The 70,677-nt window shown below is 48.5% G+C and overlaps 2 protein-coding genes across 4 annotated transcripts; one reads left to right on the top strand and one right to left on the bottom strand.

The window, feature by feature from the left end:
• The first annotated feature begins 15,861 nt into the window (after positions 1 to 15,861).
• On the top strand, positions 15,862 to 31,028 carry LOC116835305 (uncharacterized). Of its 3 annotated transcripts, none has more exons than XM_075071432.1 (4): positions 15,862 to 16,803; positions 17,481 to 17,607; positions 25,328 to 25,441; positions 25,788 to 31,028. In XM_075071432.1, the coding sequence occupies exons 1-4, from the start codon at positions 16,684 to 16,686 to the stop codon at positions 26,990 to 26,992; spliced, it is 1,566 nt and encodes a 521-aa protein (XP_074927533.1). In that variant the 5' UTR covers positions 15,862 to 16,683; the 3' UTR covers positions 26,993 to 31,028. The 3 variants fall into 3 exon arrangements, with proteins under 3 accessions (XP_074927533.1, XP_074927532.1, XP_074927534.1); XM_075071431.1 differs by having other exon boundaries at positions 25,785 to 29,305; XM_075071433.1 differs by lacking the exon at positions 17,481 to 17,607 and having other exon boundaries at positions 16,712 to 16,803.
• A 4,913-nt stretch (positions 31,029 to 35,941) lies between these two features.
• LOC116835306 (uncharacterized) lies at positions 35,942 to 59,380 on the bottom strand. The gene is made up of 5 exons (XM_075071437.1): positions 59,339 to 59,380; positions 54,106 to 54,194; positions 53,219 to 53,345; positions 41,157 to 41,270; positions 35,942 to 39,939 (listed from the first exon to the last, which is right to left on the bottom strand). Exons 2-5 carry the CDS (start codon positions 54,175 to 54,177, stop codon positions 38,753 to 38,755), a joined length of 1,500 nt encoding a protein of 499 aa, XP_074927538.1. The 5' UTR covers positions 54,178 to 54,194; positions 59,339 to 59,380; the 3' UTR covers positions 35,942 to 38,752.
• Between the last annotated feature and the right edge of the window lie 11,297 nt (positions 59,381 to 70,677).

Raw genomic sequence — 70,677 nt, 5'->3', positions numbered from 1 at the left:
GCCAACTATCTCTGCCAGACAGGCAGAGGACTGAAGCTCTCTGAGATAGGAGCTAGAGGAGACAGAAATAAGAAGTCCCTGTTGTTCCTCTATCAAGAACCACCCAAAGGGCTTTAAAGTGAGTACAGAGGACTCACGCCATCTACCACCAGCTCCTTAGAAAGGCTGGGAGGGGTAACTTACTGGGCAGAATGCAGATCCCCAGCCTGGAATAATGAAAGCAATGCTATTCTTCGGAAAACAGATGGGATCACTGGTGACCAGGTGAGCTCATGATCTCTGCTTCACATCTCACCTGAGATATGACTGTGGAGCAGTGCTGCACTCCCTCGTATGACATGGAGACTCGGCTGCAGTGCTGACTAAAGGCTTGTGTATCTGGGAAGGATTTTCAAAATTCTTGTGTTACTATTACTGGCTAGGCAGGGGATGGGGCTGTGACCTCACAGAGTAAGTCCACACTGCAGCTGAGACCAAGCCTCCCAAATCAAATAGACAGATGCACCCTAGCAAGACTCGAGCTAGTACGCTCAAAATCGCAGTGTGTGGACAGTGTGGTTCTGGCGGAGACTCAGGCTAGGGCAGTGGTCCCCAACCTTTTTTGTCTAGCGGGGGCCAGACAAAGGACCGTGGCAGCGGATGACCATCCACCGAAATGCCGCCAAAATTTGTTGGTAATTCAGCGGTGATGCCTCTGGATGATGCTGTTTGTCGGTGGCAAGCAGTGTCAGCCAGAGGCGTCGCCGCTGAATTTTGGCAGCATCCAGAGGCAGCGCTGCTGAAATGCCACCGAATTTCGGTAGCATTTTGGCGGATGCTCGTCCGCTGGCTAGTACGCGGGTGCACTTAGATGCCCCCATGAGTGCCATGATACCCGCGGGCACTGTGTTGGGGCCCCCTGGGCTAGGCCCTACCCCTGGGCTTGAGCTCAGGGGGCTAGTCTGAGCTTCAGCATCCACACTCAAGCCCTGCTAGCATGAGTCTGTCTACCTAGGCTGGGGAGGCTCATTCCCAGACATGCCCTCTGAGGTCTGTGTCAGGGGAGAACACTTGCTTTGAATACAGGAGTGAGACATATTAGTCTGCCCTTGGCATCTACCTGTACTGGCCTGAGCCTTCTCCTGCATCCAAAAGAAAGGCTAGAAAAGGACCACCCAGTTCGCAAAGAGTAACAGAGAAGGTTTCAACCTGGTCATCGCCTTGAGATAGACACAGAGTCATCAGCACATCTCTCTGCCCAGTCTGTGTGGTGACAGAGAAATTGTTGGCAGCGTCTTGTGTCAGAGAGATGTTATTGTTCCCAAGACACCTGAGATACCAGTTACAGATTTTTGACTCTAATAAAAAAAGAAAAAGAAATTCCTGCTGGAAGGGGGCATATGTATGTAGGTCACACTCCTCTCTGTCCAACAGTGCCAACTATCCAATGCGATAACCTGGGCAGCTCCTCCCACTCCAGCCATGGATCTCTTCCAACCTGGCCCATAGTGTCAGAGACTCAATTGATTACAAGATGCCCTGATTTCTAAGGCTTGTAGAGTGACTTGTGCATGTTATCTTCACAGCCTCCCTGTTCCTCCCCAGCTATGGGTTTATGTCCTCATCTATAAGATCTAGTTCCTTTGTGTCTGTTTCCCCATCTATCTTTATCTGCTCCAACTAGGCATGCTTCTCACCTGCTTTCTTCTTCTTCAGAGAGAAGCATTTCCCCCTTCCCTGAGAGGAAAGGGTTCTTTCACTCTCAACAATTGCCACAGATTTGCCAGACTTCCTACAGACATGGAGTCTTTTCATGAGGGGTGGGATTTCCCATGTGAACATGCCTATCACAGCCTTCTCTAGCAAGACCTGTTCTTCATGTCTGAAATCAGGGTCTCATCTGCTACAACACGACCATGAACTTTATACACCTGATCCTCTCTGCACTCTCTAGACTAGAGGGAATCATAAGGGGGAGGGGTGGTCTGCAGGAACGGCACCAGGGATTTTGGCGCCCTAGGCGCAGGGCCGACTCTAGCCATTTCACTGCCCCAAGCACGGTGACACGCCGCGGGGGGTGCTCTGCTGCTTGCCAGTCCCGCGGCTTCGGTGGACCTGCCGCAGGCGTGCCTGCGGATGCTCCACCGGAGCCGCGGGAGCAGCAGACCCTCCACAGGCACACCTGCAGGAGGTCCACCGGAGCAGCCTGCCACCCTCCCAAATCCTGGTGTCCTAGGCTACCGCCTAGGTCGCCTAAATGGAAGCCCTGGCCCTGGTGGTCTGTAACAAACTCAGGAACAAAGACGTCTGGTATTTTTCTGACATAGTCTCAGATTCCAAGTCCAGAAGCAGTGGCAGATTAATGCACAGGGCCCAAGCACAGGGGCCCTTGCCAATTTGGGGGCCCCCTTAGGCGTGGTGGAACCTGCATAGAAGTTGGGAGGGGCCATCAATGCTGGAACTGTGGTCTTGTCCCCAGCTTCTCCTTCTCCCCCTGAGACACCCCCCCACCCCCGCAGCAAGGCCAGAAGCTGGAGCCAGGCAGAGGTAAGAGCTGCCCAGGGACCACAGGCCACTGTAGGGAGACCTGGACCCTCCATCTGCCCTGGGCAGGGTGTGGTGCCCAAGAGCAGCCCCCAGCTCAAGTCCCCACCCCCTGGGGCATGTCACTGCTGGTGGGACACATGGATGGGGGCTCCAGTCCTGCCTCCTGCCCTGGAGTCTACAGCCACACAGTGTGGGGAGAAGAGACCCTGCCCTGGTCTGAGAGGTGGCGGGTAGCCCCAGGAAGGTCGCAGTGAGGAGCTGGACAGGGAGAGCTCCTCCAGCACAGCTCCCACTGCTACTGGACCAGTTTCAGTGGCTGCTGCACAATACCCACACTCACTCAGTGTCTGTGGCTGGCTCCTCCTGCCAGGCTGCCCTCCCGCCAGTCCTCCTGCTCCTCCTTGGTAAACAGCTAGCAGAATGAGGTCCTTGCCCATGGGGACAGGATGCCTTCCATGGAAAGGAGCCACTTATGTCCACTTGTAAGAGGTTTGAAATAAAGGCAGCATTATGGGAAGCTGCCATTGATCTTTCAAGCTTGGTGCTACTCCAGCAAAGGCAACTGGAGGATTGTAAATTAGAGTTAGGGGTGGTTAAAGATAGTTTGGCACAACAGGGTTTGGAGTCAGAAGCAGAGTTAACAGACCACCTAAGAAACAGGAACTGCAACTTGGTTGTAGGGGAGTACAGAAAAACCAGTTTCAAAGTGAAAAGGGGAGAGTGAGCAGGTTAACACATGGAGTTGCTCAGAAACAGTTAACTACAGCAGGTAGTGGCACTCTTGCAATGCATTTGACATGCAAACAAAAGCAACAGGCACTGGCGGAACAAATTCAGGGTTTGCAGGAGCGGGTAACAACCCTCACTTTTCTCCCAGCGCCAGGATAAAAACCTAGGGGAAAAAGTTCCTATAGGGGGGCAGCTCCCCCACTCCCTGAGAGTGTGGGCTGTAGCAGGCCAGTGGGTCTGCGCAGACGGACAGCCAATAGGAAAAGGGCTATTGGTAGCCAATCAGGGCCCATATTGGAGACAGCCAATCAGGGCCAGGCTCAGCCATATATAAAGGCTGCCCAGACCAGCAGTAGTCAGTCTGTCCCAGGCCTTTGATAGGGGAAGGTCTGTCTCCAGAGTGGGAGAGACTAGCACCAGGGATAGTGCAGTGCTGGGGCAGGTCCTGGAGAGCAGAAGGGAACTCCAGCCTGGTGTCTGCCGGGCTGCAGGCCCTGAGGGGAAGGGCCTAGCTGGTGTGAATGGGAAGCAGCCCAGGAATGTGGACAGATGGATGGAGAGAAGGAGGGCAGGATGGTGGCCTCTAGCAGGTCCCTGAGTTGGGACCCAGAGTAGTGGGCGAGCTTGGGTCCCCCTCTCCCCCTTGCCTTACACATAGCCAATGGGAGTGGCTGTCTAGGGCTGCACCAAACCTCTGCCTAGGGGGGTGTTACTTTGGCTGGGGCATAGAGAGACAGCTGATTGACCCCTGCCCACCCCCCACCGGAAGGGGATGGACTAAGGGGCACTGCTGGAGGGCAGTGGCTCAAAGAGGATGCTGCTGAGCAGGGAGCAACACAGGTCCAGACATGCCAACCGAGGGTGAGATGATGGATGGGACACCACCAGGAAGGGGCGCTCCACTGGACTGAGCTGATTCCCGGAGCAACCAGCAGGAGGTGCTGTGGTGGTGAGTCCCAGCACTGTTAGAGTGCCCAACTGTTTTACCCTAAGGAGCCCTACCCTTTGCTCCAAGCTAACCATATCCTTTTCTTCTTCTCCTCCTCAGTTTGCTTAATTTGCTACTGCTAGCCTGAACTTTAAAATAGCTTCACAGGGTTAATTGTTGGCTTTCCACCCTACCCCCCCTGCACACTTTTGTTTTTCTGAAGTTTTAATGGAAAGTAATTTGGATATTTATGGGAAGAATGAGTTCTCAAACCTGGAGACTCTTATACAAAACCAACCTTCCACACACACTCCCACATGGCTGGAATTTACAAAAATGAGACAAGTCATTTACAATGCACACTTCACTTCTCTACAGAGGAAAAAGGACAGTAAACTATCTAAACTCCTACATGCCACAGGGGGCTACAACAGTGGTACCTTCCACTCACCTAACAATAGTGTTAATCTATCCAACCACACACTTAGGACAGACTCTTCTGCCGAGCTATCTCGAGGACTCTTTCTGCCCCACCATCCCCACAAACATGATACAGTTATCCAGTGATCTGGAAGCTACTTTCACCATCTCTGAGTCAAGGAATATTTTCAAAAGAGCACTGACCTACAGGAACCCTCCAACCAACACTACAAAAAAGAGCTCTGCGTGGACTCCTCCTGACAGTTGAAATAACAGACTGGACCTCCACACAGAATGCTTCTGCAGATGTGCACAGGCTGAAATTGTGAACAAACAGCATCATTTGCCTCACAACCTCAGCTGTACAGAAAGCACCACCATCCACAGCCTCAGAAACAACTCTGGCATTATAATCAAAGGGACTGACAAAGGAGGTGCTGTAGTCATAATGAACAGGTCGGATTATGAACAGGAGGCTGCCAGGCAACTCTCCAACACCACATTACACAGGCCACTATCCTCGGATCCCACTGAGGAGTACCAAAAGAAACTACACCATCTGCTCAAGAAACTCCTGGCAACAGCACGGGAACAAATCTACATGGATACAATACTCCTGGTCCGGGAGGGTATCTGCTACCCAAGATCCATAAACCTGGAAATCCTGGATGCCCCATCATCTCAGGCATTGGCACTCTTACAGCAGGATTATCTGGCTATTTGGACTCTCCTCAGACCCTATGCTAGCAGCACTCCTAGCTATCTTTGAGACACCACCAACTTCCTGAGGAAACTACAATGCATTGGTGATCCTCCTGAAAACACCATCCTGGCCACCATGGATGTAGAAGCTCTTCATACCAATATTCCACATGAGGATGGACTACAAGCTGTCAGGAACATATCCCCGACGAGGCCACAGCACGCCTGGTTGCTGAGCTTTGACTTTTTTGTCACCCACAACCTCTTCAGATTTGGGGACAACTTATACCTTCAAGTCAGTGGTTCTACTATAGGTACCCGCATGGCCCCACAATATGCCAACATTTTTATGGCTGACTTAGAACAACGCTTCCTCAGGTCTCGTACCCTAGTGCCCCTCTACTTGCACTATATTGACATCTTCATCATATGGATCCACGGGAAGGAGGCCCTTGAATTCTACTGGGATTTCAACAATTTCCACCCCACCATCAACCTCAGCCTGGACCAGTCCACACAAGAGATCCGCTTCCTGGACGCTATGGTGCAAATAAGTGATGGTCACATAACCACCCTATACCGGAAACCTACTGACCGCTATACTTACCTACATGCCTCCAGCTTCCATCCAGGACACATCACACGATCCATTGTCTACAGCCAAGCCGTAAGATACAATTGAATTGTCTCCGTCTGAGGGATTGGAGCGAAAAACCTACAAGATCTTTATCAAGCATTCTTAAAACTTACAATACCCACCTGGAGAAGTGAGGAAACAGATTGACAGAGTGAGACAGGTACCAGAAATCACCTACTACAGGACAGGCCCAACAAGGAAAGTAACAGAACACTACTGGCCATCACGTACAGTCCTCGGCGCATTATCAACGATCTACAACCTATCCTGGAAATGATCCCTCACTCTCCCAGACCTTGGGAGACAGGCCAGACCTTGCTTACAGACACCCCCCCCCTAACCTGAAGCAAATACTCACCAGCAACTACACACCACACCCCAGGAACCAATCTCTGTGACAAACCTTGTTACCTACTCTGTCCTCATATCTACTCTGACAACACCATCAGACCCAACCACATCAGCCACACCAAGGGCTCATTCACCTGCACGTCTACTAATGTGATTATATGCCATCATGTGCCTGCAATGGCCCTCTGCCATGTACGTTGGCCAAACCAGAAAGTCCCTACATAAAAGAATAAATAGACACACATTGGACATCAGGAATAGTAACATACAAAGGTCAGTAGGAGAACACTTCCATCTCCCAGGACACTCAATAACAGATTTGAAAGTCACTATTCTTGAACAAAGAAAAAACTTCAGAAACAGACTTCAAAGAGAAACTGCAGAACTAAATATATTCATTTGCATAATTTAACCACATTTAATTTTGGGCTTGATATGGGACTGGGAGTGGCTGGTATTACAAAGCTAGCTTTTGCCTCTCCTGGAGTGACACTCATCTATTTTGGAGTGTCTACATCACCCTGATTGAATTGGCCCCTGTCAACACTGGCTTTCCACTTATAAGAACTTCCTTCATGCCTGTGTCTGTAACTTTCACTCCCTGCATCTGAAGAAGTGAGTTGTGGTTTATTTTTGTTTTTCAGTTACCCACGAAAGCTTATGCCCAAATAAGTCTTAGTCTTTAAGGTGCCTGTGGACTCCTTGTTTTTATGGGAAATATTTTTTCTGGATATCGCATGATGGAGGTCTGCTGTATTCCACCTGAAATTCTTAGAGTAAAATATCCATGGGTGACCATGGAGGCAAATATTTTCCTGCCTTTTTTGAACAATCCCAAGGTAAAAACAGCACAGGGGAAGGCAGCTGTGTTTCAGGGATTGTACTTGGTGACTAAGTTGTTACAGACAAAATGCACCGCCTTAAAGAACTGAATATGGAAGTAAGTGATTTATAGAGTGAAGGGTTAAATGCAACTTTTGGTAGAAATTAAAACTACGGAGTTTTTGGAGGGAAGCAAATACCTAGGCGTTGTGGAAATGTTAAAAGGTAACAGCTGTGGTGTGGGGATTATAGTGGATGAGAAGCTGGATCTGAGCCAGTAGTGGGCCGTCATTGCCAAGAAGGCCAATGGCATATTGGGCTGTGTCACGGAGTCACCGGGCAATGCTCTGGAACTACTCCATACAAAGTCAGTCAGGACTCTGGGGGAGCAAGTCTGTACAGGCGGGGCTCCTGGGGAAGCCAGTGGACCCTGCACCTCAATTCCACAGTCAGACATGACTCTCAGCCAGACAGTAAAACAGAAGGTTTATTAGATGACAGGAACACAGTCTAAAACAGAGCTTGTAGGTACAGAAAACAGGACCCCTGAGTCAGGTCCATCTTGGGGTCAGGGAGGCCAGAGCCCCGTCTGGGCCCCCCACCTCTATTTCCCCAGCCAGCTTCAAACTGAAACTCTCTCTCCAGCTGCTCCTCTCGCCTTTGTTGCTTTCCCAGACCAGGAGACCACCTGATCTTTGTTCTCTAACACCTTTAGTTGGCACCTTTGCAGGGGAAGGGCCCAGGCTATCAGTTGCCAGGAGACAGGGTGACCACCATTCTCTGTGCAGACAGCATCAGACTGGCCCTCTAAGTCTTTTTGCAACAATCACACACCCTTATCTTACCACCTAGATACTTAAGAAATGCATAGGGGAAACCAAGGGACCCATAAAGTATTCAGGGAAAACATTAAAGCCTTGGCTACACTGGCGCTTTACAGCGCTGCAACTTTCTCACTCAGGTGTAGGGGAAAAAAACACCCCACTGAGCGTTGCAAGATACAGCGCTGTAAAGCGCCAGTGTAAACAGTGCCCCAGCGCTGGGAGCGTGGCTTTGACCGCTGCAAGCTAATCCCCATGAGGAGGTGGAGTACATGCAGCGTTGGGAGAGCTCTTTCCTGGCGCTGCGACCACACTCGAAACTTCAAAGCGCTCCCGCGGCAGTGCTTTGAAGTTGAGTGTAGCCAAGCCCTAAGACCATTCCCACTTTGTCACAGGCTGTATTAGTAGGAGCATTGCCAGCAGATCGAGGGAAGTGATTATTTCCCCTCTATTCGGCACTGGTGAGGCCACACCTGGAGTATTGACTCCAGTTTTGGTCCCCCCACTACAGAAGGGATGTGGACAAATTGGAGAGAGTCCAGTGGAGAGCAACAAAAATGATTAGGGGGCTGGAGCAATGAATTATGAGGAGACGCTGAGGGAACTGGGATTATTTAGTCTGCAGAAGAGAAGAATGAGGGGGGATTTGATAGCAGCATTCAACTACCTGAAAGGGGGTTCCAAAGAGGATGGAGCTCGGCTGTTCTCAGTGGTGGCAGATGACAGAACAAGGAGCAATGATCTCAAGTTGCAATGGGGGAAGTCTAGGTTGGATATTAGGAAACTCTATTTCACTAGGAGGGTGGTGAAGCACTGGAATGGGTTACCTAGGGAGGTGGTGGAATCTCCATCCTTAGAGGTATTTAGGCCCAGCTTGACAAAGCCCCGGTTGAGATAATTTAATTGGTTTTGATCCTGCTTTGAGCAGGGGGTTGGACTAGATGACCTCCTGAGGACTCTTCCGACCCCAATATTCTATGACATAGGACAAAGTAGTTGATGGAAAAATAGTGTGGGAATCATCCCAAGGAAAAGTGAGGTGTATACAGGAAAAGCAGACAACTCAGCTGGAGGAGCTGAGAGACCATGGTGATGACACAAATGTTGCCTTAAAATTCAATATGTGGAAATTAGCAAATCAAAATCTTTTCTGAGCCATAGACAAGGTTTTTATGGTCTTTATCTCCCTTGCAGCTTCTCTGATAAAGGGGCTGAGCTCTGATGGAACAATTTCCCACACTCCAGGAATTCATAAGGTTTCTCTCCTGTGTGGATCCTCTCATGTCTAATAAAGTGTGAACTCTGAGCAAAGGTTTTTCCCATACTCACAGCAGTCATAGGGTTTCTCCCATGTGGATCCTCTGATGGTTAATAAGGGCTGAGTGCTCAGTGAAGGCTTTTCCCACACTCATAGCATTCCTTGGGGCACTCGCCTGTGTGGATTCTTTGTCTAATAAGGTGTGAGCAGAGAATCCTCCCCCCTCACCCCCCCGCCCACTCAACACACGTTATTTCTCTCCCCCGGGGGGATTCTCTGCTGGGTCGTAGTTTCCTTGAGGTGTTTGAGTTCCCCAACAATTAAGATTTACCTACTTTCCCTGCCACTTCTCTGGAATGTGCTGACTCTCACAGGCTTTTGCCTGCTCACAATTCCTGGACACACTTACTCCTTTTGCATCTTTGCAATAACGCCCCATATGGTTCCACTTGCTCATCATCTTCCTGCTGAGGATTCTGCTCCAAGGTTCCACTCACCATCCCAACATCTGCTGGGATAGAGAATTAAAAACCCCAGAAACAGGAATAGAAAAGGGGAGAACTAACCAAAATAACAGCTGCAGATGGGGGGAAAAATTCCCCCAAGGGGAGAGAGGAAGGGATCAATTCCCATTCAAACACTCAAGGAGAAGGAAGTTTGGGGAGGGAGCTACTGCCAGGAGTCCGTCAGGATGGGTCGGAAATAAGGCTGTTAAAGTGTAGTTAGTTCTACCAATTAACACAAAACAAATTAACTAGATTAAAAAATAGTTGCAATTGCAGTTTTAATCATACTGTAAAACAAAAACAGAATGCAAATTTAAATGTACTATAAATATTTTTGGATGTTTTTCTACATTTTCAAATATATTGATTTCAATTACAACACACAATAGAAAGTGTCCAGCGCTCACTTTATATTTTGTAGTGTGATCTCTGTATCATGAAAGCGTAACTTATGAATGTAGAATTTTTTTAACCTAACTACACCAAAAACAAAATTAAAACTTTAGACCGACAAAGTGCCACTCAGTCCGGATGCTTCAGCCAATCGTTAGCACAAAAAAGTGTGGGTTTTTTTGTGTTTAATGTTATGGGAGATAATGATCCCTTTGTCAAGATTCTAGGACTGGAAGGGACTCGAGAGGTCAATCGAGTCCAGTCCCTTGCTCTTCATGGCAGGACCAAATACTGTCTAGAGCCAATACTGAAATCATTATTAACCTACTTCTTAATATCTCCGAGAGATGGAGGATTCCACAACCTCTCTAGGCAATTATTTCCAGCGTTTAACTACCCTGACGTTAGGACTATTCCTAATGTCAACTAAATCTCCCTTGTTGCATTAAGCCCATTGCTTCTTGTTCTAGCTTAGAGGCTAAGGTGAACAGTTTTCATCCTCCTCTGATGACACCCTTTAATCTTAACTGCTATCAATGTCCCCTCTCGCTCTTTTCAAACTAAACTGTAAACCCCACTGTCACTCACCTTCCTTCCGATGAAGCGGTCTGCATTTTTCTCAAGATCTTTAACATTCTTGTTGCTCGGTTCCTCTGACCCTTCCCCATGTATGCTCCCATCTTTCTGAAATGCGTGCCCAGAACTGACACATATATCCAGCTGAGGCCTAACCAGCACAACGTAGAGCGGTAAGAATGACTTCTCCTGTGTTGGTAAACAAGACATCTGGTTTAATGCATTCCGGAATCACGTGTTGTTTTTTGCAACAGTATCACAACTGTTGACTTCATATTTAGCTTGTCGTTCCGCTATGACCCCTAGGATCTCCTTTCTCCATACTGCTTCCCAGACAGTTCTCTGCCCATTCTGTATGTGTGAAACTGATTTTTCCTTCCTAAGGTGAGCACTTTGCATTTGTCTTTATTGAACTTCATCCGCGTTTACCTCAGACCGTTCCAATTTGTCCAGTCTTCTTGAATTTTGACCCTGTCCTCCAAGCAGTTGGCATCCCTCCCAGTGTTTGGTGTCATCTTTGCAAATTAAGCGTACTTTCTTATGCCAACGTTCTATGTCGTTATGAAGATATTGAACAGAGCGTGGTCCCAAACAGTACCTGCGGAACCGCACTTCTTTATACCTTTCCAGCAGGATGGAGCCATTATAACCACTCTCTGAGTACAGTGTATCCTGCCAGTAATGCACCCACCTCTATAGTGCCCCCTCTACATTGTATTTGCCTATAGTTTACGATAAGATATCATGCGGAGACCGTATTTCAAATGCCTTACTAAAGTCTAGGTATACCACATCCATCGCTTCTCCCTTATCCATAGCTGTTATCCTACAAGAAAGCTATCAGATTGCGTTTGACAACGATTGTTCTTACAAATCATTGCTCGCTATTCCCGATCACCCTTACACCTTCCAGTGTGTTGCAAGTTTCTTTAATTACTTGCTCCATTTATCTTCCTGAAGGGAAGTTATTAAAACTAACTGGGCTGTAGCTTTCCTGGTTGTTTTATTTCCCTTTTATAGATGGGCACTATTTCCCTTTTCCAGTCTTTCTGGAATCTCCTCGTTCTCCATGACTTTCCAGAATCAATAGCTAGAGGCTAGATACCTTCCTCATAACTTCCTTGAGTATTCTAAGATGCATTTCATCAGGCCCTGGTGACTATGCAGGGATCTAACTTTTTCTAGGATTTTTTAAAATTGCTCTTTTTTAATTTTATCTTCTAAACCTACCCCCTTCCCATAAACATTCACTATGTTAGACATTCCTTCAGACTTCTCAGTGAAGACCGAAACAAAGTAGTCATTAAGCATTTCTGCCATTTCCAAGTTTCCTGTTACTGTTTCTCCCTCCTCACTGAGCAGTGGGCCTACCCTGTCCTTGGTCTTCCTCTTGCTTCTAATGTCACTTGAAAGTGATACTAGGCATTCACACAGCACTATTGTAGCTGGCGTTGCAAGGTATTTATGTGCTAGATATGCTAAATATTCATATGCCCCTTCATGCTTTGAATTTTCATCTTTTTTTTTTTACAGTGCAAATATTTTTCCAGTTAATTCATGAATATGTTGAACAGTAGTTCCAGTACAGATCCCCTGGGAACCCCACTGTTTACCTGTCTCCACCCTGAAAACTGGCCATTTAGTTTTCTACCCTTTGTTTCCTATCTTTTAACCAGTTACTGATCTGTGAGACGACCTTCCCTTTTATCCCAGGACTGCTTACTTTGTTTAAGAGTTTTTGGTGAGGGACCTTGTCAAAGGCTTTCTGAAATTCCAGGTATACAATATCTACTGGATCAGCCTTGTCTATTTGTTTGTTGATCCCCCCGCTCAGAAAATTCTAATAGATTGGTGAGGCGTGATTACTCTTTACAAAAGCCATGTTGACTCCTCCCCAACAAATCATGCTCATCTATGTGACTGATAATTCTGTTCTTTACTATAGCTTCAGCCAGGGTGACTGGTACTAAAATTAGGCTTACTGGTCTTGAATTGCTGGATCACCTCTGTAGCCTTTTCAAAAAATTGGTTTTATATGAGTTATCCTGTCATCTGATATAGAGGCCAATTGAAGTTGTAGGTTACATATTACAGTCTGTAGTTCTGCACCTGTTTGTTTATGAATTTCTTCAGTACTATTGGGTGAATATCCTCTAGTCCTGGTAACTTATTAATATTGAAATTACCAATTTGTTCCAAAACCTCCTCTATCAACATCTCAGTCTCAGACATTTCCTCAGATTCATCACCTAAAAACTGTGGCTCGAGTGTAGGAAAGTCCCTCATATTGTCTGCAGCGAAGACTGATGCAAAGGATTCATTTAACTTCTCTGCAATGGCCTTGGCTTCCTTGTGTGCTTGTTTAGCATGTCTATATCCAAGTAGCTTCACTGATTGTCAGGCTTCTGATGTACTTTAAAAAAAAAAAAAAAAGTGTAAGTTTTAGCAACTTTTCCTAGTTGCTATGCAAATACTTCCTTTGGCCTGCCTAATTTTTCTTTTACGTTTGACTTGCCAGGGTTTATGCATTTCATTTGGTTTAGGTGGAGCCCATCCCTCCTGTATGGGCTTCTCCTTTCCCAAGAGGTTCCAAACCCTCCTCTCGACTCCATCATCAAATGATAAGTCAAGAGATTGAAATTCACATGTGCAGCAAGGTGGTCTTCTAACAGCTAAAAGGCTTCCAGCAATCTGCTCAGCTGGAATGGAATTTTGATTCTGAGATTTAGAAGTTCCAGAAGGCATGTGTAGATAGGTAAGGATCCAAAGGGTTGACCAACAAGATGTCTGGAACCTTAAGTGAGTTTATTTGATTTTTTTGCTATATTTCATTTTCAAACTACATAGTCTAATGAAGTTCTCCTTGATTATTGTTTAGATTATAAATATAACAATATTAAGAAATAGTTTCCTATTTTCAAAAAAGCCTTTGTTTGTATTCAAAATGTTAAGTAATTATAGTCCACCACAAGTTCATAAGATGGCTGCTTCTTAACTATTTCTTTGATAAGCCATGGAATAGGTTGTTCATAGTCTAATTAGCATGCACACCTGAGGAGGAAGTCAAATCTCTTCTACAGGCTCTCTAGATTCCTAACCTTTTCTCATCTTGCTTTGAACATATAACTTGGCATCTGTATGCTCTGCGACACAACTCTCTGTGGGGGTCTGCTTAGGATGTCTGGATCTGGGTATAGGGAATTTGCAGTGTTGTGTGGCATATGCCTAATATTTCTTGAAAGTAGACTTAAGGACCCAGAAGTGGTGGCAAGCAACTGCTGGCAAAACCACATAAGTTGAATTTGTTGAGACAAGATGTGCAGCTGAATCCCAGAAGCAGCAAAGGCCAACAGGAACTGCTGAGTGCTCAGATTTCTAAAAATCAAGGGTACTCTAGGTGCCTGAAATATGGATTAGGAACCTAATTTGAGATTCCTTAACTTCTAAATGTCTTTGCAACTGAGCTATGTGGCCTGTTGGCATACAAGCCACTGTTGTCCTTTGGGATGCTAAGCTTTCTTGAACCAGTAAGTAGTAGTCAAGGGGTAAATGTGGCAAACGGAGTTTCCCACTTCTCCTTTGGGGAATAATGGAGTTATCGACACCTTATTTAAAACAAGCACCGCTGCTCTGGAACTAAGCTATTTGGATAAGGGCATTTATGATAACTCTGATCTTTCTATCCAAAATTCTATGGCTGAAAATCTTTCAATTAACTGAAACTAAAAAGAAAAAAAGCAAAACAAAATTCTCTCTGACCAAAGACAAGATAGAGTTGTTCCAGGCAGGCATGATTTCTCACCCCTTCCTTTCCCCCCTCCCCAACTAAGCTGGCGCAAAACAATCTGAAAATGGGTAGCAATTAACCTATGGATTCCATGCCTTGTTAATTGACTTGGAATGGCATTATTTCTTATGCCATATACTATGGCATGCTAAGTGAAGTCTGAAGTAGTAGGAAGAAAAGTTTTGGAAGGCCTGTTTTTCGCAGGCACCAGGTGCCGGCGCGGAGCTGGGGCGGGCAGGGGCGCGGCGCTGCGGGTTGCAGCATGGGGCGCGCCGGGCTGGGGCAGCAATGCGGGGCGCGCGGCGGGGACAGAGGGGGCGGGGGTCGTCAGGCGGGACGTGCTGGAGATGGGGGGGTTGGACCATCCCTGCAGCCTGGACCCCCTCACCACGGCGCTGCCGGGCTGGTGACAGGGGCTAATGAACCCCCCTCCCTTTGATTTGGCCACGTGTCTCCAACAGGGGCTACAATTGTCCCTGCTTGTCTCTGGCGGGTGTGACGCCCAGGCAGGTGTCTCCCCTTTCCAATCACTGACCGTGTCTCTAGTCTCCGCCTCAGATTTTACCCCATTTTCTTTTTAATTTTTGCAATGTCAATTTAAAATCCCCTCCGATGTGGGCAGTTTTAACAGGCAACTCCTTGCCGATCTTAAACACAAAAAAGAAGGTTAGAAGAAGTGGAAGCTGCAGGTCAGGCAGCCCCAGATACTGCCTGCTCTTCCCAGCTGCTAGTCACCCTTGCTGTGCCCCCCCTCATTGCCAGGAAGTTTTCCTGCTCCTATCACCCTCAGGTAGCCTCTTGAGTTTGAAGCAACTCCCCAAAGGGCTCCCTGCTGTCCATGTGACTGGCTGTGGTGGAAAAATAAACTGTCTGTTTATTGCAGTGTCTCTCGAACTTTTTTCCTGGTGACCCCTTTCTACACAGCAAGCCTTGGACTTTGACCCCTCTTGTAAATTAAAAACACTTTTTTGTATATTTAACACCATTATAAATGCTGCAGGCAAAGCAGGGTTTAGGGGGGTGGCTGGCTGCTTGTGGTCCCCCCCATGTAATAACCTCGCAACCCCCTGAGGAGTCCTGATTCCCCAGTTTGAGAACTCCTGGTTTATTGAACTTCTGTATACAGTGCTGTCAAATTGTCCCAATGTTCTCACATATTTAATATTTGATATAAAATCCCTTTAGATCTTCATTGTTTTCTAGCATATTATCAAATATTTCTTTTTTGCTCATTTCCTCCACAGTTCTTGGAGATTAATATAGATCTCCTTTGTGCATTGCTGTAGTAGCCATGGTGGTCCCAGTATACTGGAGGTTGTCCCCTTGATTTATATACAAATGTTTGGTGTTATTCTCCATCCTGGTGCTTATGAATCCTAACGTTAGCTTTTTTTTTTTTTTTTTGGCAGCAGCTGTGTGCTGAGTGGAATTTTTTTGTTGCGATTAATTTTTTTAATCTGTTGACAGCCCCAATACTTATAGAACCCTTAGCTTATTGTCTTATGTCAGTTGCTTGGCGTAACTCATTTTGTGACATAATCTTTCTGATTTTGTCTCCACATGCTTGTGCTATTCTTTTGTACTCATCCATAGCGATTTATCTGTGAATTCGCTTGTTTAGGATTCCTTCTTATTTTCTGGTCATTAAAGAGCTCCTGATAGAAAGAATAGTAAGCAGGCAATATGGCTCTGTCTTTCCTTCACATTGTGATAATTTGCCATTGCTCCTTTAATATTGTCTCAGAGAAACTGCCAGGTGTCCTAGACTCTAATTTTCACCCCAGATTTTATTCCCATGGGACCTCACCTACTATTTTCCAGGTGTGTTGAAGTCTGCCTTTTTGAAGTCTGTCTTTATTTTGCTACTCCTAGAATTTTTGTTACGCCTAGTATCATGAAATTTATCACGTCATGATCACGTTTGCCCATATTGCTTTCCACCTTCTGTTTCCTAACTAATTCCTTCTTGTTAGTCAGAATCAGGTGTTAAATGGCCATCCTCTACTTACTGCTTTCATCTTCTGAAAGAAACAGTTGTCCTCAGTACATTGCAAGAACTTATTGGATGCTTTGTGTATGGTTGAATTATTTTTCTAACACATGCTTCCCTGGCCCCGCATTACTAACTGTCTTTTGAATTTTTCTGTTATTTGCCTGGGTCTAGGACATCAGTGTGCAGGGAAAGAGTTTGGGGGCATTGTGATGTGAAATTATTTCCTGTTCTGACATGTCTCCTATCACCCTTTTTCCCATAACAGGCTGCAGCGTAACATTCATGTTTTGCTCCAGATCATTCCATCCTTCCAGGGACCAAGGAAGGGAAATGACTGCAGTGGAGCCAGTTGAGGTAGGGATTATCAGAGGCTGGTGGGTTCCTGTTGGAGGGAGAAGGGCAATAAATACATTGGAAGTGGGCACTTCTAGGGGGTTGATCTGGACGTGGGAGGTGTCAGGGAAATACACAAGGTGGAGAAGAGGAGGGGGAGACAGAGTGTGACAAACTTACTGCAATTTGTTAACTGTGAGGCATAGATATGATCAGCAGAACCCTGGGGTTTGTGGGTGGAAATTCCCTAATTTGTCAAACAGGAAACAATCCCTGTGAACTGGGCTGGGAAAACGTATCAGCCTCCACATGCTGTAGTCTGAACCTATGAGCCAGACGCTGCTGTGAGATATGAAGGGGCACCCCTGTGAAGATTCATCAACCCCCTCCCCTCCAGCTGCTGATAATGGGGAGGGTGTTGGGATTCCCACCAGGAAATTGTCCCTGGGCCCTGCTGGGGGCTCCATCTCCTGTATCAGCTTCTGGCTAGTTAAGTGAGCAGTGAGAATGAGGAGACCACTGCCTCTTCTCTCTGCTTGAAGGGTTCTCTCTTTCTCCCCTCACCCTGATGCTTCCTGGCTGCTCTGATGATGCTCACTTCCTGCCTCCCAGAGCTTTCATGTGATTGGACCTCCTCGCCTGTCAATAGTGATGTCACTAGGCAGCAGGTACTGAGTAGCAGGTTCTTGCTCTTTTAGGGACCAGTGACCTTCGAGGAGGTGGCTGTGTATTTTACCAAGGAAGAGTGGGCTCTGCTGGACCCTGCTCAGAGAGCCCTCTACAGAGACGTTATGCAGGAGAACTATGAGAATGTGACCTCTCTGGGTAAGGATTCCCATCCTCTTGGTTATTAGAAGGGGAAAATGAGGAATTAAGGTTTACAGCATCCCACAGTGCAACCTCAACTGTGCCCTGTTTCAGCTACATCTTGACAGCCCTGTGACACATACTAGCACTTTATCCTCCCCACTACAGAGCTCTCTGGGAACAGAACACAGAAGCAGTATAGCATAAAGTCCAACACTTTCTCTTTGCTAAGGGAAAACTTGTAGTTTGGTCCAGTGTAGAAAACAAAAGCTACATACCCCTAGCCTGCACTCCAACACTTAGTCTACTGCACACAATCCACCTCAGACTTTCATAGTGTTACCACCCCTTTGTCATTGCACTGGGGATTCCTTCTGAGTCGCTTACCCCTCATGGCAGTGGTCCCCAACCTTTTCTGTGGGGCAGGCACCGGACAACTAGCCACTGAGGACCATGGCCGCCGGACAAGCAGCCGCCAAAATGCCTCCGTGAAGTGGCAACATCAAGAGATGTCACCACCGAAATGCCGTTGTGAAGGAGCGTCATCAAGAGGCATCACCGCCGAAATGCCACCGAAATTCAGCAAGATTTCGGCGGTAGCGCTTCTTGACATTGCCGCTTCTTGGCAGCATTTTGATGGCTGCTTGTCTGGCAGCCGGTAGGCGGATGCACATGGATGCCCCAGCGGGCGCCATGGTGCCCGTGTGCACTGCGTTGGGGACCCCTGTCTTATGGAGATCACTTGCATGTATGCTACCAGACTGCTGACAATTGTCATGACAAGAACATACCCTTGTGCACCTTTATTGACCTACCTACAGCACTCCCCACTGAATTGAGGAATACTTGTTCCTTCAAGTTTCACATGCACCTCTCTTCACATCAGAATCACAGCTCTGCCAAGCTGCTCCAACTGTTCCATAAAATGGGTGAACTTGAGTGCTTGTTTAGCACCTCTGTCACCTGGTGGCCCCATTGATTGTCAGGGTTCCTGCTTCTGATGTACTTTAAAACAAAACAATTGGTGTTAGTTTGTGACTTTTGCTTGTTGCTCTTCAAATTAATCCTGAATGAGGATATTGATATGATAGGCATCACAGAAGCTTGGTGAAATTATAATAAATGGGACATGGTAATACCAAGAAACAAACTATATAGGAATGACAGGGTAGGTTGTGCTGGTGGCAGAGAGACACTATGTTACTTCTGGGGGAATTCTGTGCCCAAAAAATTAAAATTCTGTGCACATGGCAAAATTCTGCATATTTTATTTTTCAAAACAATGCAATGTAATCACGCTGGTTTCAGTTATTTAGGTAATTTAAACTACATTAAAATGGATTGAGAGTGGGAGTGGGGAGCATTGGAGGAAATAGTAATGTAGCTAGATTTGACTCTATTTCTAGTTATGGCTGCATACATTTGTTGGCTAATCTGCTCAGTGTTACATCATTGATAAGTGAAGAGCAAATGAGGGCTGGGGAATCAGCCTCACAATTTGTATTGGCTACTGACCATCTCCAGAAACATCAGTGGCAAACAGTTCATACAGCACATTTTTTCAGTCCAAAAATTTAGCCCCGTTCTAATCACTAAAGCACCAGAAGGATTTATAAAGCCATACTGTCCTTTACACCACTCTGGCACTGTAAAGGCACCTTAAAATTTTATACCTATTTTATGCTCCTAGGGGAATTCACAAAGACAATAGGAACAATTCACAAAGCAGGCAGGCTGCTACATTCTGCTCCACCTGAGGGGACAGAGCCTGCCCCATTCTTAACTCCTCAGAAATACCTCAAAGCCCTGCCCCTCTATGCCAAGCATGCCACAATGGCAAGCAAGAGGGACAGAGTGTCTTTCTCACATGCATGACTGCTCAGCCCCTCCCCTCCCCATCCCTGGTGGTGATTTATGTCTGTACGGGCTGCTCTGGGCACCCGAACCAACCTGCCGGCATTGCTGTGAGGGGTGTGTGACCACTCTTGCAGCTTCCCTGTCAGAAGTTGTTTTTCTGCTGGGAAGCAAAGAAATCTGCAGGGGACATGAATTCTGGATATGCACAATGACACAGAATTCCCCCAGGAGTAACTCTGTGAAAGAAACGGAGTCAAATATAGAAAACATTTTAAGTGAATCAAATTATGCCATAGAATCTCTACTGATAGAAATTCATGCTTGAATAAAGAGAGTATAGCAGTAGGAATATGCTATTTGAGCACCTGATCAGGATGGTGATGGTGACTATGAAATGCTCAGTGATATCAGATATCAGAGGGGTAGCCGTGTTAGTCTGGATCTGTAAAAGCAGCAGAGAATCCTGTGGCACCTTATAGACTAACAGACGTTTTGGAGCGTGAACTTTCGTGGGTGAATACCCACTTCGTCAGACGCAGACGCTTTCGTGGGTGAATACCCACTTCGTCAGATGCAGACGCCTGCGTCTGACGAAGTGGGTATTCACCCACGAAAGCTCACGCTCCAAAACGTCTGTTAGTCTATAAGGTGCCACAGGATTCTCTGCTGCTTTTAGTGATATCAGAGAGGCTATTAAAATAGCAAACTCAGTAGTAATAATTTTCAACTATCCCCATATTTACTGTGTAGATGTCACCTCAGGCTGGATGCGGAGGTTAAGTTTTTAGAAACCATTAATGGCTGCTTATTTGAGCACCTAGTCCTGGAACCCACAAGAGGAGAGGGAATTCTTGATTTAGTGCTAAGTGACAGACAGGATCTGGTCCAAGAAGTGAACCACTTGGTAATAGAGAGCATAATGTAATTAAGTGCAACATCATTGCGAGGGGAGAAAGTACCAACAACTCCACCACAATAGCATTTAACTTCAGAAAGAGAAACTACACAAAAAGTGAGAAAGTTAGTTACGTGGAAACATTTTTAAAATACCATAATGGAGGCTCAAAATAAATGTGTACCCCCAAATGGGGACAAAAAGAAAAGTAAGAGGACTAAGAAAATACCACCATGGCTAAAGGGTAAGGGTACATCTGTACTACCTGCCAGATTGGCGCATAGTGTTCGATGTATTGGGGATCGATTTATCAGGGATCATCTGAACATGATAAATCGATCCCTGAATCAATGCCCGTACTCCACCTTGGCAGGAGGAGTAAGTGTAGTCGATGGGGGAGCCGTGGCAGTTGACTCGCTGCTGTGAGGACGGCCAAGTAAATTGAACTAAGATACACAACTTCAGCTATGCTATTTGCATAGCTGAAGTCAAAGTATCTTAGTTTGAACCCCCCTGCTAGTGTAGCCCAGGCCTAAATAAGTCAGTTAGAGGGGTAAAAAAAAAAAAAAAAAGCATCCTTTAAACATTGGAAGTGAAACCCTACTGAGAAAAATAAAAGGAGCATAAATTCTGGCAAGTCAAGTGTGAAAGTATAATTAGGCAGGCCAAAAAAAGTAATTTGAGGAGCAACTACAAAAAGTCACTAAAATTAACACCAATTTTTTGTGGGAAGTACATCAGAAGCAGGAAGCCTGACAATCAGTGGGGCTGCTCAGTCATTGACGTGCTAAACAAGCACACGAGGAAGCCAAAGCCATTGCAGAGACGCTAAATGAATCCTTTGGATCAGTCTTCACCGCAGAGGATGTTGATACAGGAGGTTTTAGAACAAATTGATTTATTCAGGTTGAAATTTTCACCAGGACTAGATGGTATTCACCCAATAGTACTGACGGAACTCATACATGAAAGTGCAGAACTACTGGCTGTCATATGTAACCTAACACTTACAGTCGGCCTCTGTACCAGACTGGGGATAGCTAATGTAATACCAATTTTTTAAAAAGGGTCCCAAGGGGATCCTGGCAGTTTGAGGCTGGGAAGGCTAACTTCAGTACCAGGCAAATCGGCTGAAAACTACAGTAAAGAACAGAATTGTCAGACACATAAATAAACACAATTTGTTGGGCAAGAGTCAATTTGGATTTTGTAAAGAGAAATGATGCCTCATCTATTAGAATTCTCTGAGGGAGTCAACATACATGCGGACAGGAGAGATCCAGTGGATACAGTAGAACCTCAAAGATATGAACAACAGAATTCCAGACTTACTGGTCAACCAGACATCCTGTGGAACCGGAAGTCCTCAGTCAGGCAGCAGTGCAGACAAGGGGCGGCAGTGGGAGGAGGGAGAGCGAGAGGGGTGTCAGGGTCCCGGAGAGGGGGAGGGCTCAGGGCTTCTGACCCTCAGGAGCACCAGGGCTCAAGGCTTTAGACCAGGAGGGAGAGTTGGGGCTTGGGGGTTCAGCCTTGTGGCTCTGCTCCCAGCTTCAGCCTTGTGAGAAGCCCTGAGCCTTGGGGCTTTAGATTTGAGGGGAGTACCAGTTTCAGCCCCAGCATTCCCCCCCCCATAGCTAAAGCCTTGAGCCGGAGCACCCCATCCCCCCACTGAAGCTGGGAGTGGAGTCATGGTGAAGCTGGGAATGGAGCTGCAAGCCTTAGTGCTCCCTCCGGCTCTCAAGCGCTGAGCCCTGTTGCTCCCGCAGGGCAGAAGCCCAGAGCTCTGGTGCCCCAAGGATCAGAAGGCCCCGCCCCTCCGCAGCTGCAACCTCAATCCCCTGTGTGACTGAGGTCCATCACCCAGGGGTGGGCAAACTACAGCCCGGAGGCCGCAGCCAGCCCTTCAGATGTTTTAATTTGGCCCTTGAACTCCCCCCAACGAGCAGGGTCTGGGGTTTGTTTTGCTCCAGCCAGGGAGTCGGGTCAGGGGCTTGCCCTGCTCCATGTGTGGCGTGGCTCTGCATGGCTCCTGGAAGTAGCGGCATGTCCCCCCTCCAGCTCCAACACGTAGGGGCAGCCAAGGGGGTCCGCATGCTGCCTCTGCCCCAAGTGCCACCCCCATTGGCCAGGAACTGCAGCCAAAGGGAGCTGCGGGGGTGGCACCTGTGGACCAGGCAGCGTGCAGAGCTGCCTGGCCGCACCTCCACGTAGGAGCTGGAGGGATGGACATGCCGCTGCTTAGAGGAGCTGCTTGAGGTAAGCACCAGCTTGGGCCAGCACCCCTGACCCTCTCCGGTGCCCCCACCCTCTGCCCCAGCCCTGATCCCCCTCCTGCCCTCCAAACCCCTTGGTCCCAGCCTGGAGCACCCCTAATCCCTCATCCCCAGCCAGATCCCTCCCCCCCAACCCCAACTCTCTGCCCCAACCCAGAGCTCCCTGATACCCCATTTCTGGCCCCACCGCAGAGCCTGCACTCCCAGCCAGAGCCCTCACCCCTCATGCAACTCAACCTCCAATGTCTTCAGCATTCATGACCCACCATATAATTTCCATACCTAGATGTGTCCCATGGGCCAAACAGTTTGCCATAACCTCCTCTTCAGAGTTGCAGAACATTTCAGAGTTATGGATAATCTCCACTCCTGAGGTGTCCATAACTGAAGTTCTACTGTACTTTGACAAGTTCCTTCACCAAAGGCTCTTATCCCATGACAGCTTACTTAAGAGGGAAGCCCCTCTTATGGATCAGTAACTGGTTAAAAGACAAGAAACAAAGGGTAGGAATAAAAGGTCAATTTTCACAGTAGAGAGGTAAATGGTCAGGTCCCCCGGCATCTGTACTGTTCAACATATTCACAGATGAACTGGAAATAGGGAGTTGGCAAAGGTTGCACATGATCTGGAGGATGGCGTGGACTGCACTCTCAGCAAGTTTGCAGATGACACTAAACTGAGAGGAGTGGTAGATAAGCTGGAGGGTAGGGATAGGATACAGAGGGACCTAGACAAATTAGAGGACTGGGCCAAAAGAAACCTGATGAGGTTCAGCAAGGACAAGTGCAGAGTCCGCCCCTTCGGATGAAAAATCCTCACTGTACAGCTAGGGACGAATGACTAGGAGGCAGTCTGCAGAAAAGACCGGGATTACAGTGGACAAGGAGCTGATTAGAGTAACAGTGTACCCTGTTGCCAAGAGGCTAATGTCTTTGCTGTGGAAGAGGGGCATGCAGCAGATCGAGGGATGTGATCATTTCCTCTATTCGACTGGTAGGCCTCTCGGAGTACTGTGTCCATTTTGGGCCCACCTACAAGAGGATGTGGAAATTGGGAGAGTCCGCGGTGCAACAATGATTAGGGGCTGGGCACATGACTTATGAGGAAAGGCTGAGGAACTGGGCATTGTTAGTCTGCAGAGAGAGATAGAGGAGTAAGCGCTTTTCACTACCTGAAAGCGTGTCAAAGAGGTTGGTTGACGAGCTCCAGTGTTAACGCATGAAAAGGAGTAATGGACTGAAGTTCAGTGGGTGGAGGTCTAGTGGGATATTAGGAACACATTTCACTAGGAGGGTGGTGAAGCACTGGAATGGGTTACCTAGGGAGGTGGTGGAATCTCCATCCTTAGAAGTTTTTAAGGTCAGGCTTGACAAAGCCCTGGCTGGGATGGTTTAGTTGGGGTTGGTCCTGCTTTGAGCAGGGGGTTGGATTAGTTGACCTCCTGAGGTCCCTTCCAGCCCTGATATTCTATGATTCTCTGATGCAAAATTACTGAAGATCATTAAGTCCAAAGCAGATTGAGAAGAGTTACAAAAGATTCTCACAAAATGGACAGCAAAAGGGCAGATGAAATTCAGTGTTGATAAATCCAAAGTGATGCACATTAGAAAACGTAATTCTAACTATAGATACAAAATGATGGGGTCTAAATTAGCTGTTACCACTCAAGAAAGTCCTTCTGGAGTCGTCGTGGATAGTTCTGTGAAAACATCCAGCCAGTGTACAGGAGCAGTCAAAAAAGCCATCGAAATGTTAGGAACCATTAGAGAACCAATGGTAATAAAACAAAAAATATCATCATGCCACTATATAAATCCATGGTATGCTACACCTTAAATACTGTCTGTGGTTTTCGTCACCCCATCTCAGAAGAGATCGTTAGAATTGGAAAAGGTGCAGAGGCCAAAAAAAATTAGGGGTATGGAACCATTTCCATATGAGAAGAGATGAAGAAGACTGGGACTGTTCAGCAGGGTGAGTTGAGGCCAGGGCAGGGGCGCCCCTCCCAGGGCAGGTTGGGGGTGGGGAAAAGGGTGCCCCTGCCGCAACCACAACAGGTCCCCAGGTGGGTTCCCCAAGCGCCTGTGCGATGCTAAATAGGCTGCTGCATGGCCAAACAACTTACGTGGAACTTAGGCTAAGACCGTGGGAATGTTTTCCTCACTTAGCTCCTACCTGCCATAAAAGCATTGCCAGTGTGCTTTTAATCTGCACAAGGCACATTCCACGGTCATTCTGCACCTATTAAGCCTATTGTTGAAGTGGTCCTTGGCTGCTGTCCAGATTTCCTGTGTAAGGCTTCATGAGCCATGGGAGTAAGGGGTACGCTGGATCTCCCAGGATCACTATGGGCATTTCAACATCCCCCACTCTGATCTTTTGGTCTGGAAAGAAAGTCGTTGCTTGCAGCTTTCTGTGCAGGCCAGTGTTCCAGGGGGACTTCCCCTCTGGATGGAGTCTTCCCTTTCTGGGACATGGAGGTACTTGCTCTGGGTTTTAGAAGCCCCTTTGATCATGAGTGTCTGGCTGGGTGTCTTCCCAGTAGACATGGGCATGGTTAAATTCCTCATAAGAAGAGTGTCCTGCATCTTTGAGTCCCCAGGATTTTACTCATTTCATATGATCTGGAATTAAAATAACAGAACTTACTGTGTGGGTGACAAATGTCCTATGAATTCACCTGATCTCACTTATCATCTTTCCCCTGGGCAGGGTTTCCGGTTTCCACACCTGATGTCATCTCCCAACTGGAACGAGGGGAAGAGTCGTGGGCCTCAGATCTCCAGGGCTCAGAGGAAAGAGAGATCCTGAGAGGCATCTGCACAGGTGAGCAATCATTAAACCAACTCAAAAACTGTGAGTACCTGAAGGAAACAGCTGAGATTCCCAACAAAGACCTTGTGAGCTCTCCGAGTTTAGGATTGTCCCCACCAGGGGTCATATTCTCAGGGCAGATATTGCTCATGGTTTCCTGCCCATCCTGACTAACTCCTGGCAGTAGTTCCTTCCCTGAACTTGCTTCTCCCTGAGTGTTTGGATGCAAACTGGATGCAAAATTGATCCCCTCTTCTCTCCTCTTCGGGGATTTTTTTTTCATCTGCAGCTGCTCTTTTGGTTTGTTCTCCCTTATTCCATTCCTGTTTCTGAGGCTTTTCTTTCTCTGTCCCAGCAGGTGTTGGGATGATGAGTGAGACCATGAAGCAGAATCCTCAGCAGGAAGAGGGTGAGCAAGTGGAACCACCTGGGGCGTTATGGCAAAGATGCAAAGGGAGTGTGACCAGGAGTTGTGAGCAGGGAAAAGCCTGTGAGAGACAGCACGTTCCAGAGAAGTGGGAGGGAAACCAGCCAATGCAGAAATTTGGTAAATCTGTTAATTATCAGGGAACTCACAAAGGCCTCAAGGAAACCACAGACCAGCAGAGAATCCCCATGGGAGAGAGAAGTAACACATGCGCTGAGTGTGGGGAAAAGTTCAGTAGGCACTCACGCCTTATTAGCTGTCAGAGAATCCATACACAAAAGCAACCCTATGAATGCTGTGAGTGCGGGAAGACCTTCGCTCAGAGCTCAACCCTTATTAAACATCACAAAGTCCAGACAGGGGAGAAACCCTATGAATGCTGTGAGTGTGGGAAAACCTTCACGCGCAGCTCAAACCTTATTGCACATCAGAGAATCCACACTGGGGACAAACCCTATAAATGCTGTGAATGCGGGAAAACCTTCACTCTTAGCTCAACCCTCACTGCACATCAGAGAATCCATACCAGGGAGAAACCCTATGAATGCTGTGAGTGCGGGAAAACCTTCACTCAGCGCTCAAACCTTATTACACATAAGAGGATCCACACAGGGGAGAAACCCTATGAATGTTGTGAATGCAAGAAAACCTTCACTCAAAGGGCATCTCTTATTAGCCATCAGAGAACCCATACTGGGGAAAAACCCTATGAATGCTGGGAGTGCGGGAAAGCCTTCATTGTGATCTCAAATCTTATCAAGCATCAGAAAAACCACACAGGGGAGAAACCCTATGAATGCTGGGAGTGCGGGAAAACCTTTGCATGGAGCTCAAACCTTAGTTCGCATCAGAGAATCCATACAGAAGAGAAACCGTATAAATGCAGTGAATGCGGGAAAACCTTCACTCAGATCTCCCACCTTATTACACATCAGAGAATCCATACAGGGGAGAAACCCTATGAATGCCGTGAGTGTGGGAAAACCTTCACTCGGAGTTCAATCCTTATTATACACCACAGAATCCATACAGGAGAGAAACCCTACGAGTGCCGTGAGTGCGGGAAAACCTTCACTCAGAGCTCAACCCTTATTACACATCAGAGAATCCACACGAGAAAGAACCCTTATGAATGATGTGTGTGCAGGAAAACCTTCACTCAGCGCTCAAACCTTAATACACATGAGAAAATTCATCAAGGAGAGCGCCCCTAGGAATGCTGTGAGTCCAGAAAAACCTTCGCTCATGGCTCACACCTTAATGGATATCAAAGGACCCACAAAGGAGAGATCTTATGAATTCTGAGTGTGGGAAATTTTGTCAGAGTTCAGTCCTTATTTATTATCAGAAAAGCTGTAAGAGAGATAAATACCATAAACCTCGTTTAGGGCTGAGAAAAAAATTTGTTTTCCTTTTGCTAATTCCCACGTAATGAACTTCAAGGCAGCATTTATGTCATGGTGGTCTCTCAGCTCCCCCAGCTGAGTTGTCTGCTTTTCCCTTTTGCACTCGCCCTTCCTTGGGGTGAATCCCGCAATTTTTTCTTTTTCACCAACTCCTTTGTCCTATGTCATGGAAATGTGTGTCCCTCCAACAGGAATGTCCATCAGCCCCAGGTGGGGGAACTGAGAGTCACTTCAACTAGGTACATGGAAGTTAAATCTACCTGGGCCTTGACTGCACTAGGATATTCCATGGAGTGAGTTAGCTCAAGTTAGCTATCCTGATGAAAGAATAGTTGTGTTTTTACAGTAAAGGAAATAGCCCATATATAGTGGCCAGGGAAATTTAGCAAATTTCCTCAAGACCTGACATAACCTCCATCACTTCTAGTCTAAACAAATTTGGATCATCATATTCATACTTTTCCTCCCATGCAAAGTGATTGTTAGTCGCCAGGTTCCCTCACTAGGGACAAATTGTCTCATTCCCAGTTGTTCTTACAATGCACTGGGTTGTGCTGAATCACTGTATTTTGTATCATTTTTCTTATTTTAAATATAACAAAGAGAAGGAGCAGGATTAGGGATAGGAAAATATGTTTTTTCAGCTCCTGTGACACGTGAAGTGGTGAGTTGGAAGCATTCTCATGTTCAGAATTAGTTCAGCAGTATTTCCTTGTCTGAGCCATATAGAATTTATCTTCTACACATTGTACAACTCTGCCTCTCAATGTGTCATATGATTCAGTGTTCTCAGTCCTCTGCTTGGGAATCACACTTTGTTTTCTTTGATCTTAAAACCTAGTAATTTATGGCCTGAGATGAAATTGGCAGAGGCCTGGAAAGGGAATTTTACTGGATCTCAAACACAGTGCCCTCATTTGGAGTTTAAATCTCAGTTTCCAACTATTAGCAAAGGAGATGGGATTGTTTGCAGATGGGAAGGTTAGCAAGGTTTTTGTTTTGTCCTGTTTCCTTTTTTTTCATTACAATGATTCTAGAAGTTTTATAAATAATACAACTCAGCACTAATGAGTGAAGCAGCTTTAAGTGGATCAGAGGAGAATTCAATGAGAGAATCTCATGTCTTGGTTCTGAGTCAACACATTTAACCTGCTCTGGAATTTCTAGTTTTATGAAACTGGATGTATCTTATATCTCTCAGTGATGTGGGTTTTTCCTCTTTCTTGAGGGCCATTTGGTCACAAAACGGGATATTAGTTTGATTTGTCAAACTGTGGCTCTGATTTATTGGGGACTTTGAGAAAATGACTGTTTTAGCAAGTAGTCATTTCTTACTTTATTTTTGCTTTTTCCCTGCTCCCCTCCATGATGACATGGAGAAACTTCAAGTGCAGTTCAGTCAACAGAAGAGAATACTCCAAGTTACTGGACATATCACCAACTGTTTTTAAATCTCCAGTCTGAAATGGTGAACAGTAGCATGCCCCAAATCATGCAACTAACAGAAGTAACTGGATACAGTCACAGTGTTGTTCAGTTGTTTAGGTCAATATTGTCTCAGATGATCTGGGCAGAGAATTCCACAGTAAGTGATTAGGAACTAGGCAAAAGGCTCGTATATGTGTTTCCCAAGGCAGCTGTGATGCAGGGTCTTGTGACAGACTTGTTCACACCCTGAACACTATTACAGTAATTTTTGTATAAGGCATGTCTTGTCAGGTACCATTTAAAAATTCATAATTTGCTGATCAATAGTATGGAAAAGTACACATAGCAGTACTGTATGTAATGTAATAAACAAGCTGAAATCATGGCTAAACGTACGTTTGGCAGATAAATCTGAGGAATGGCCAAAAGCAGTTCCTCAGAGACGAAATGCCACCTCAGCCAAGTGTAAAAAAAGCTGATGGACCATTCCCTGCTAAGCGGCAGGAAAGGGGGAAAGAGCAAAAAAAAATCTGCATTTTAGGCCTTCTCTACGCTAGAGTTTTTGTCAACAAAATTATGCCGCTTTAATTAAACTGCTGTTGTGTGTTTACACTATACTTCTTGTGTTGGCAGAGCGCATCCACACTAGCAGGTCTTGCACTGACACAGAAAGCAGTGCACTGTGCAACAGGACACAGGCCGCTTTGAGAAGGGCTTGCAATGCCTTATGGAGCAGGTACAGTGTCACATGATGCAGGTTTCTCAATCCCATTGTTCCATGGGCATCCTACTAGATTACCAGCTGTTTTTCAATGGAAGTGTGGCGCGGGGCGGGGAGGAGAGGAGTGTGCGACAGGGAGTGTGTGTGTAGGGGGGAACAAAGACGGAGGGTGTCTTGAGGGAGAGTGAGTATGTCGGCATTCTGGCTCTTTAAGTTCAGACAGTAGCCAGAAGCAACCAGTCCTGAGGTAGGCTGCCTCACACGCGCTCGCTCTGCACAGCAGAGCAGTCCCACCCACAGCAGCAGCCTACCTGCCGTTGCGTTCCTAGTGCGGGGAGAGCAGGAGGATTCCATGTTAATGATTTGCTCTTTGCTGCCGGAATGGAGCAGCATGCTCAGCTGTCAGAACTTCCTAGAGGTTTGGAAGGGGAGGGGCACGTGCCTGAAGGGCAGCCAAATTCAAAACAGTGAGCAGAGTGGTCACAGCGGGCATTCTGGGATACTGGGGGATGCCGGTTATGGTGACATAATGAATTGCAGCATCTATACTGATGCTTTGTCACTTTAACTTTGCAGCAGAAAGCTCTGTCTCTCTCATCTAAGTGGTTTTGTTTTGTCGGCAAAAGTAGCATTGTAGCGTGTGCACCTCCACTGTTTTGTCGGCAGGAGAGGGCTGGGCAGCACAGGATATACAATTTTGGGGGAAACTGGGAATGGGCATGTGTTGGAGTTATGCCCTGAAGTAAAACCAAGGCTGAGTGTAACACAAGTGTGGCTGGCAGGCTGCAGTTACACACAGACACTTAGGGTGTGTCTTGCACACCCGAAAATATCCCAGCAGTAACCACCGTCTGTACATGGGCCATTCTACACCCCAGGGGAGTGCCCTGTAGCTCCATATTCATCATTTGTATATAACTGTGATATTGCATATAAAGCAGGCCAAGTGAGGTATCGTAGGAAAGGTTATGATCTGCTGAACCCCTCTGTTCCATTTAAAGATATCATTAATGCATATAACATTATGAGAATTGTGTTGTATGACTGTCACTAAAATATACTGTGTGTTTGGGAAGCACCTAGATACTAGCTCCCCAAAAGACAGTAACCAGGGAGCTAACCAGTGACTGGGCGGGTGTCAAACCACCATCATCCAGCAAGGGAGCTACAGTGCAATGACTCACATGCACGAGGCCGCACCAAGGGAATTGCGCAATCTTGCCTGATGAGTCAGCAGTGCCCACCAGATGTGCCTGGACTCATGTCCAAGCACGTGGGCCTAAGGGTATAAAACAGAACACAGTGGTACATGCTTGGCCTTTCTCCTGGCCCCACCTATGCTGCAAGCAACAAGGATGCTTAGAAGACTGAAGACTCCAACAGAGGAGACTGGCCCAGGTTTCAAGGGTGAAATCTGTGTACTATGAACTGCAATATCCAGTGAGGTGAGAAAAACTGTTTTAATGTAGATGTTGCCCAGTGTAATAAGGTTGAGAGTTTAGAATGAGTGCTTATTTTCTTTTCTTTTGGTAATCACTCAGACTCTTTGCTTATTACTTATAATCACTTAAAATCTCTCTTTTGTAGTCAATAAACTTGTTTAACTGTTTATCTTTACCAGTGAGGTTGCCTGAAGTGTTTGGTAAATCTGCTGAGGTTTACAAAGGCTGGTGTGTATCCACTTTCCATTGATGAAGTGGGGAACCAATTCATAAACTTGCACTGCTTGTCTTGAGTGCCTGCCACACACACAGTGCAGCAGCTTGGAAGGGAGGGAACATCGCACCCGCTGCACAGAGCAGGAATGGGTGAGTTCTATGTGACTGTGTAAGGTGGGTGAGGAATGTCTTTTATTGGACTATTGTTGGTGAGCGAGACAAGCTTTCCATAAGCCCTCCCTCTTTTAGAAATCACGAGACCCTGGCCCACAGCCCCCCCCCCGTTCTGGTGTCCCTTCGCTGAGTTGCTCCAGCATCAGCACAGCAGCAGGAGGTGTCCCACAGCTGGGGCAGGTATAGGACTCAGACGTCAAGAACAAGTGCAGAGGCATGCAAATGCCATAACCAGTGAAGTGGCACAAAGTCCAAAGAAGGAGAAAATGAACTCACGGATGCTAGAATAAACAAAGTTGTGTCTCAGTCTTTCTCATTAAAATTTATTTCCTACTTACACTCGAGTATGTGATATTACATTTTAGGAATCACTGCCGCAGCAAGTGACAAGTCCCTATTTGGAAATAAATCTCTTACCACTACTTCTATGTGTTTATTCTCCGAACCCTCCCACACTTTTCCCACACACATTCTCTCTTTCTCTGCGGCTCCAAATTCCCAGATTCCATTGAAAATGTGCATTCAAATCATTGAAAGTGGCGGAAAAGACAAACCCCCCAGCACTGGAGAACAGACCAGCAAAAGCCTGAGATATCTAATGCAGCCCGACCCGCACCCCCGCTTTCCTCCCTGTAGTTTTATCCTGTTACAGTCACTGCAGCTCTGCTCATCAGCTGTTGCACAGAAAAGGGGGTGAATGTGCAAAACCCACTGTTTGACCAACAGGATCCCACAAAATGCCATCACAAACTGGCTCTACAACAAGAGAAAGAACAACAATTGCTTAGCAGTAGTTGATCAGTGAAGAGTCAGAAGATGGTGGTGGTGTGAGAGAGGAGGAAATCACGAGCTCACGGGTTAGGGAGAACAGCAGCAGTAGCACTGTGGTGTGTAGCAAGGATCGGAGGAAGATACACACAACCCCACACACACTTTACTACTCAGTTTCTAGTGAAGCTGTAAATCAGGATTATGGACAAAATAAATGTTGTAAACCTGTGTCTTTTTAAGAATTGTGTAATAATTTGTAGTACAAAAGGTCCTGAAATCACTCAACTATACTACATGTTAAACTCTATTGGGCAGTATGGTTTAGCAGCACTATTAACAGGTAAGTCTACTTTTAAACAGCATGGGAGGTTAAAATATCTGGTAAGCTTTCCTACAGTACAATACATTTCTCCACAAGCTTGCACCAGTTTACATTCAGTGTCTGCACTGCTTCATTTGGAAACATTCAGATGCAGATACACAGTGACATTATATTTGTCCAATCAGCAGCATTCATTGTAGTTCATAAAGCAGCCCAGTGCAAATAACATATTGCTACTAACAATAATAAAAATAAAACTGGCTGCCATCGTCCCTTAAACATCAGTGAAGTAAACTCCAGCACCTGGACTTGGCACCATAGGTGTCAATGATCTGCTCAGGATTAATGTCTCTGGTAAGGTCACTCTGAGTGTGCAGTAACCACAAAGCTGACAGTCTTGACCCACTGTGGATCGTACCCAGCACATGGCAGAAAACGACGTCTCGCCTCCAGCTGTGCCAGCAGGTGAGGGCCAATTTCCACAGTTTTGAAAAATTTGGATAAAATGTTGAAGCAGCTGCCTGCAGGCTCTCCAGCATGATCTCTGGCAAACCTACCCTGAACCCACTGCAGCTCTGCGTGAGTGAGTGTGGAACTGATCGAAAGGGCCTTTGCATATTGCCGGAGCAGCCCAGCAATGTCACCTTTGGATCACATGTTAGCCCTGCATCTGCACTTTCAGGTATTTCCATGGACTGGGACGAAAGCCTGCAATTGCGTTAATCCAACAGTGTGTCCAACAGGAAAATACAGCAGTAGGCCCTGTTTTTCTTTAGTGCTCTCCTTTACACCTGGGCTGATGGTCTTATTGTCTGAGTGTGCTTGTAGGGTGACCAGATGTCCCAATTTTATTGGGACAGTCTCAATTTTTGGGTCTTTTTCTTATATAGGCTCCTATTACATCCCACGCTCATCCCGATTTTTCACATTTGCTGTCTGGTCACCCTATGTGCTTGTAACAACTGAACAGTCAAGGAAAGCTGTTTTTTTCATGAGTCGTTTATAAGCATACTTTTCATTTGTATTGGGGTGACAGGGACATCATGCAGCTCACAGAAGTTCTGGGCTTTCTCCCAAACATCATCCCACTTAGTACTGGTTCACATACTAATGCGTTGACAGTTCTCTGACGTACACTGCAGGACTGAGAAAGTGTCATGTCTTGTGGCTGCAGAGCTATGTGTGCTACGTGACTCCTACTAAGAATACACTAAAAAAGGATCAAGCACACAAAAATCTATTTTCTGCACATTCTTCTACAAACCTGATGTTTCAATAAATCTTCAGTAGGGAGGCACTGACAGTCCCAACAAATGGCTAAGAAGTGCTCTCATGGAGTGTTGTTACAGAAGATACATTTTTCCATCTGCATGCCCATCTTGGGTCACACAAACTACACAATTCAAGTTTCACTCCAAGGGTCTTCTGGGCCTCCAAGTAAGCATGGTGTGTGCCAGGCTGTGAAAAGAAGGCAAAGGAGTCCTCTAGAGTGTAAAAATATCCTGTTGCTGTTTATTTTGCAAGCCTCAAGAAAAACCACATTTGATTTATGAGCCATGTGGGGTGCATATATAACAGTGGGTTGATCTTGCTGCATTTGTTGCTGTAATCCATGTCCTGCATCCTCCCTGGCACGTTTCAGCTTGCAGGATGGAGCAGCTTTTCCCCTGTGCTCAGCTGGGGAACAGCTGATTGCAGCAGGCGGGAGGCGCTGGAAGGGAGGTGGAGTTGATCGGCAGAGCCACTGGGAGGTGGGAGATGCTGGGAGGGATGGTGGGAGCTGGCTGCCAGTGGGTGCCTGCAGCATGAGCCCCATGAGCCCAAGTCAGCTGGCATGGGCCACCCCTGGGTCTTCCTTTGCTATGCAGACTTAAGGATAGTTAGTGCTCTCTGACGTGTGTTGTTCACCCACAGGTGATAGGGTTTTTTTTGTCTTTTATCGCTTTCCCGCATGAGTTCATTCAATAGTGTAATGATTGTCTGGGTTCACCCACATAGTTGTTATAGGGCCAAAAAGCTCTGGAAAAAGCTGAAGCACTCAATGCTTTTTTTGCTTCAGTCTTCACAGACAAGGTCAGCCCCCAAACTGCTGCACTGGGATGCACAGTATGGGGAGGAGGTGAGCAGCCCTCAGTGGTGAAAGAACAGGGTAAGGTCTACGTAGAAAAGCTGGACATGCACAAGTCCATGGGGCTGGATCTAATGCATCCGAGGGTGCTGAGGGAATTGGCTGATGTGATTGCAGGGCCATTGGCCATTATCTTTGAAAACTTGTGGCGACCAGGGGAGGTCTCAGACAATTGGAAAAAGGCAAATATAGTGCCCATCTTTTAAAAAGGGATGAAGGAGAATCTGGGGGGAACTACAGCCTCACCTTGGTCCCTGGAAAAATCATGGAGCAGAGCCTCAATGGATCCATTTTGAAGCACTTGGAGGAGAGGAAGATGATCAGGAACAGTCAATATGGATTCATGAAAGGCAAGTCATGGCTGAGCAACCTGATTGCCTTCTATGATGAGATAGCTGGCTCTGTGGATATGGGGGAAACGGTGGATGTGATATATCTTGACTTTAGCAAAGCTTTTGATATGGTCTCTCACAGTACTCTTGCCAGCAAGTTAAAGAAGTATGGATTGGATAAATGGTCTATAAGGTGGCTATAAAGCTGGCTAGATTGTCAGGCTCAACGGGTAGTGATCAACGGCTTGATGTCTAGTTGGCAGCCGGTATCAAGCAGAGTGCCCCAGGGGTCTGTCCTGGGGCTGGTTTTGTTCAACATTTTCATTAATGATCTGGATGATGGGATGGATTGCACCCTCAGCAAGTTCGCAGATTACACTAAACTGGGAGGAAAGGTAGATATGCTGGAGGGTAGGGATAGGGTCCAGAGTGACCTAAGCAAATTGGAGCATTGGGCTAAAAAAAAATCTGATAAGGTTCAACAAGGACAAGTGCAGAGTCCTGCACTTAGGATGGAAGAAGCCCATGCACCACTACAGGCTAGAGACCGACTGGCTAAGCAGCAGTTCTGCAGAAAAGGACCAGGGGATTACAAGAAGCTGGGTATCAGTCAGCAGTATGCCCTTGTTGCCAAGAAAGCTAATGGCATATTGGTCTGCATTAGTAGGAACATTGCCAGAAGATCAAGGAAAATGATTATTCCCCTCTATTTGACACTGCTGAGGCCACACCTGGAGTACTGTGTCCAGTTTTAGGCCCCACACTACAAGAAGGATGTGGACAAATTGGAGAGTCCAGTGGAAAATGATTAGGGGGCTGGGGCACATGACTTACGAGGAGAGGCTAAGGGAACTTGGCTTATTTAGTCTGCACAAGAGGAGATTGAGGGGGGATTTGATAGCAGCCTTCAACTACCTGAAGGGGGGTTCCAAAGAGGATGGAGCTCTGCTGTTCTCAGTGATGGCAGATGACAGAACAAGGAGCAATGGTCTCAAGTTGCAGTGGAGGAGGGCTAGGTTGGATATTAGGAAACACTATATCACTAGGAGGGTGGTGAAGCACTGGAATGGGTTCCCTAGGGAGGTGGTGGCATTTCCATCCTTAGAGGTTTTTAAGGTCCGGCTTGATAAAGCCCTGGCTGGGATGATTTAGTTGGGGTTGGTCCTGCTTTGAGCAGGGGGGTTGGACTAGATAAGCTCCTGAGATCTCTTCCAACCCCAATCTTCATTTATATTTATCTAAAGTTAAGAAATGGTTTTGAGGGTTCAACATCCAGGTTTCTGGGAGGGACTGCCTTCGATCTATCTGCTGAGGAATGTAGCTGTCAGATCCTTGCCCAAAGAAAGCTTCCTTGGACTGTTCCAACGCAAATTCTTTCACTAATCTTTATTAGCTAACTTCAAACAAAGCACATAACTTCTAGTGACTCCTAGTGGGTCACCACAGTAACCCCTAGTGGGTCACCAATTCTCCTACTTTCAGCAAAACTAGTCATTATCTCTTATCATCAAAACATTTTTATTCATAATAACTAAACTTATACGTTAATGGTGTCAGAGGTGCTCAAGGCCAAGGTCGGTCGTTCAAACATTCCTGCTATTCTTACAATACATTCACTTATCCCATCCTTTCATTCTGATAGCAAACCAGAAAACATGCAGTTATGTGGCCTTGCCTCTAGCTCTGTCATGTTTTGTTTTGAGCTGGGAGTGTCTGACCACACAAAATTGCTGACTGCAGTACTCTCAAATTCTGGGGTAACACTCCAGCTCCCTGAAGTCCCATTGTTCTCCTGGGGGATGGGGGGGGGGGGGCATAGGGGACACTTTGAATAGCAGAACCAGCCAGCCTGAAACCCCAGTCAGTTGGAGCAGAAGCAGCAAAATAAGAGATTTCTGGAGGTTCAAAGACCAGTTTTTGACTGGGCTTCCTCTGCCCTGTGCTGAGGGCTTGTCTGAGCCCTCAGTCCTCTTACCCCTTTCACCTCCCTCCCGATCTCTTCACCTTCCCGTCACTTGTCTTACCCTGTTCTCCACACCCCTTCCCCCTATCCATTCAATGTCCCTGTCCCTCCTCTTTAGCTGGTCACATTGTAATTCAAACCCAGCAAAAAGAAAACACGGCGACATTAACACGCCAGTTGCTGCCGTCACGTTGTTTGCTCTGCTGGTACGGTCTACCCCTGCCCCACCGTGTCTGGCTGGCTTGTCAGCTCCTCAAGCCTAGGGCTGCTCAGTGTTTGTATAACATTTAAAACAGTAGGGACACAGTGTGTGTGACTGGGGCTTTTAGGGCTGAGGGTATATAGACATAACAGTAACTAATGAATTGCTCTCCTGCACGGGTTGCTACTTTGCTGTTACCAAGCACTCCCAAGTTTAAACTCCAAAAACATGTATGAAAATTACCAATTTTTAAGGAGCGGATGGAAAAAATACGTCACTGCTTCCAGTCTCCTTCAGCAGCTCCATACATCATTTCAGATCAGGATCAGCTGCCTCGTCTAGGCCTAGGGATGTTCCTTCAGGAACACAGCCCTGGGGAGGGGGTACGGAGATGGACCATCCTGTGGGGCTCAGTAAAGCCCCTCTGCGTCTACATTCTAGGTTTGAAAACACTTTGGAAGGCTCCCCCAATTATGAGGTGTTATCCCCTGTACCCCTCCCTATCGCCATGATCTGGCCATGCATCTTCCCTTTTCTTATACCAGCTCCTACTTCCTGGCCCTGACTTTGCCCCGCTGCCTCCCATGCCTCCACATTTTGACCCACCAATGCATTCAGCTTGCCTGCCCTGCACAAATTCTGCCCAAGCCTCCCTTCTGATTTGCCCGCTTTCACAGCCCCATTTTCAGCAAGGAGCAGATTCTGCTGGGAGTAAGGGCTGAGGGAGGCCAGTGGCTTCAGGAGATGTTATTGAGCAGGCTTCCAATCCGCAAACAATCCCAGATCAGTAGGAAAAAAACCTAGCAGAGGCTTTGCCAACAGACAGAAATGGATTTATACGCCAAGTGCTCACATTGCATTTGGGATCCTTTCAAATTCCTCTCCCAGATCTGTGATACCTTCATCTCCAGCCCTAAATGAATACATTTTAAGACCAAAGAAATCAAACTATGCTTCCCAAGCACAGAGAGCTGAGAACGCTGCATCACATGACACTTGGGGAGGTGTTGAATGTGGAGAAGATAAACCTCACATAACTCAGCAAGAAGGCAACACTGCTGGGGTGACGAGGAAGGTGGGAATCCCTCTGACTCACGCCATCATCTTCGGGTGTCACAGCAGCTGAAAAAACACTTATCCCCCCCTCCTCCTGCTCTGTATTATATTTAAATATATTTACATGAGAAAAATGGTACAAGAATAACTGCTCTTCAGCAGAACCCAGTGCAATGTGAGAAGACTCGAGAATGAGCCAATCTGTCCCCGGTTAGGGAACTGGGTGACTAACTATTACTTTTCAGTGGAAAGAAGAGTATAAATGTGATGCTGCGGGTTTGTTTAGACTAAGACAAGTGATGGAGGTTATGTTCAAGTCATGAAAAAACATATTGGATTAGCCCAGTGACTATATGTGGACTATTTTTTTAGTGCAAGAATAGTTGTGTTTTACATCAGGATAGCTAACGCTCGCTAGCTAAATTGTAATGGGGACAAAGCCCAGGTAGATTTAACCTCAATGTAGCTAATTGAGGTTACCCCTGTTTTCCCCACCTGGAGCTGACAGACATTCCTGTTGGAGAGGGACACATTTCCATGACCTGGGGGTTGATAAAAAGGACCATGGGATTTGCCTTAAGGAAGGGTGAGCAGCCAAAGGGAGAGGAGGGCAATTCAGCTGAGAGATCACGGTGGCGCAAATGCAGCAAACAGCCTTAATGTTCACAATATGGGAAACAGCAAAAGTGTAAAGGGGTGGAAAAAAAAAACTTTTCTCTGCCTTAGACAATTTTGTCACGGTGTTTCTCTCCCTTGGAGCTTCTCTGATGATAAGGACTGAGCTCTGATGGAAGCACTTCCTGCACTCAGAGCATTCCTAGGGTCTCTTTTTGTGTGGATCCTTTGATGTTTATTAAGATGTGAGCTCTGACTGAAGGTTTTCCCACATTCACAGCATGCATAGGGTCTCTCCCCTGTGTGGATCCTCTGATGTGCAATAAGGTGTGAGCTCAGAGTGAAGGTTTTCCCACACTCGCAGCATTCATAGGGTCTCTCCCCTGTGTGGATCCTCTGATGTTTAATAAGGTCTGAGCAGTAAGTGAAGTTTTTCCTGCAGTCACAGCATCTGTAAGGTCTTTCTCCTGTATGGATCCTTTGATGGGTAACAAGAGCAGAGCTATGACTGAAGGTTTTCCCGCACTCACAGCATGCATAGGGTCTCTCTCCTGTGTGGATCCTCTGATGTGTAATCAGGGCAGAACTTTGGGTGAAGTTTTCCCTGCACTCACTGCACTCATAGGGTTTCTCCCCGGTGTGGATTCTATGATGTTTAATAAGGTCTGACCGGGAACTGAAGTTTTTCTCACAGTCACAGCATCTGTAGGGTCTCTCTCCTGTATGGATCCTCTGATGTACAACAAGGGCTGAGTGATGACTGAAGTTTTTCCCACACTCACGGCATGCATAGGGTCTCTCCCCTGTATGGATTCTTTGATGTTTAAGAAGGTTTGATCTCTCCTTGAAGCTTTTTCCGCACTGATGGCATTCATAGGAGCTCTCGTCTGTGTGGAGTCTCTGATGTGTAAGAAGGTGCGAGCGCTGATTGAAGCTTTTCCCACACTCACAGCACTTGTAGGGTTTCTCTCCATTATGGATTCTCTCATGTCTAATAAGGTGTGAGTGGCTGTGGAAGTTTTTCCCGCACTCAGAGCATGTGTTATTTCTCTCTCCCGCAGGGATGCTCTGCTGGGCTTTGGTTTCCTTGAGACCCTTCTGAATTCCCTGATAATTAATAGATTTACCAACTTTCTCCCTTGATTGGTTTTCCTGCCACTTCTCTGACTTTCGCTGATGCTCACAGGCTTTTCCTTGCTCATGATTCCAGGACACATTCTCTTGGGATCTGGCCACATGTGGTGGCATTTGCTCAACTGCTTCCTGCCGAGGATTCTGCTCCTTCTTCTCATTTACCATCTTGTCACCTGCTGGGACAGAGAAAGGGAGACACCTCAGAAACAGGGATGGAAACATGGAGAACAAACAAAAATAACAGCTGGAGACACAGGGGGAACATATTAGGGTAGGGGTGGGCAAACTCTTTTGGCCCGAGGGACAAATTGGGATTGCAAAACTGTACGGAGGGCTGGGTAGGGAAGGTTGTGCCTCCCCAAACAGCCTGGTCCATGTCCCCTAGCCAATCCCTCCCACTTCCCACCCCCTGACTGCCCCCCTCAGAACCCCTGACCCATCCAACCTCCCCTGCTCCTTCTCCCCTAACCATCCCCTCCAGGGACCCCCTGGCACTAACTGCCCCCGGGACCCCACCTGCTATCCAACTTCCCCTACTCCCAGTCCCCTGACTGCTCTGACCCCTATCCACTCTCCAACCCCTGACAGGCCCCTGGGACTCCCACACTTATTCAACTGCTCCTCCATCCCCTGACCGCCCCCTAGAACCTCCGCCCCATCCAACCCCCCTTGCTCCCAGTCCCCTGACTGCCCTGACCCCTATCCAGCCCCCCACCCTGACAGGCCCCCGGGACTCCCACGCTTATCAATCCGCTCCCTCCTGTCCCCTGACCGCCCCCAGAACCCTCTGCCCCATCCAACCACCCCCTGCTCCCTGTTCCCTGACTTCCCCCCAGGATCCCCCACCCCTTATCCAACCCCCTGGCCCCAGCTTCCCTTACCATGCCGCTTGGAGCAGCATGTCTGGCAGCCGTGCCACCAGGCTGGAGCCAGCCCCGCTGCTGCACTGCTCAGCAGGAACATGCAATCCCGCCACCCAGAGTGCTGTCTGTGCAGCGGCTTGGCTGTAGGGGAGGGGAGACAGCAGAGGAGGGGCCGGGGCTAGCCTCTTCAGTCGGGAGGTCAAGGGCCGGGCAGGGCAGGACAGTCCCGCGGACCTCTGTAGTTTGCCCACCTCTGTGTTAGGGACTGAATTCCTCCAAACTCTTCCCCACAGGGTGGCGAGGAGCGGGATCAATTCTGCTTCCATATGCCAAGGGGGAATGGAGGGAACTACGGCCAGGGGTCACTCAGGAAGGGTTGGAAACCATGAGCAATATGTAGCTAGAAGATATGATGCCTGCTGGGGACAATCCTGATTTACTCAGAGAATTCAGAAGGGCTTTGCAGGGAAGCCCAGCTGTTCCCTGCCGGCACTGACAGGTTTTCAGTTGGTTTAATGACTCCTCACTTCGGCTGGTGGCTCCCAGGTTCTCTCTTTCCTCAGAGCCCTGGAGCTCTAGAAGCCACGGCTCTTCCCATCGTTCCAGATGGGTGATCACATCAGGTTTGGAAGCTGCAAACCCTGCTCAATGGAAAGAGAAATGAATTCACGTGAATTCATGCAACATTTGTCACCAAAAAAAGTTCCATTATTTTAACTCCAGCCCATTTTAACGGAGTAAAATCCCAGCACACTCTGCTTATGAGGGATTTAACTATCTTCACCTCCACTGGGGGGAGGGACACACACAGCCAGATATTCAGCACCAAAAAGGCTCCTGAAACCCAGAGAAGGTAACTCCATTTCCCAGGAAGGGAAGACTCCAGCCAGAGGGGAAGTCCCCCTGGAACTACTTCTTACTGACACAGAGAGGCCCAGATGCACTGCAGGACAGGGAAAGACACGAGGCCTGACAGCTGAGTGGGGGCAGTCAGAGACATCAGACAGGGGACAGAGGTGCGGCTAGCCCTGTCACTCACTATGACATCCACTCCCTAGCCCTCCACTCCAGGTTGGGCCCAAGCAGCACCCACTCCTTTTTTTCCTCTCCTCCCCTCCCATTGAGTGCTGTCCTCCTCACTACCAGGTCTCCCAAATTTTCTGTCCCCCACCCATTTTCCACCCCCAACCCCCAGTCCCATTGTCCAAATGTTCCTTGCTCCTGACTCCACAGGGCTCCTGCCAAACAAGTGTCCTTTCCCTCCCTTCTGTTGCTGGTGCATCCACTCCTTGCCACCTACACTCCTTTTACTCCATCCAGCACCAACCCTTCCAACTCCTTAAGCTCCATTTCTTCCAGCTCTCTGCACATCTCAACTCCCTACAGGAGCTGCTCCATTGCATCCCCAGCCCATCCCACTGCCCCCAGCCCTCCTGACTCACAGGAGCTCTTTGTCCCAAATCTTCCCCTCTCTGGTTCTCCAACACCCTGTCTCCCACTGGCCAGAACTGCCCCGTTTTAATCATAGAGCCTAGCACCACGTTTTGGAGCAGGATCCCACTGTGCTAGACATTCTCCAGACAGAACAAAAACAGTTCTGCCTCCAAAGAATGACAAGATGACAAGAAACGCCTGGATACAGACAAGGGTGTGACAGAGATGGAAATTTCCTTCAATATCCTGGACCATCCTGACTACATTAATTGGGGGAGCTTTAGGATAGATATTAGGAAACACTATTTCATGAGGAGGATGGTGAAGCACTGCAATGGGTTACCTAGGGAGGTGGTGGAATCTCCATCCTTAGAGGTTTTTAAGGCCTGGCTTGACTAAGCCCTGGCTGGGATGACTTAGTTGGGGTCAGTCCTGCTTTGAGCAGGGGGGTGGACCAGATGACCTGAGGTCTCTTCCTACCCTAATCTTCTATTATGCTAAATTTCAGTATCTAAGGAGTATTAGAAATATGAGTGTGTATGTGTTACTGTGGGATTGGCTGGAACATCTCTGGGGACTCTTTGAATCAATGGGCTAGGCCCGTGGCTCTCAATCTTTCCAGACACCTGTCCCCCTTTCAGGAGTCTGATTTGTCTTGTGTACCCCAGGTTTCACCTCACTTAAAAACTACTTGCTTACAAAATCAGACATAAAAATGAAAAGGGTCACAGCACATTATTACTGAAAAATGGCTTACTTCTCATTTTTACCATATAATTATAAAATACATCAATTGGAATATAAATATTGTCCTTACATTTCAGTATATAGTATATAGAGCAATATAAACAAGTCATTGTCTGTATGAAATTTTATTTTGTACTGACTTTGCTAGTGCTTTTTCTGTAGCCTGTTGTAAAACTAGGCAAATATCTAGATGAGTTGATGTACCCCCTGGAAAACCTCTGTGTACCCCCAGGGATATGTGTATCCCTGGTTGAGAACCACTGTGCTAGGCAAGCAAAGTTAACTGGGATTCCTAGAAAACACTTGGGGGGTGGGGAAGGCAACTTCTCACCTTCAGACTAAACCTTTTCAAGCTGCACGCTGAGGAGAAACCCATTGCCTGCTGATCACCTGTTACATGAAGCCAAGTTCACAGGCCCAAACTGGACAAAAGGTGACACGCAGAGGCCCGGTGGTGCTTATCCTGAGCTAACAGCTCTTATGAGTTTGTGACCACAATAAAAAACCCTTTGAGGCATTTGAAGGTCTGTTCAAATGCCAGAACCTTTGGTGGAGTTGGGTGATCTCTGGTAAGCTTATTGGCCTGTGTGCCAGTTCTTTTCTTGTTTTCAGTATGTTTTCTCTGTAATGCTTTACCTTAAGAATAAATGCATGCTTGGAGAGGGCTGTGTGGTACCTTCACTGGGGGCAGTTCATAGCTCCTGAGGAAGGAAGGCAAAGAAGGCCTACTGAAGAAGTCTACCTTGCTGGGGAATTTACATTGTAGGCAGAGAGTTAAGCAGCCTGGAAATACCCCAGTCAGGAGGGAGAGAGATGTGGGTCTCTGCCCAAGGAAGGTGATGGCAGGGGAGCCTGAGAGTGGGTATCCTTGTCCATAAAGGGGGAATACAGGTGCAGTTATCCTGAACAGAGACGGGGCAGCACAAGGAACCAGTGAGACAACACTGGTCACCAGGAGAGGCAGTGGTATCAGCACACAAGCACCCCAACAGTTCTCATGTGTCTGAAGGCTTTATGGAAAAGAGGAGTTGTGCAGAGGGATAGGAAGGAGGATAACGAGGTAACTATGGATGTTTATGGGGAGGTCCTCTGAAGAGGAAGGGGCAACATGGGAGAAAGCACAGAACCACTGAAATGTAGGAGCATAGAATCATAGAAGATTAGGGTTGTAAGGGATCTCAGGAGGTCATCTAGTCCAACCCCCTGCTCAAAGCAGGACCAGTCTTCGAACCCCAAGAAGTCATCAAGTCCAGTCCCCTGAGATGTGACAGGACCAAGTCAACCTACACCATTCGGCATCGGTGTTTGTCCAACCTGTTTTTAGAAATCTTCAGCGATAGGCAACCCGCAACCTCCCTTGTGTAAGAGAGAGAGATAGCCTGGATCACTGGGCGTGGTGCAAGATCTGAGGCCTGAACCAGAGGCTGTGAACCAAAGTCAGTCCATGTAGTAAAGCAGATGCTTACAAGTTCACAGATGTCATGAAACATGTAGGGGGTATGTAAGTTGTTTATTCCAGTTGTATGTCTCAGCCTATAAATGTAGGGGTACCTTGCCTTAACCCTTTGTCCAGCCTAGAGGACACTGGAGAATCCCGCCTCTGATTGAGCTGAGTCCTTGCCACTGGGCACTCATGTGTTAGTGAACCTGTAGATACTGATCCAAGAAGCTAGTATTGTGTCTTGAGGGCAGTAAAACTGGCCGAGCGCCTTCACCACCGAACCAACTCAATTATCGAGATCTACTGCTTCCCTTCATCCACTAGGCCAGTAACCTTGTCAAAGGAAATAAGGTTGGCTTGCTACAATTTGTTCTTGACAAATCTGTGCTGGCTATAACTTATCAAATTACTATCCTCTAGGTACTTACAAGTTGATTGTTTAATAATTTGTTCCAGTATCTTTCCAGGAACCAAAGTTAGGCTACCTGCTAGTCTATAATTCTCTGAGTCCTTTTTGTTCCCCTTTTTAAAGAAGACAAGTGTTACGTTTGCCCTCACCCATCCTTCAGAAGTTCTTAGTGATAATTGCTAAGGGTTGCATGATTGATTTAGCTAGTTCCTTACGTACCCTAGTGTGAACTTCATCAGACCCTGCCAACTTGAATCCATCAAACTTATCTAAGGCCATGTCTACACTGACAACTGAAAGACAAAACTTGTGTCTTTCCGAGGTGTTAACACACACACACACACACACACACACACAGGAGAAAGACAAAAGTTTTGCCGATGACAAGTGCTGATGTGAACAATGCTTTGTCGGAGATGGAAGTTTTTTGTCGGCAGGAGAGCTGACAAACAGTGACTATACCATGCACCTTTTAGTGGCACGGCTGTAGCAACAGAGCCGTGTCACTAAAAGCTGTGTAGTGTAGACACAGCCTTAAGTGCTCTTTAACCTGTTTGTTCCCTATTTTGGTTTGCATTCCTGCCCCCTTGTTGTTAGTATTAATTGTGTTGAGTATTTGGTCACTGTAACGTGCTTGGATGCTCTGCAAGAACGAGGCCCACACACACTGAGTTATTTGGCTTTAATGAAGGTAAAGTGACGCATCCGCAATGGGGACCCTGGGCGTTGCTGTTACTTAGGTGGGGAACCCAGCACCAAAGCTCAGCTCGGCCTGGGTCGGAGTCCAAAGGCGGGACCGGGAGCATACAGCTATATATACACAATACAAAAGCAACTTATACATATGCAAAAAGGGACTTTCCATAGGCTATGTTCGCCCTTTGGCCTAAGGCCATACAAACTGGTTTCAACCAGTTAAAAGCAAGTTATAATTGGCATGCCGTGTCCTACAATGACCGGCCACTTAGCAAGCAGGGGCTTTTCACAAGGCCGCCGAGAAAGCGGAGACACCCTAGCTAGGCCGTGACACAGTCGTCCGCAGTCCCCTACAGTCACCATTAACCTTTCTAATAAAGACTGAAGTAAAATAGGCATTAAACACCTCAGCTTTTTTGAGGTTATCAATTAATAGCTCTTCTTCCCTGCGAAGCAGAGGACCTACACTTTCCTTCATCTTTCTCTTGCTCCCAAAGTTTTGAACAAATATCTTCTTATTGCCTTTTATGTCCCTTTCTAGATGTAGTAAGATGAGGCCCTGAAACATAAACTCTTGTGTCAGAGGCCTAGTCTGCGGCCTAAAAGCCTGAACCAAAGTACTTCCAGGCATTGCTAAGCAAAAGCTGGGCTGTGAGCCAGAGGCAGGCCTCACTCACTGAAATAGCTAGAAGACGAACTTGTGCCAAGATGACGTCAGGACACTGCATAGACATAACAAGGAACAGGCATGTGTATCTTAAAGACAGGACAGCGTGATGGATAGATCTGTATGTCTGGAACAACATGATCAAAGGGGAGACAGCACCCTAATGAGCCAAAGGGCTGTACCTCAATACGTCAGTAGGGATGAGTAATCTGTCCTGTAACTGTATAAAAGTAGGTCCCAGAGTGCGCGTCTTTGGCCAGCACAGGGGTCAGTGGAGTGTCCCGCCACTGACTGAGCTGTGTCCAGTGCCAGGGGGCACATATTCGTAGTATGTCCTGTAGAGTCTACAGGAAACTATTACTGTGCTTTGTTTGACAATAAACTTGGCTCGGGTTCCTTCGTACCTTACTAGAGTCTGCGGTCTTTGGGGGTTCTCTCGGGATTTGCTGTGTCAGCGATCGGTGCAGAGCCGAGGCAGCACACAGAGGGAACACGCATGCAGCCAACTGTTATCATCATCAAATAAGAGCAGAGCACCACACCAGTAGCTACTGACAACACTAGGTATCACTCATTTTGCGCCTTAGATTTTCTAAATGTGTTTCTACATCCTTGGGCTATCCTTTGTACTCATCCTTACCAACTGGTCCACGTTTCAACTTTCTGAGAGATTCTTTTTTGATTTTCAGCTCAGTAAAGTGCTCCTGATAGAGTCACATTGATCTGTTACTATACTGCCTATCTCACCTTCACGTTAGGATAGTTTGCAGTTGCATATTTAATATTGTCTCCATGAGAAACTGCCAGCTCTCCAGAACTCCTTTTTCCCTTAGATTTTCTTCCCATACCTGCCAGTTCTGAGTTTGTTCAAGTCTGCTTTTTTGAAGTCCCTTGTCCTTATTTGTTTTGGATATTTCTGTGATTTGTTCAGAAATGCCTCCTGCACCTCCTCTTCCTGATTCGGTGGACTACAGTAGACCTCTACCATGAGGTTACCCCTACTTTTTAACCACTTTTATCTTTGCCCAGAGACTATCAACTGGTCTGGCTCTCACCTGCTTTTGCAGCTCAGAACAAGTGTGTATAGTCTTGATTTAGAATGCAATACTGTGGAGCTCACACTTGGCATATGTTCTTGAAGTATATCCCAACGTGAAGGTGAAGAAGAAAAGATAACGTATATTCTGTTAATCAGACCAAAAAAGTCAACGGCATATTTCGATGACTTTGCCGTGTCTGAGATCACAAAGATTTCCAAGTGTTGAGCAATCCACTGTACCATACAAGGCACGTCATTTATTTCTAGCATGCGGGCTTGAACTCATTTATTCTTTCCTCTCATATTTGTTGCCGTTATCATATAAGCTTGGCCTTTCTCATGTCAGCAATGTCTATTCCTAAGTTGTTTGCCTTTTCAAGAAAACGCTCCAATAAGAGTTATCGACAGTAAGAAACCCAAACAAAACGCTTACAAATTTTGACACCATCTTCACATTGCATTCAACAAAGCGAACACCACAGATCTGTTCTTCATGTGACACGTCGGAGTACAGTCCAAAATAAACTGAATAATATTTTGCTTTTTTAAGCTGTGCTATGTTTGCCTCTTGAATGTTACTGGCAAACAAGTTGAATCAGCTCGTTTGGATCTGTGGACTGAGGTACTGAACATGTGTCTCTCTGCTTCTTAATCCTCTGTAAAAGTTTGCTGAGACAGTATCATACTTTGCAAGCAATTCAAACAGTCCCAAAAGTTGCATTCGAAGGATCGCCGAGCTTTCATTATTTCTCGAAATGCCAAGTTTCTTTCGGACAAGAAAATAAAACGACATCAAACCATGCGTTTGACAACATTTCTCCGAAATCTCTTTCTTTCAGAAAAGTCTGCAATTCGAGTTGGTCAATAGATGTACGGTTTACTATGCCTGACCGAAGGTCAAACCATTTCACCATACAGTCTTGATTATCTTGCCTGTTTTCATGCTGCTGAATTTTTTGACAGTGCTTTCCAAGCAGATGTTCCATGACGTAGCGGTATGTCGCCAGTGCCAAATAATTTACAACAAAACAAAAAATTGCATCCTTCTGAAACTGAGTACATTAACCATGAACGTTCTATTTTCTCGCCATTTGCCATGGTTCGATGAGTACTTGTGAACCTTCCGTCTTTCCTCGTTAATGGAATTCGTAACTTTCATTCTGCTGCAGTGGGCCACGTGCAACAATTCGCACACACTTGCCTGTCCGATATATAGACGGCCAATCTCCTGGATCATCAGTCAGTGGTTTCAGATTCAATACTCTTTCCGCAGCAGCTGGAATATCTGTCACAAGTTTGTTTGGTAGGAACAACTGCTTCACCTTCGACCTCACTTGAAGCACTTCCGGATACTTCTGGATACGATTTCGTCGTGCTAGCTGTCCGTTTCATGTGCCGTGTACCTTGTACGTTGGATTGCAGCGCAAAATACGTAGACAACTTTGGAATTTTCTCAAGTTCCTTATCGGCATCTTTTGCTGCCTTTCGTTTGCTAGCTCCGCTCTTATACATTCTCTTAGACATCACAAAGCATGGCTTCTACGTTGGAAACGATAAAAAACTAAATAACTAAATTAATGACATTTATCCGCCGACCGCCATTGTGAACGCAAATACACATTCTTTGAATGGTCCAACTAAAATTCGAAACTGACCGACAGACAACTGATGTAGCCAATAGCATTATGATGAATCATAATGACTTCACGGTTTTGTCAGTAAAACCGACATGGATTGTGCAATAGCGTCAAAAAATGTCACTTACCTAGTTATACCTTACTTTTTTTTGCCACTTTTAGGGGCCCCCTTCCTTGCGGGGCCCCCTCCGGTCGGAGGGTACAGAGGGCGCTCGCTACGCCTCTGTCCGTAGGTTAGTCTGTGTAGCCCCGAGGAGTTTAAAAGCAGCCCTGCAGAGGGCTGCAGCTCTTAAAGCCTGGACTGATTGGGGGAAAGTAGGCTCAGCTGGGGCCATGCCCCAGTCAGGCCCAGCTGACCCCTATAAAAGGCTGTGAGCCAGAGGCCCAGTCAGTCTCTCTCTGGCTGTAGAGAGAGAAGGGCTTGGCTGCAGGGGCTATAGACAGGGTACCTGAGTGGAGCAGGGCTGGGAAAAGGCTGGGGAGCTCCAGCCTGGAAAGCCCCAGGCTGTGGCCTAGCAGAAGGCCAACAGGTACTGGGGGTTGCAGAGGGCAGCCCAGGGGTAGGCCAAGGCAACAGTTCTAGACCCAACCTTGCCAGTGATGAGTAGGCTGATACTGCAATGTGCCCCAGGGTGGGGGGGGCAGTAGCCATATACTGAGGTAAGGTGGGGATAGTGGTGGGGGTTCCCCTGGGAGGGGGAGACCCTGAGGCTGAAAAGGGTTACTGCCCGGGGGCAAACCCCCAGCTAACAGGGCACTGGAGTCCAGAGAGGGACATGGGGGCTGGAGGACAGGTTGATCACCGGCCTGCAGAGGGTGCTCTGGAGCTGGAAACTGGGCTAATTCCCTGAGACACCATCAGGAGGCACTGCAGGGGTGAGTCTGCATGTCTACAGTCTGGTAAAACAAAACTGAGCTCGAAGTTCATTTTGCAAGAGTCATCTGCCTGGCTTTCCCCAAGCCTCCTCGACTTCACCTCGCTCTCTGTCTCCCTCTCGATCTTTTTGCCCTGGGCAGCAGCAAGCTTTTTGTCTGTTTGTAACCTAGTCCTAACTTGCAGTCCCATTGTGTTCCCACGTTCTGTTACCCTTGGATCACAGTCACTACAAGTTAGTATCCGGCCCCTGGGTCTTCCATTGTCTCTCCAAGGTGCTTATTGATAGTGTATCCATGCCAATATAGAGAAGCCCATGTTACTTCAACAGCCATTGTTCCCCTGTCCCCTAAGAGGAATAAACCCATTCACAGCCAGTGGGTAAAAAGGCAAAGTGGGAGGAGAAGCTGACTCATGCATATTTTTCATTTAAAAACTAATTGAATCCTCACATTCTCCAGAGGGAGATAAAGATATAGCAAAGGGGCAGGATAAAGAATCATAAAATCTTGGACTTGTGGGGTAAAAAGCATCTCAAGCAGCCATCTAGTGCATCCTTCAACCCTAAAGCAGGAACAGGTATCCCTAGACCATCCCTGAGAGGGGTTTATCTCACGTATTCTCAAATTACAGGGATTCCACAACCTTGCTTGGTAACCCTGTGAACCCCCGTCAGATGCTGGGGAGGGGATGAGGAGAGTTCTCCTAAGGCCGCACTGGAGGAGAGATTAGAGAGGTAGGAGGAAAATCAGGAGCGGCGAACTTAAGATCAGATTTCAAGAAAAGGACCGTGGTCAGTGGTGTTACAGGTGGCTGACAGGTCAAAGAGGATGAAGATGGAGTACTGGCTCTGAGATTTGCCTAGCTAACAGTTATTAGCGACCTTGGCAAAAGCAGTCTCAGTGGAGTGCCCCAAATCTTCCTCTCACCCCCTGATACCTTCCCTTCCCAGCTCCACCAGACCCTCCACACTGCCTAGAGCAACCACTCCCCAACCCCTTCCCTCTCCCATGCTTCTACCCCCAGCATTCCCCATTCCCATGTAAAATGGATCTTCTACCCAAACCTCCTCTAGAACATCAACGCTGCTGGGCCCTCCACCCCCATTCCCACTCTCCCAGTTCACACCGTTCCCAGGAGTGCCTCCCACCCCGACTCCCTCCTTCCACTGTACTCAACCATCCCTGATTCCCTCTCATCCCAATATGCCACAAACCCTTCCCCTTCATGCCCTTGGCTCTCAGTCCTCCCTGCCTTGTGGCACCTCAGCACCATCAACCCTCCCCGCCCCATCATCTCTTCTCCCACTGTTCCCTGCTCTCTGCCTTCGCTTGACTCAAGGGCTCCTCTGTAAGAACCTCACTCTGTCTCCTGTCTACATAGGGAAGCACCTAACCCCTGCCATGCATTTGCAAGTTTTTACAGGAGAGTTAAGCTCAGCATTACTTTCTGTTTAAAGGTCAGCTACTCTAATCTTTCTAAAATTTACATTCTTACTCATTGTCTTGAAATACACTGCTCATCCTTGGGGTGCAGGGCTGGGTTAGTGCCCCAAAGATGGGGTTATTTGATCAAGTAGTACCTGAGATACAGTCCCCCACAAAAGCAGCTTTTTTTACAAAAATCACTTTGCTCTTATAAACACTTCCTTGCAGGAATTGGACTCAAACCGCAGGGCTTTGGAGCTGTGCTCCGGTTCTGCTCCAGCTCTAGGCAAAAACCTGCAGCTCCACTGCTCCGGGCTCTGCTCCAAAGCCCTGCTCAAACCGTAGTTCTAATGGTCTCCTGACTAATCTCGGTCACTTGGCATTTATCTCAGTTAGTCCATGGCCCCCACTGCCTCTTAGAGGAAGCAGCCCTGAAAAAGTTAAAAATTGCAGAGTTTGAAACTTAAGATTGGCACAAGCCAAACTGATGAGTCAAAGACAGTGGCTCTCAAACATTTGGACTGGTGACCCCTTTCACACAGCAAGCCTCTGAGTGTGACCCCCCCCCTTATAAATTAAACACACTTTGTATATAGGTAACACCATTATAAATGCTGGAGGCAAAGCAGGGTTTCGGGTGGAGGTTGACAGCTCACAACGCCCCATGTAATAAGCTCGCAATTCCCCTGAGGGGTCCTGACCCCCAGTTTGAGAACCCCTGGTCAAAGAGATAGAAATGCACGTGTGTAGCAAGACTGACTCTGAACAGCCAGAGCAATCGGCTCTCATACTAACTGGTAGGCTCAAGAGGACATGCAGTGCCCACAGAACCTGAACTCCACCAATGCATTTGAATCTGAGCCCCATCACTGACAGCTTTCAGAGAAATGGGTGGGGTGGATTTTTCTGACATTCCGCAGGAGCTTCTCTTAGAAATGTTGCTCTTAACCCAGAACTCTTGGCATCAGGACAACATTCTTAAGGTGCTCTAAAATCCACATGGAGACTTTGGCCTGGTGACCACATAAATGTTTTGCCTGCACATCACTTTCACATCCCTATCCAACACAATTTTGCTGGCAAAAACTCTTTTGCCACTGATAACTGTCACTAAAGTCCATTAAAAACTCAAGAAAATTAAATATCCATAAACTAGATAAATGCAGAGTTCAGGTTGCCCAGTACTGCCCCATGCCCTTCCAGCATGTGGACGGTAGCTACATTTAAAACCAAGAACTGAAGAACTCAACCCCACGCCACCCCTGCAATGCAACCTTAACTCTGCCCGCGCCCCCTTACCCTGGAGCTTAGGTCAGTAAGGGTGATGCATAAGTTAAATTACCAAGTGACAGATTTTCCATCTCCTGAAGTCTTCATGCCCTTCTGGAAGATGTTTTAGTCAAACACAAGGTATAAAGCTCCATACAACAGTAAGTGGATAAAATTCCACGGCCTGTATAATACAGAATATCAGACTAGATCACCTAATTGTCCCTCCTGGCCTTAAAATGTATTAATTTATAATCGATATGAGGCAGGCCTAAGAGAACATGCCATTGTGCGTGTTGTGTTCTACGTATTTGAATACCAGCATTTCCATGCATGTACTCCAGCTGTGTGCACTGTGTCAGCTGTATGTTAATGGAATAGTGATGGGATGAGCCGGTGCAGCTTGGCAAAGCTGTGCCTGTGATATAAAGACAGGTGCGCGTGAACCTTGATGGAACAGGTGTGCCTCATTTAAGTGTGGAACACTGGAGGTTGTGTCAGTAACGGTGCACCAGGGTGTGTCCTTGCCATGGAGTTTGTCAGCACTCTGGTGGCATACATGCTAGAAGTCTCCAGGGCCTAGTGAGAGGTAAGTGAAGGCAATGACTTAACAGAGGGTAAAGAGGTGGTAACATTTTAGAAGTCTGACCTGGTCTGCGTGGAGTAGGCTCGGTATTTGAGTTCAGCCCACGTGCATGAAGCTTCTGTTCGCCACACCAGACCTAAACCCAAGTTTTGCCTTAGCAAAGAGACGGCGTTAGATGTGCTATGCTGCTCCTGTGCTCTGTTCCCAAAGTATTCTGTAGCAAGAGAGGGTAGAGTGCTTGCACAGGTCATTGGCCTGTCAAGGTGTTGCTGAACCAGGGCAGAGTTAAGGTTGTATTGTCGGTGTTGTGAACTTTAAATCTTAACTTCCCCTTCTAAGAACTGAGAGGACAGGAATCCTTACCCAGCGAGGTCACATTCTCATAGTTCTCCTGCATAACGTCTCTGTAGAGGGCTCTTTGAGCGTGGTCCAGCAAAGCCCACTCTTCCCTGGTGACGTACACAGCCACCTCCTCGAAGGTCACTGGTGCCTGAAAGAGCAAGAACTCCCCTACTCAGTGCCTGCTGCCTATTGACAACCCCACTGGTCACAGGAGAGGAGGGACAACCATATGGCAGCTCAGGGAAGTAGAGAAAGTGTTACACCGACCCTGACCTGCGCAGCCAGGAAGCATCAGGGTGAGGGGAGACAGAGAGCCCCTCTCCTATATTAGCAGCAAACTCCTGTGGCACCTTATAGACTAACAGATGTAGTGGAGCATGAGCTTTCTATACAGTAGACACAGGGAACAGGAGTCTTCACATTCATCACACAAATCCTAGCCTGAGGCTGATACAGAAGATGGGGATCCAGTGCCACCCAGGAACAGCCCTCAGCAGGAATCCCAACACCCTCCCTATTGCCAGCAGTTGAATGGGAGGGGATGGGGCATTTCCCCAAATCATCGCTGGTGGGTGTTTCCTTCATATTTCATACAAGACTCTGGCTAGTAGGTTCAGGCTCCAGCACCTGGAGTCTGGTCACTTTTTCCCAGCCCAGTCCAGGGGGTTTGTTTCCTTTTCCATAAATTAACGACTTTCCACCCACAACCCCCCTGGGTCTGTTTCTAGACTTCAGGGCCCAAGTAAACAAATCCCAGGACCTTTGTCACACCCTGTCCCCCTCCCCTCCTCCCCCCTGTATATTTCCTCCACCTCCAGACCAACCACCCAGAAGCCCCCACCTCCTATCTATTTACTGCCCCTCTCCTTCTAGCAGGAACCCAACAGCCACTCCCCAATAATCCCTACCTGAACTGCCTCCACTGCAGCCATTTCCCTTCCATGTCCCACAGAAGGATGGGCCGATCCGGAGCAAAACATGGATGTCACACTGAAGCCTGTCAAGGAGAGAAGAGCAATTGGAGAGATTTCAGAACAAGTCTTAGTAATTTCACATTACAATTCCCTGCAGCCTCTTTCCCTGCAGACTGATGTTCTAGACGCTGTCATGCAAATAAGAGAAATATTCAAAACATAATTAACTACCCAGACATCTGCTGGGAAAGTTCTCCAACCAAACAATGTCCAACATGTTCGTGGAATGGCTGTTTCAGAAGATGGAAGCAATAAGCGGGGGCGGGGGGAGCCATTTTACACTTCATTCTTACTAAAAGGGGGGGATGGGTTATGAAACAGAAGGTGCAAAGCAATCTGGGTGGAAGTGATCACAAAATGATAGATTTTATGACTCTGAAGAAAGGAAGGAACAAGAGCAGTAAAATAAGGACTATGGAATTGGAATAAACAGACTTCCATGTTGCAATAGTCATCCTGCTCAGTAGGAAAGAGAGCGCAGGTTCAGACATTTGGTGTATGTGCTTGGCTGAGGAGCCAATGGGGCAAAACTACCATCTGTGGGATTATGACTAAACGCCTCTAAGTCAGAATCCCCCCTAAATGTAATGATACGGCAGTGCCGCGGAGCCTCGGTTGGCTCCGGATAGCTGCCCCTCCCCCTTGTTGCGGGCAGGGCTCGGTGAGAAGAGCCATTCATGTCGGGACCAGAGCACGGACAGAAGCCTCTCACTCACTGCATACCACATATTCATGGGGAACCTCGTGTAGACTGCCTGATTCTGGGTCAGAGCAGCTACCTCACTGCGATCTATTGAAAGTCAGCCTTTGATACAAGACTTTGCATAAAAAAAAAAAAAACAAATTCGGAGAAATGGTCGGTAGAGGCGCATTGGAATAAAATCTAAGGTGGGGAGGGCAAACTATGGCACATGGGCCAGATCTGGCCCATCAGGGCTTTCAATCCAGCCCGCGGGATTGCCAGCCTCATGGCGCAGCGGGGCTGAGGCAGGCCCCATGCTGCTCCCAGCAGCAGCCAGCACCACATCCCTGCAGCCCCTGGGGTGGGGGCAGAGGGCTCCGGGCACTGCTCTCGCCTGCAGGCACCACCCCTGCAGCTCCTATTGGCTGGGAACAGGGAACCGTGGCCAATGGGAGCTTTGGGGGTGGTACCCACAGGCAAGGGCAACGCATGGTGGAGCCGGCTGCCACCCCCAGGAGCCACTGCCAGACATGTTGGCCACTTCCAAAAGCAGGGCGGGGCCGGGGCAGGCAGGGAACCTGCTTTAGCCCCACTGCACGCTGCTGCCCTCCCCCCCCCGGCGCCACTCAAAGTAAGCAGTGCTGGGTCGGAGCCTGAATCACAAACCCCTCCTGCACTCGACAGCCCCCTGCCCTGAGCCCCTTCCTGCATACTGCACCCCATCCCATACGCCGCACTCCCTCATGCACCCCAACTCCTGCCCCAGCCCTACGTTCATGGCCCTGCATACAATTTCCCACCCAGAGGTGGCCCTTGGGCCAAAAAGTTTGCCCACTCCTGATCTAAGGGAAAAAATAATTCAGGAGACCTGGCAGTTTCTCTAAGAAAATATTAAAGGAGCAAACTATCAAAATGTCAAGAAAAGATAGGAAGAGGCCACCATGGCTCCATCCAGAGCTCTTTAATGACTGGAAAATAAAAGAGAAAAATGAACAAATTACTAAAGATGGATACAAAAGAGTAGCACTAACCTGCGGGGACAAAAATCACAAAAGCACAAAATGATTTACACCGAGCAAGGGACATAAAAGGCAATAGGATTCTATAACTATATTACTAGCAAGAGAAAGGAGAAGGAATGTGTAGGGCCTCTACTAAGCAGGGAAGGAGAGATAGCAACAGATGACATCAGGAAGACTAAGGTGTTTAAGGCCACTCTGCTTCAATATTCACACACAAAAAAGTTTAATTGTGACTACATACTTAAAACAGTAATTACGAACAATGAGGGGGAAGGAGCAGAAACCCACAATACGGAAAGAACAGATTAAAGAATATTTAGCTAAATTAGATGTGTTAAAGTCATCCAGGTCCTGATGGAATTCATCCTAGGGTAGCTGTGGAAGTAGCTGAAGCACTTTCGGAAACATTAGCAATAATCTTTGAGAACTTCTGGAGCATGGTGAGGTCCCAGAAGAGTAAATATAGTACCTATCGTTTAAAAGGGGGAACAAAGACCACCTGCCGCATGAAAGACCAGTCAAGTGTTACTTCAATACCTGGAAAGATCCTGGAACGAATTATTAAAACATTCATTTGTAAGCACCTAGAGGATAGTAAGATGAAAAGTAATAACCAGCATGAGAGGGGGAAAGTTCATCATTTAACCCTCTGCAGCAACCAAAATGGAAAATGACTCAAAGCAACTATTCCCTCCAGCACAGGGGAAGTGGCTGCAGCTAAAAAACAGGGGAGATATCCCCAAACCTGAGAGGATTCCTATGGAAAAAGGCAAAATCTGAGAGCTGATACTAATGTTCAGTAATTAAAGAGAAAAGTGTGGAAATCTGAAGAATTTTAGATCAATTTTTACAGACTAGGGCAGTGGTTTTAAAATTGTGGGTCACGACCAAGTACTGGATCGGTGAATGTAAGGCACTGGCCGTTAAAAGTCCCATTGGCTAAGGCAGGCTAGTTCCTACCATGTCTGGCTCCTAGGTGGGTGGGCCAGGGGGCTCTGCACGCTGCCCCCACCCTGAGCACTGGCTCCACACTCCCACTGGCTGGGAACCAGCCAATGGGAGTTGCAGGGGGCTGTGCCTGCGGGCGAGAGCTGTGTGGAGCTGCTTGTGTACCTCTGCCTAGGAGCTGGACTAGCTGCTGGCCACTTCCAGGGCGCAATGCAGTCCGCGGTGCCAGGACAGGCAGGAAGCCTGCCTTAGCACTCCCGCTGCACTGCTGACCGGGACCTGCCAGAGATAAGCCCATGCCTCAACCCCATGCCCCAATCCCCTGCCCCAGCCCCCTTCCTGCACCCCAAACCCTACCCCAGAGCCCTGACCCCCTCCCACACAACAGCCCCCCTTCCCTGAGCCCCCCCAAACCTGGAGCCCCCTCCTGCATCCCAAACCCCTCATTCCCAGCCCCACCCTACAGCCCTCAGCCCTGCACCCAACCCTCTGTCCCAGCCCTGAGCCCCTCCCACACCCCAAACCCCTCATCCCCAGCTCCGCTGGGTCATGGGCATCAGCAATTTTCTTCAACTGGGTCACCAGAAAAAAAGTTTGAAAACCACTGATCTAGACCAATGGTTTTCAAACATTTTGTATTGGTGACCCCTTTCACACAGCAAGCCTCATGTAACTAAATTGCGACCCCCCATTTGAGAACCCCCTGATCTAGACCATCCCTGACAGGTGTTTGTCTAACCTGCTTTTAAGAATCACCAATGATAGAGATTCCACAACCTCCCTAGGCAATTTATTCCAGTGCTTAATCACCCTGATGGTTAGGAAGTTTTTCCTAATGTCCAACCTAAACCACCCTTGTCCTATCCTCAGAGGATAATTTTTCTCCCTCCTTGTGACAAATTTCTATATACTTGAAAACTGTTCTCATGTCTCCTTCTCAGTCTTCTCTTCTCCAGCTGAAACAAACCCAATTTTTTCAATCTTCCCTCCTAGGTGATGCTTTTTAGACCTTCAATCACTGTTACTTTTCTCTGGACTTTCTCCAATTTGTCCACATCTTTCCTGAAGTGTGGGTGCCCAGAAAAGGTCACAATACTCCAGCTGAGGCCTAATCAGCTCACAGCAGAGCAGGAGATTTACTTCCTGTGTCTGAAAATAGCTAAATAGTAAAATCTGAGTGAATTTCAGATTATTTGATAAATAGAGATAAAAGAGCCAACGTGCAAGGATTCCTATCAATAGCCAAGAATTTGAGAAATGGGCAAAATCTGAGCAGATTTTATGCTAATATTTTCTAATTAGGGGAAAATCTCAGGACATATTAAATTAGGAATAGAGAAGCAGAGAGAAAACAGGGCCAAATGTAAGGATAGGTGCTATCAATCTCTGAGAAGTGGAAAGCAAAGAGGGCAAAAACTAAATATTAGTTAACAGCTGAGAAAAACAGCAAGAGCTGATATTAAATAAGTGAGAAACGTGGGGAAATCTGCAAGGACTGTATATGAAAGTTCAATTAATAAATGGAGAGTAAGAATTCCCCCCCTCCCCCCCACCAGTCTACATGGGCAGCAAGGAGCCATTGGGGAGGGCAAGTTGAGGGGATATGGAGGGGGAAAACTCCCAAGCAGTGGGGGCAGGGGTGTGCAGGTGACTTAGGGCAGCTGCACAGGGCAGTTGAGGGGAGCAGCAGCCAGGAGTGGGTAACCTGGGGCTGGGAAGTCTCCATTTGCAGCCATTTCTCCGTCCTGGGCCGTCCCAGGCCTTGTTGCTGGCAGAGAACCGGCTCTGCAAGCTGCCCCCACTAGCCCCCTTCCCATCTGGGGAATGACTCAGTTTCCCACCTAACAAAGGACAATTTGCAGCAGGTCAAAGGGGTGGGAAAATATCCCACATCTCAGGAGATTTTAAATGGACACGGGAGCCTATAAGAGAAAATGGGGTAAAATCTGAGGCAGAGACTAGAGACAGGGTCAGTGTTCAGAAAGGGGAGACACCTGCCTGGATTTTACACCCGTCAGTGACAAGCAGGGAGATTTGTATCCCTGTTGGAGAGACACGTGGCCAAATCAAAGGGGGATTCATTAGCCCCCCTCCGCCTATCACTAGCCCGGCCGCCCCGGGGGCTCCTGGCTGCAGGGATGGTCCAACCCCCATCTCCAGCACGTCCCGCCTGACGACCCCCGGGCCCCACCCGCGCCCGCAGAGCCTGACCAAGCCTGCTCCAGCCCGGGCGCGTCCCCAGGGGCTGCGAGACCTGCAGCGCGCGGCCCCTTTGTGCAGCGCCGACCCCCAGCTCGCGCCGGCACCTGATCCCTGCGGCTCCGGGCGGGGGCTGCAGAGCCCGGGGCCTGGTCCAGCCCGAGAAAGTCCCGCCGGCCGGGGCGCAGGCTCAGCTGGGGAAGGAGCCGCTGCTCCGCCCCGCTCCCAGCTCCGCCCCCGGAGCCACTGCCCTGTGTCTCTGATCCTTGTTTTTCGGACTTCCTCCTCCTGCCCCCCCGCACGCTCCGGCCCCTACCTGGGCTGCAGCTGCCGCACTCCCTGGGACAGGGACTTTCACAGCCCCCTCCCTGTTCCTGCTCCTGCGTCCCGTGTCCCAGAGCCCTGCACGGCCTGGCTCGCACCCAGGCTCTCGCTCCTGTTAGCACTTGCAGAGGCCGATCCAGCTAGAGGAGCATGAACGCCCCTGGGAACAGGAAAGTGGCAAGTCTCCTGGGTGGGGTGTTACAGAGGGAAAAAGGAGCGAGAGACTGACCGGGCATACGGAGAAATAACTGGGGAAAGCAGCGCCCGGCTGCTTTCTGCTGCATCAGCCCTGAGTAGATTGCTCCTGAGCTCTGGGTAAATATCCCACCATGTCCAGGGTCTCCCAGCCTCCACCCCCTCTACCGTCTCCCAAGGGAATGCACGTAAGTGTCCGCTTCCTGCTAGGCGTGAAGAAGGCGGAGGTATCATCACCCTACTGTCACTTGAGTAAAACAGGTTTCAGAGTAGCAGCCCGTGTTAGTCTGTATCTGCAAAATGGTGCATAGAATGGTACATAAAGCAAGAACATGTACATGAAACATACATGCTTTCTGTATGTATATATAGCTTCTTACTATATGTGCCATTCTATGAATCTGATGAAGTGAGCTGTAGCCCACGAAAGCTTATGTTCAAATACATTTGTTAGTCTCTAAGGTGCCACAAGTACTCCTGTTCTTTTCCAGGAAGACAGCAATCCTTGGGAACGTGCATCTGTATCTCATGGGCTGCAGTGTCCCCATGCTTGCTCCAGGAGGTGTTTGTGCTCTTTTCCTGCTTGAAGGGCACTGAACTGGGAAGCAAAAGGCTTGTGTCCATTCTTGTTGCTGCGCATCCCTTAAATTAGAACAATAAAGCAATGAAGAAAAGGGAGATGAACTAAAAGGGGGAAATAAAAGGACACTGTTAATAGTCTTTGGTAAGGAGAAGATTGGAGATTGAACCAGACAAGGCTTCAAAGTGACGATTATAATAAAATAGAAACACCTAGGTGTGTTGAGATCCCATCGAAATTTGCACACGACTCAAAGTTGAGTGTAACCATTACACACTGATATTGTTATTGGCCTCTCCTCAGCACACCTAGGCTGCTCTGAACTGAGTTGGGATAACCAGTTCCAGCGAGATAAGAGTCTCCATTGTGCCCCATGCTGCAGAAACCGCCATCAAAATGAAGGCCACTGTAAAACACTAACTGAGACTAGGGCCTTCTTTGTGCCAGGCACTATACGGACCCTAAGCGACACTGGGGACCCCATTGTGCGAGGAACAGACGGATCTGCTGTTTACACTACCTGCCATCTCTGAGCAAAATCCTGCTTCTTTCTCCCACTGGGAGTTGAACAAGCATCATCTGGGTGAAAACCAGAAATCCTGACATCTAGACAGAACTGCTGTTGTCCCTGCCTAATGCCATGTCTACCGTGTAAAGTTGACTTAAGTTATGTCAATGATCATAAGTCATTTTAATAACCTCAGTGGAGCACATCCACACAACTCTCCTTGTGTCAGCTAAGTGTGTCCACAGTCAGAGCGGCAAAGAGAGTGTTGCATTGTGGGTAGCTATCCCTCAGTGCAACTCGTCAGTCACTGTTTGCTGCTGGAAGCTCTGTAATGGATCGCAGTGCATCATGGGGACATATTGCCTGTCCCACGATGCAGTTCTTTCTGTCCCATCATTCCATGGGCTTCCTACTTTGTTCCGTGCCATTTTTCAACAGTGCTTGCAAACCGTGCACCCTCCCTCTCTGCCTGGCAGCACAGATGAGCTGCTGACTATTCTGGTAGCGAGCACTTTGAACACAATGCGGCTGGTCCTGCAGTATTTCATGAGCTGTTAAACAGAGAGTGAATCGGTGATGCCTGCCTTGCTGTTTGCCATGGAAACAAATAATTGAAGATTGCTGCTGGCATTCCCGGAATAGCTTGCCAAGGTGGACCGTCGGTACTGAGCTTAGGAATCAAGCACTGAGTGGTGGGATCACAGCATGATGCATGTATGGCAGGGCCGCCCAGAGGATTCAGGGGGCCTGGGGTCTTTGGCAAGAAGGGGCTCCTGCTTCGGCGATAATTCGGTGGCGGAGGGTCCTTCCACTCCGGGACCCGCCGCCAAAGTGCCCCGAAGTCCCAGCACTTCAGCAGCAGGTCTCGCTTCAGTGGGAATTTGGCAGCAGGGGGTCCTTCCGCTCCAGGGTGGAAGGACCCCCTGTCACCAAATTCCCACCGAAGACGTGAAGTGGAAGAAGCTCCGGGGGCCCTGGCCCCGCGAGAGTTTTCCGGGGCCCCCAAAGCGAGTGAAGGACCCTGCTCCAGGGGCCCCAAAAACTCTCGTAAGGGCCACTTGCCACCCCCGGGCAGCCCTGATGTATGGGACGATGAACAGTAGCTGCAGAACTTTCAGATGTGCCAAGCCAACTTCCTGGAACTGTGTATGGAATTTTCCCCAGCACTGCAGAACAAGGACACCAGAGAGTTAGCAACATGGCCTTTATAAAATGTCTTGCTGAGAGGGGAAGGGGAGAGAGAATAGGCATTTTCTCTCTATTTATGTCCTCTCCATTTTCTGTTCCTTTTTCTCTTCCAGGATCATTCCTTCCATTTCAGATTGTCCAGTGACCCCATCTCCACTTAGGAGCAGAAGGATCCCATCAACTCATGATGCAACTCAGCAGCAAATAAGGGATGTTTCCCATTGCCCAGGAGACCCCAGCCTGGGATTAAAGGCATCTCTGGATTTTTCCTCTCTCCCTTCCTGGTAATCAAGTTCATGTGTTTACCAACAGTTAAAGAAGCCTCCCTCACACCTTTCCTTTATGTCTGAATTAATCTCTCATTCTTGAGTATCTAGCAAAAGAATCCAATATCATTTTAGTTCCCAGGGAGTGGAGTTAATTCAGTTCTCGGCCTGCATCCTTTTCAGCCACATTCCTGAGGGCATTGCCCCACCCCGTGGGCATTTCATTTCCCTCCTCAATTTCACACACAGACCCAATTTCCTTTACATGAGCAGCACAATCTTTTTCTGTCTCTTCTCTGAGCCGGGGCGTTCAATTCCATCGAAACCTTCTCTCCTGCAACAGAGATGTGTGATTAAACAGAGGGGACGTGAACACCTTCATCTCTGACTGTGAGATGTTCCCTCTCCTCTTTCTTTCTGTGGCTGGGGTTATTTCTTGGAGTGCCAGGGATGGAATGAAAGGCTGAGTTCCCTCCAGGGTGAGGAAAGAAAAGAGCCACCAAGCTCAGGTTTCCAGGGAAATCTTGACCCCTTCTATTGGAATCCCTGAGCTGCAGGAGAGATGAATGAGAAAAGACTTGTCTCAATTGTCAGGATGGGGAATGAACAACTCTCTACAGCCATGTCATTAACCACAAACACACTCAAATTATGCTGCAGAGAGAAGGGAAATTAGCAGGGAATGTTGTGATTCAGCCTTGGCCACACACACAACTGCACAGCAGTGAGTGTGTTGGGGAAACTGGTCTGAGCAAACAATTGGAAATGATCATTCAGTGAAATGCCTGTTTGATGAGAACACCGCTGCAGTGCAGTGAGACAACTGTGCTGTCTAGTATAGACATGGCCATAGTCTTGTACAATACCACAGAGAGTCTTTTTAGTAACCCAAACCTCTCCCCACCACCCCAACTATGGCCAGCTGGTGGGCTGACCAGCTGTCTGGTTTTCAGCCAGAACACCCAGTTGAAAAGGGACCCTGGTGGCTCTTGTCAGCATTGCCGACTGGGATGTTAAAAGTCCAGTTGGCGGTGCTGCGGCACTGAGGCAGGCTAGTCCCTACCTGTCCTGGCACCGCATTGCGCCCCGGAAGTGGCCAGCAGGTCTAGCTCCTAGGTGCGGGGTGGGGGGCGCACGGGGCTCCACATGCTGCACCAGCCAATGGGAGGTGGGGTGGGGCAGTGCCTGCGGGTGAAAGCAGCCTACTTTAGCCTCTCTGCTGTGCCACTGACTGGAGTAAGCCCATGCGCCAACCCCTTGCCCCAGCCCTGGGCTCCCCCAAGCCTGGAACACCCTCTTGCACCTCAATGCCCTCATCCCTGGGCCCACCTCAGAGCTCTCGTCCCCCCTGCACCCCAACTCCCTGCCCAGAGCCCCCTCCCACACCCTGAACCCCTCACCCCCAGCTCCACCCCAGAGCCCTCACCCCCTCCCACACTCCAACCCTTTGCCTCAGCCCACAGCCCCCTCCTGCACTCTGAATCCCTCAGCCCCACCCCGCAGCCTGGAGCCCCCTCCTGTAACCTGAATCCCTCATTTCTGCCCCACCCTGGAGCCTGCACCCCTAGTTAGAGCTCTCGCCCCCTCCCACACCCCAACCCCCTGCCTTAGCCCAATGAAAGTGAGTGAGGGTGGGGAAGAGCGAGTCACCAAGGGAGGGGGAATGTAGTGAGTGGAGATGGGGCCTCATGGAAGGGGTGGGGCCTCGTGGAAGGGATAGGGATAGGGTGTTTGGGTTTGTGCAACTAGAAAGTTGGCAACCCTACCAGCTGGGAAAAGATTACAGGCAGCAGAGACCTTAAAAACAATTAAATAACGATAAACCCATCAGACTAAGTGACCAAGTAGTTACAGCAACAGTTTGCTAATTTTTCCTCATCCTTGTGGGCCACTTTTATTCTCCCCCCATCTTTCTTAAACAACCATTTCCCTCCTTCAGTTCAGGGTCAGTCCCACATTCATTGCTTCCATACACACAACAATTCATACACATACGGTGCAAGAAAATGCTCATTAAGGAATCAGAGGCACCTGCTGGATCCCTGCCCCGCTGCTTTACAGAATCCGGTGGGGGTTGGCCGGGAGTCAAGGGCTGGATCATTTAAACTACAGTGGCAGGCATGAATAGTAAAGTTGCTGAAAGCAAAGGAGTTAAAAAGTTGGTGGGTCAATGTCCCAGCCTTGTTATAACTCCAGAACTTGATCAGATTGAACTGCAGCCATTTTGTGTGTCCAGCCATTGTGAGCTGAAAACCAAACCCCACATAGCTAGGAATGATTGTTAGGACTCTGAGAGGCAGCAAGGCCAAGCGGCTGCATGATCACAGTTTTGCTCTCAGAATAGAAAGATGGGATAGAAAAGTTAACAGACCATGAGAACGGAAGGGAGTAAGTGGGTAGCGACCTAGTTGTTAAGAGCCCCTGACAGACACATTTTATTGTTGTTATGAATAGTAATATTAGAAACGCTTTGGTGATCAGAAACCATGAGCAATTTGTTGAAGTTAGAGTTGCTGACCCAGTAGTAGCTTGCTTGCTAGCATATATATACCTGCCCCTGGAAATTTCCACTACCTGCGTCTGACGAAGTGGGTATTCACCCACGAAAGCTCACGCTCCAAAACGTCTGTTAGTCTATAAGGTGCCACAGGATTCTCTGCTGCTTTTACACATCCAGACTAACACAGCTACCCCTCTGATACTTGACCCAGTAGTGGTTACTGTGGAATATGTGTTTGGTAAGCGTTAGCTACAAAAGATGAAGTAAATTAAACACCTCGGAGCAGTCCAAGGGAGCTTTTCTTTGGGCAAGGAGAGGACATCTAAACTCTCCATCAGCTAAACAGATGGAAGCCCCCCAGTAGCCCAGCTAGGGATCACGCCAAACCATCTCAGACTTTGAGTAACTATGTCTGAGATGCTCTGAACCTGGTGTGTGTGTGTGTACGCACGCTTGAGACCTAATAAAAGTCCTTTTAGGTGAAAGCACTCTGGTTTGTATCAATCATTCACCAGATAGCAAGAGCTGTGTCCCCACTGGTTTATTCCTGGCAACACCTGGAGAGAAACACCTGAACCAGTTCAGTTATCCCTGCTTTGGGTTCTAAAACCCTGGATGACATTGTCACAGGCCACCCAGTCACTCTGTGAAAGATACCAAATGGCCTTGTTACTCTATGAAAGGTACAAATGGCCCCTTCTGGCTCAAAGAACTTGGGAGTGGCTGTTTAATTCAGGGCCGGCTCCAGTGTTTTTGCCGCCCCAAGAGGCGGGAAAAAAAAGCCGCAATCGGCGGCAGCTCTACTGCTGCCACTTCCTTCTTTGGGGGCAATTCGGTGGCAGGTCCTTCCTTCCGAGAGGGACTGAGGGACCCACCGCCGAATTGCTGCCAAAGAGCCGGTCCCCTTGGCTGCCCCAAGCACCTGCTTGCTGAGATGGTGCCTGGAGCCAGTTCTGGTTTAGTTCACTCACTGAGGTTTGATTCCTGTTTTGTGCATTGTGTTTGAGAATGAAAATCATAAACTCCCCTTGGCATCATGAATCCATCCGCACGTTATTGCCCCTGCCCCAATGCAGACAGACTAACAGAGAAACGCTGTTGATTCAAGGGTAAGACTCCCCAGTGCTTGGCCAAGCAGGCAATCTCCTCTCTTGAAACATTGTCACTTGTTAAACTTTTTGCTAAGTGGTTACAGTGCTGCTATTTTAAGTGTAAGGTTGTGAGTTGAAAATTGCTAGACCCTTAGACTAGCTGTAGCTCAGGGGGTTGAAGCAGTGGTCTTGGACTGCCTGGGTCACTATCTCGAATCTTGCCGGGCCCTAGGTAGCTGTCTCAGATTTGGAATCTCCTCACTGCTGGCTTGTCACTCATTCCTTGATAGCTCATCTCTCCTCAGCATTAACCTCCCTCTACCAAAGGGACCTGGGTAGGGGCTCCATAGCTCAGGGGGCTAGAGCAGTGGTCTTGGATTATAGACGTTCTGCAGACAGAACAGTCAGCTGGACTCCAGCATGCTAGGTCCTGCACAAACCAGAGCAGAGCTGGTCCCTGCCCCTGTGAACCTCCTGCACAGACCAGTCACCCAGACCCCGGCTGCGCTAGGTGCTGCACACACCAGAACAGAGCCTATCCCTGCCCCTGTGTGACAAAGTTGGGGATTTTTGTAGTGTTTTACATTGTGTGTGTGCGTGCCTCAGTTTCCCCATGTGCTGCATGTTTAATGAGGTGGTGGGAGAGGATTTGTTGTTGCAGAGGACCAGGTGTGACCTCACCTAGCAGCAGGGACCCCCGGACAACAGCCTGGAGATGGGGGACCCTAACAGCTGATGACCTGATGACTAAGAGGCCCAGCCCAGCTTGGCAGTCAGCCAGTTCTGACCATTGGGAGGACAATGGGCTGCGGAGAGAGGACCCTGGTGACCTGACCAACCAGTTCCAGCCAGAGGAGAGAGGGCCCCAGCGACCTGTTTACCTGGGATGGAAGACATAGGACAGGGGAGGAGCGGTTGAGACTGGTGATATAGGATGGCTGGAAGGAGGGGGCCGCTGGACTAGGGAGAGGAGCAGCCAGAGCCTTCCTGGAAGCAGAAGAGACCTAAATGTACTGTGCTCAGGGGTTGCTAGGCCTGAGAGCCTGGAGAGTTTTCTGTGCTGTGTTCAGATGCTCAATAAACCCTTCCGTTTTGCACTGGCTGAGAGTCACTCCGGTCTAGAGAACAGGGTGGCACTATTCCATCTGGGAGTGGAAGTCTCGAGGGTCCAGAGTGATTGGACTTGTGAGGGGGCCCACAGCGAGAGACAGGCGTGCTAAGGCTCAGAGAGGTGCAGTTCCAGGAGGCAGAGGGGTTTAACCCCACGAGAGAGTGGACCCCTGAGAAGGGCTGTCGCTCTGAAGGGAGTTCCTCCCAGGGACCGTACAGGGTGGGGAGAGAGCACGAGTCCTGTGAGTCTGTGACACCCTGTCACCCACCTGCACAGACCAGTTACCTGGACACCTGAGCACTAGGTGATGCACAAAACAGAACAGAGCTGGTCCCTGCCCCTGGGAAGCAGGACCGGCTTTAGGCACCAGCAAAGCAAGCACATGCTTGGGGTGGCACGTTTCCAGGGGTGGCATTCTGGACATCCTTTTTTTTTTCAGAAAAATCCACCAATGTACGAAAAAAAGTACATGAAGATCAAAAAAATCTCCAGTAGCGTGATAGGAGCATGACGTGAAAAATATCGTGTCACATCATAACACAGTCACCCCTAATGTGAACGTGCCTAAATGTGCAAATGTCATTGATTAATTAAATCAGGAATCACGATTACTTGTGTGTACAGTGCCACCCTATCGGCGCCATTCGCGCCAATTTCCGTGTCGCGTTGGTGCCAGTGGTTATAGGGCTAAAATGCCGGGACAAAAACGAAAATGACCTTCTGGTTTTTTTTTTATTTTATTTTAAACAGTCAAAACAAAACAAAATAATAGTAATAAAAAATTGCAAAGTGCAAACGTGTGTAAAAGCTAAAAAAAGGGGTGGGGGAGGTTGGCCAAACATTTTTTGCTTGGGGTGATAAAAAACCTAGAGCTGGCCCTGGTGGGAACTCCCTGGACAGACCAGTCACCTGGAACCCCGAGTGCTAGGTGCTGCACAAACCAGAGCAGAGCCGGTCCCTGCCCCTGGGAACCCCCTGGACAGACCAGTCACCCAGACCCCTGCTGTGCTAGGCGCTGCACAAACCAGAGCCTGTCCCTGCCCAGACCAGTCACTCGGAGCCCCGAACGAGCGCTGGGTGCTGCACAAACCAGAGCAGAACCGGTCCTTGTCCCCAGATCTCACCCTGTTCTGGACGAGACGCAGGACAGAGGCCGCCCCGCCCTGGCCACTGGAGCCTCGGGGCTCCGGAGCCGCGGTCCCAGCTGGATCCGCGAGAGAACTACAGCTCCCAGCGTGCACCGGGGCGCGCCCGTTCCCTGTCCCACCTGTGCAGCTGCCCGAACCTGCTCCCAGCGCAGCGCGGCCGGAGGGAGCTCGGAGCGCGCAGGCAGCGCGCAGGCAGCGCCCAGCGCCAGGTCAGTGCCAGCCCCGCGCGCTCCGGACCAGCCGGGGGGTCGCGCAACCCCAGCACCTGCGCCCGCTGTGCGGGGGGACTGGCCCGTGCCAGGGGCGGCTTTCGGGCTGGGGTCTGTCGCCTGCCCGGGGCCCCCAGCCGCTGGGGGCGGGGGGAGAGCGGAGGGGGCGCCCGCCCGCCCGGCGTGGTATGGTGGGAAATGCTCCAGCTGCGGGGCGGGAAAGGGGCGCTGCCCCTCGCCCCGGGGTACGATTCGGGGGGGTTGCTGGGGGGCGCTGAGACCCTCCTAGCGCGCGCTGCGCCGGCCGCCCTGACACGTGTCTGAGCTTGTCCGGGGCACGGGATGTGGGACCGGTCGGGCTGGGCTTTGCTGCAGGGGGAGGAGAGCTGGGCACAGCTGGTGGGAGGATTGTGGCTGGGGGGGTCTGGTCATTGGTGTTACCCAGGCTGGCCTTGTGCTTCCCTCTGGTGCTGCTGTCTCTTGGCCAGGGTTAAGCCATCCCCAGGGTCAGCTGACTGCAGCACGATGCCAGGCCCGGTGGGGGGGATACAGCATGGTGCTGATCTGGTCTAGCTCAGGGTTTGCTCCCAGCTGGCATTTGGCGTTGGACTGGTTGAGAAACCCTGCGCGCTGGGACCCTAACCCTTGCTCCAACCATGCCCAGGCAGGCCCCAGAGGAGCTGGGGAGGGGTGCTGCCAGCCCCAGGAAATGCCTTGGCTTTGTCTCAGTAGGTCCAGCCTCTGTGGACACAGACTGGCCATGCATCCTCTGGTTGGGACTCCGCTGAGCTTCCCAGCCCCACTTCCCCTGTACCATGTGCGTTGTGGGTGGGGATGTGAAACAGCACCAACCTCAGGACTGATTCTGGCCCCGTTCATCCCAGTGTAACTTAACTCCCCATTTACCCTGGGAACCAGGCCCGGAGCAGCCTCAGGGACCCCCTGGGCTTGTGCAGGCTCCAGCCCAGCCTGCGCATGAGTCACTGGGATTCACCTCCAGTCTGGAGAGAGCAGCCTGATAAGTGCACATACCAGCCAGCCATAAAAGGCTGCTAGTGGCTGGCTGCATTCTGGCCTCTCGCATTCTTATCATTAGCTGATACTGGCTTGTCAGTGCCCCATGCCAGGGGCTCTGGGAGCTGCTGTGTGGCATGCCAGCAGACTGCCTGCAGAGAATGGCATTTGCTATCAGCCCCAAAGGCACTGCTGGGCTGGTGAAATTTAACAGCATCCCTGGGCTGGCTGCGGTTGGGCCTTCCTACTGCCCCGGCCCTTGGTTCAGACTCCTGCAATCTGGGGGCATGTGCTGCTCCTGGCTCTATGGTTCGTTCCCTGGGTGTCCCTGCTCTGCCAGGCTGTGGGAGCTTGGTGGGCCCATGCTCTGCCCACGTGCAGCATGGGGGCAGGCAATTGCTCATTTGAATGACTGGGCTGAATCTGCTGAGAAAGAGCTGGAGACAGCCACGTGGAGAGGTGTGAGCAGCTCTAGCGGAGTGTTGACTCTGGACCCTAATGCTGACGGATGGTCATTAGCTCTCTGGCTGCTCATCATGTTAGCAGAAGCTTGGGCAATGTGTTTTCCAGCGCTGTGCCCAGCGACAGATTTGGATTGTGAAAACAAATGTATTTCTGTGAGCAGGCAAGCAGATGGGCACCCCCTATGTAATGGGTCGTTCTCTGTGCTCTCGGCTTCCCCAGGCACCTCCCACTGCAGTCCTGGCTGCTGCTGGTTCCACAGCTCTAGGAAACATTGCTTGATGCCTAGATATAGTGGTGATGGGGGGATTGGGATGGAGTGAAGATGGGCTGAATGTGTGGTGTCCTGTGCCAGGATAGGTGGTGCTGTGCAATCTGTTTTTGTGGTGTTGCTACCTCCAGCTGAGTGGCCCGACACATCTGGATCCCCTGGCAGGTCCTTTGCCAAGGAACCGGGGGTGAGTGAGGAAGGCACATTTGGCTTTCACTTGTAGAAGGTACAGGTTCTTCCAGGCCTTGGAGCACGGAGGCGGGAGATCAGAGCTGGATGGGGGGCTGCAGTGCAGGGCAGGGAAAGGCCTCCAGCCAAGGGGACTTGGTGCCCTGTGGGGCATGTACCCCTGTGCAGAGTGGACATGAAGTGCTCCAGATCAGGGCTCTCAGTGAGGGAGAATCAGGCCCAGAGCCTGTGTGGGATAGGACGGGACATGGGGAGACTGGGCAGCATCCCAAAGTAGCCAGAGCGGCGGGGCTAGATATCCCAAAAGGGACACCGGGTTTCCACCCACCTCTCCCCTTATCAGCACTGTGGGGATGGTCTGTGGCCTGTCCCCTCAGATCTCCTCCCTGCCAGAATGGTAGGGGGCATCTCTCCCCCTGTTCCATAGAGGGCGGCAAGGGAGACTGGCTCCCACTCGCCTCTAGGGTGACCAGATGTTAAAGGGAAAATATCAGGACCGCTGCAGGGGGGGAGGTTTTTTTTTTTTTTTTTACACTCACCCGTCCGGGAGTTTGGCGGCAATTCGGCGGAGAGCCCTTCAGTTGCGGACGGTCTTCGGC

Source organism: Chelonoidis abingdonii, chromosome 11 (assembly GCF_003597395.2).
Source record: "Chelonoidis abingdonii isolate Lonesome George chromosome 11, CheloAbing_2.0, whole genome shotgun sequence".
In the NCBI taxonomy this organism is placed as follows: domain Eukaryota; kingdom Metazoa; phylum Chordata; order Testudines; family Testudinidae; genus Chelonoidis; species Chelonoidis abingdonii.
The sequence above is the reverse complement of the archived record's forward strand: the minus strand, read 5'-3'. Positions and strand labels throughout refer to the sequence as shown.

Bases quoted from the DNA above. Each gene is read 5' to 3' on its own strand.
- LOC116835305 (XM_075071431.1), top strand. From the start codon at position 16,684: ATGTCTCCTATCACCCTTTTTCCCATAACAGGCTGCAGCGTAACATTC. The intron at 17,608-25,327 runs GTAAGGATTCCC...TCCCCTGGGCAG, and splicing joins TGAGAATGTGACCTCTCTGG to GGTTTCCGGTTTCCACACCT. The intron at 25,442-25,784 runs GTGAGCAATCAT...TCTCTGTCCCAG, and splicing joins CCTGAGAGGCATCTGCACAG to CAGGTGTTGGGATGATGAGT.
- LOC116835306 (XM_075071437.1), bottom strand. From the start codon at position 54,177: ATGTTTTGCTCCGGATCGGCCCATCCTTCTGTGGGACATGGAAGGGAA. The intron at 53,346-54,105 runs GTAGGGATTATT...TTGCTCTTTCAG, and splicing joins CTGCAGTGGAGGCAGTTCAG to GCACCAGTGACCTTCGAGGA. The intron at 39,940-41,156 runs GTGAGGAGTCAT...CTGTCCCAGCAG, and splicing joins CCTGGGAGCCACCAGCCGAA to GTGACAAGATGGTAAATGAG.